Source organism: Lutjanus erythropterus, chromosome 14, assembly GCF_056507025.1.
Source record: "Lutjanus erythropterus isolate fLutEry1 chromosome 14, fLutEry1.hap2, whole genome shotgun sequence".
In the NCBI taxonomy this organism is placed as follows: domain Eukaryota; kingdom Metazoa; phylum Chordata; class Actinopteri; order Lutjaniformes; family Lutjanidae; genus Lutjanus; species Lutjanus erythropterus.
Window position 1 is genome coordinate 9,781,706 of NC_139330.1, and position 60,948 is coordinate 9,842,653.

General features: G+C 41.2%; 2 protein-coding genes across 4 annotated transcripts; both read left to right on the forward strand.

The window, feature by feature from the left end:
• The first annotated feature begins 14,017 nt into the window (after window positions 1-14,017).
• On the forward strand, window positions 14,018-21,409 carry LOC146315193 (opsin-5-like). Its single transcript, XM_084735733.1, has 6 exons — window positions 14,018-14,241; window positions 15,585-15,790; window positions 18,985-19,084; window positions 20,019-20,123; window positions 20,431-20,654; window positions 20,810-21,409. Exons 1-6 carry the CDS (start codon window positions 14,103-14,105, stop codon window positions 21,284-21,286), a joined length of 1,251 nt encoding a protein of 416 aa, XP_084591859.1. The 5' UTR covers window positions 14,018-14,102; the 3' UTR covers window positions 21,287-21,409.
• Window positions 21,410-24,193: 2,784 nt separating this feature from the next.
• On the forward strand, window positions 24,194-60,728 carry vit (vitrin). 3 transcript variants are annotated; one of them, XM_084736236.1, is made up of 23 exons: window positions 24,194-24,389; window positions 36,806-36,896; window positions 37,121-37,186; window positions 38,223-38,379; window positions 38,469-38,602; window positions 38,690-38,767; window positions 39,397-39,597; window positions 40,511-40,555; window positions 41,965-42,009; window positions 42,100-42,150; window positions 42,995-43,057; window positions 43,611-43,673; window positions 47,932-48,006; window positions 49,398-49,463; window positions 49,926-49,988; window positions 51,029-51,088; window positions 52,564-52,611; window positions 53,162-53,230; window positions 54,561-54,708; window positions 54,793-54,896; window positions 57,256-57,482; window positions 58,318-58,831; window positions 59,912-60,728. In XM_084736236.1, the coding sequence occupies exons 2-23, from the start codon at window positions 36,863-36,865 to the stop codon at window positions 60,088-60,090; spliced, it is 2,490 nt and encodes an 829-aa protein (XP_084592362.1). In that variant the 5' UTR covers window positions 24,194-24,389; window positions 36,806-36,862; the 3' UTR covers window positions 60,091-60,728. The 3 variants fall into 3 exon arrangements, with proteins under 3 accessions (XP_084592362.1, XP_084592363.1, XP_084592364.1); XM_084736237.1 differs by lacking the exon at window positions 49,926-49,988; XM_084736238.1 differs by lacking the exons at window positions 40,511-40,555; window positions 41,965-42,009; window positions 42,100-42,150 and having other exon boundaries at window positions 24,195-24,389.
• The last annotated feature ends 220 nt before the right edge of the window (window positions 60,729-60,948 follow it).

The following is a 60,948-nucleotide window of genomic DNA, read 5'->3' on the forward strand; positions in this document are numbered from 1 at the left end:
TGAGAAAACTATTGAGAGTCCACTATATGGGGAGTACTGAATAAGTGAACAAGGTGGTGATTTCGGACAGAGCTAAAAACTACACTTAAATAAGATAAATGCTGCGTTCCAGTCAAAGTCAGAGGTCAGAATTTCCCAGTTGAAATGTCCAGCATCTGACCTCACAGTGTTCCAGGTGCAAGACGTCGAAAGTAAACGATAAACATGACGAACTGTGACAAATTTCTTTCTTTCACAATTCTCAATAGTGCAGCCTTCTTGCATATAAATGAAACAGAGGAGGAAACCAACCGGTTGCCAGCTGCCATAATTTACGTCGCCTTTCAGCTGATGGTTTAACGTGTGCCTCCGTTGGTGATGCAATTGTTACGTGACGTCAGACTGGATTTGTCCCAAATTTACAAGTAGGAACTCAAGCTTTGAATCGTGTTCAGCTGTACTTTTTCTAGTAGAATTTTTGAATCTGAGTAGTGTGGATCATACAGTATTCAGCAACACTGAAAGCTTTGGAGTTTGATAAGGTTTAGGCACAAAAGAAATACTTCTTCTTTAGTACAAGATGATGGTTAGGTCTGTCACGTGACCTCGTTGAAGCGACTCTGGCAAAGGTCATATGATGCAAACATTTTGGTTTCACATGGGACATGAACTGCGGTCTCCAGCTATCCACCCACTCCACCTCCTTTCTGCCTCGTTATATTGCATCAACAGCCTCGGGCATCTTATTCAGCTACAGAGGGGGTTTACATTAAAGTCGGTTTCAGCCGTGAGCGAGTACCGTTCGCATGTGTATGAGTTGTTGAGAGGTGGTGACAAAAAAAGGTGTAAATAGTTATATTGGCTATTCCAACTCGGGCGCAAATAACATCTGCAGTGACAGTGCATGCCTTTATTAAATTTAATGGCAACCTATCCATTAGTTGTCAAGATATTTCACCCAAAAATAAAAATGTTAACCTCAAGATGGCGCAAAAAGGAAAGTCAGGGGACCAAAGTCAGTTAAATTTATTAACTGGTGAATATCTTTGAAAAAAATCATTATAATCCATTCAGATACTTCAGTCAGGACAATGGTTGTAGACCAACCAACAGATATACTTGTGCCACGCTGTCAGCTTGTTAAACCACATGATCACAGCAAATAAGGTCAGAGACGGTCACATCAGCACATCTGCTCTTCTTCTTGATGATATAATAATTTAATCATCTTGCTGATTCCTCTCTAAGTCTTTAATATCAGGATCACAAAGTACACATCTCTGGCACACACAGCTGCTCTTATCCAAACACTCTTTTGAATGTGGTGCAATAGGTATGTGCAAAGCTTAAAGCAATTAAATGTTGGCCTTTTGAATATGATTTGCTCTGGCAGGTATTGAGAGAGTTAAGCAAAACACACATTCCTGCCTTGGCATTAGCAATAGACCCAAATGGACTGAAGCAGTTTGCAGAGTCATAGGTCTGCAGATCTGAACATGTTGGCACACACACTGTAAAGCCTGCTTGAATGATCAACATCATGTACATCTGTATAAAACATACAAAGGAAGGATATTTACAGATGTGAAGTAGAACAATGAAACAAATCAGACCAAAATAAAAGAACAAAAAGCCTCTCCATAGAATCTCAAACTTTTGACATTGTGCATTCCTTCATGATAGAAGCCAATTTTATTGTGATCACCAGTAGATGTCATGTGAACTGTTTATCATGACACACTGTGTTCTCCAGCATTTGATCAGATGTTAGTGTCCATTTGCGCAGGACATCAAAATCTATCAAAGATGTCCCGCTGAAATGAGCCTACGGAGACGTTTAGTTTCACAGGGATGTTTCAAAGCAGACGGTCTTGGCCACGCGCCCGGGAACAGGCCTGGAGCTCTTTCATCTCTCTGTGTCCGACAGCATCTCACAGTGTCTCACAAAACCGCTCACAACGCAACACACATCACACATTCTGTGGTATTTGGCAGGTCTTTACTTTGTGGTACATTGTGTCACTTTGTGGCTCTGTGGGGTGACTTCAAGTGATTAAAGGGACAGTTTGGATTATTTGATGTGGGGTTGTGTGAGGTTCTTATCCACAGACGGTGTCGGTCGACATGCCTCCAGCAACAGCACCGAAGCAAAGCGATGTCCTGCTGTGGACAGCTTCAGCACCAAAATGTGTTTTAGTCACTTAAAAAAGATCGAACTATATAATTTTAAGTGTATGCCATATTTGGAACACTCTTACTGCTTCATTTTGCTGTCAGACAGACTTTTCAGATGGGAAATTGCTGTCTTATAAGCCAGATATGCTCTCTCTCTTGCTCAACCAGACTCCTTTGGCAAAAACAACAATTTTACTTGGCAGAAGTTGCTGGTCTACACTGCCGCAATCTGTCCTCATCCTTTATTTGGGTTTGTGTGTGACTTTGGTGAATCCAAACTAACTTTTTAAAGCACCCAAGTCACATAGTAACACAAATAAAGTAACAGATATTGGCAGCGGTAAACCAGCAGCTCCTGTCTTCTGCACGGTAAAAACACTGATTTTGACAATGCTTTAGAGAGAGTGATATTTGGCTTATATAACAGCGGCTTCCTGCCTGAAAAGGCCGTCTGATGGCAAGGTAAAAAAGAGAAAATATCATAGGTATATCTTTCAAATAAACTGCAATCGTTTTTTAGGTGGTTCTTTATTTTTGTATTATCAGAAATACCTGCCATAGTAGAAAATCTCACCACTGGATCAGGCTCCCTGTTTGAGCCTGGGCCTTGAAACTGGACTTGTCTGTCTTTGAGCACTTGGACCTTGACCTCTGTCACATGACCTGTGAAACAGAGGTCTCCTTATCCGCAGCATCAGGCCTTTAAGTGTCTGCTGGGGGAGGGGACGGGGGTCACTCAGAGATGTTGTTTTGCAAATCCGTCACATCATCTTTCACACTGATTCTCAGAAAACATGAGGCAAACTCACTGTCACACACACATGAGGATAAACAAATGTACAAGGGCCGAGTTACAGGAAAAGTTTTGATTACCTCATGAGGAACAGGAAGAAAACGACTGCAGTGATTATTAGATGTGTTAGATGGTGATTTTGATATATCATAGGGTAGCGCAGCATCAAGGGTTATAAAGTTTAATGGGCACCATTGCAGCATCCTGTTTCACTGTATAATTAAAGTGTGAATTAACCTCTGCTATGTGCCCAGTGTACTGTTGATAACTGGCATCATATTGCATAAGCATCCGAGCCTGGCAGCCACAGAGCTTGTTACCACAGTGAGAGGTGTATTTAGCATTTTGAAAAAGCACTAATAAGCGTGAAGGAAGGAGCACTTGTGTCGTATGTGGCAGTTTTCTGTGATTATGAGGATATTCAGAACATTTTGACAGTGTGAAAGGGGTTGCTCGTAATGATGATGATCACCTGAATAGGCTTTACAGAGCTTTACAGTTTCAGCTCATTGTTTAGCCGTCCGGCCTGCAATTTTAACGTTGTGATTCACTCTCACTGCTCTCGTAGTGTAGATTTTGGCCACAACAGGCAGCTGTTTTCAGCCAAAAAGCCAAAAAAGAAACAAGTTTCAAACAAGTAAAATACTATAGAATAGTACTGATCCACGTGGACTAACCAATCAAAACACAACGGATCATGTCAATTGTTTATTTAATCATCTAGTCGCCATATAGCAGTTGTGGAAAGATGGTCCGTCCATTGATTGAGCATGTACAGATCGACCAGCGTGGTCCCATTGGTTAATGATAACTTCTTCAAGTAACACTTGCAATCCTAGAGAGTGAGTTAGTGTACGTATTCAGAAAAAAACCCTAATTTTCTTCAGATGTGAATGTGTTTAGTGCATCAGCTTCCAGCTATGGGCCAAGTAGGGGGGGGGGGGTCAAAGGTTCAGTGTATATTCGGCGGGCCGTACATCCAGGAAGTAATCCTGGAAGCTAGAAAACTCTTTTGGCTTATTGTGCCAGGTGAGCAATTCTAATTGGACAAAATGGGCGCCATCTTTACATACTGTATCTAGTTGAATATAATACATCTATGACAACACCCACAGACACACCGACATACCATGCTGTTACTAGCTAACTAATGAATATAACCTCTGCACTGCTAAAAGTATTGCAGTGAAAAATACCCCACCAGCCTCAAAAGCATTTTCCCCCACAAACTTCCATTATAAAAGAGACGTCTGTAAAACTGTTGACAGGAACTGCAAACAAGGTCAATTATGACTCTTTCTATTGTGGGTAAGGCGGGGAAACACTACTGCATATATTCTGTGGGGGGTATAACCAGGAAGTAAACCTAGAGGCTAGAAAACTCTTTTGGCTGAAAGTGCTTGGCCTCTATTTGCACCCAAGCTTTAGCTGTAAGCATGCTGCTAAAACTCTCTGAGATGTGTCATGCTGGCAGACAGGAAGAGGTTAACTGTAAACTGTTAACTGTAAACTGTAAACTAGTCAGATGTAATAACACCAGTCGGTCATTATTTTTGGGACGTGCCAATCCGATCCTCAAAGGATGAGTGCAGTTATTGTATCCTTCCTCAGATCCTTTCATCACTCACATTTATGACGGCTCAGGTTTTTATGTGGTGTTACTTTACTGATTAATGAGACAGGTAAGTTTTAACTGGGTTTCAAACAGATGGATAGATTTTAATTGAGACTGTGCGGTATCTACTCAATCTGTTAGCTCAGCTCTTCTATCAGAGACAGACGCTGTTAACATACAATACCATGTGGCTGGTATTTTAAGTGGAAGCCCAGATCTTGCCAGGTGTTCTACAGCTGGGTGTTGAACGCCTAAGTGAGTCACTATAGAAACTGTCTGGTATGTTGTCCAGGTGGTCAGGAGAGCGCTCCCTTTTAAGTGAGACCAGGCTGTGGAAGGTTAAACCTTCTCTGGTTCATTTCACACATGGAAATGTAAAAAAAAAGTAGCTGAATATGTGACCACTACAAACAATGCACCAAATTTGCATAAAATGTACAAAGTATATTTTTACACGTTTTTTTTTTTTTTTTTTTACATCTAAGCTTTTCTGTGCAATCTTGCATAATTATACCTCACAGTGCACAGTTGTATCCATTCATCACATCTAAACATTGAGATTTTGAGCACATCCTGCATACATGCTTTGAATTATACATCATTTTGAATTTAAATGAGGCTCAATATGTCTTCTGGTTGTAATTTTCATAGCTGTGATTGATCTCTTTTGCAGCAGGGACCTATTTTCTCCACAGAGATCAGAGGACCTATGTGTGATCAATAAACAGAAACCAAAATCTATTGTTTTTTCCATGATGCAACACAATGGCCCCACGGTTCAGATGGTCTGATTTCCACTTGCTCTCAGATGCCTAAAACATGCATGCCAGATTTAAAAGATTATTGGGAAACACTTTGGGAAAGACGCTTAGCAGCTTTCTTAGCTGCACGTCTTAAGTTCACTAATTAACAAGTTATATCTCATTTATTCAATCGGTATGAAAAAGACGTGCAAAAACAGCAAGTTTTGGTTTACATGGGGATTCTTTGCCTGGCACAATGAAATCCTACCCTGAGAACCAGACGAATCTGCAAGTTTATGTTCCATTTGCTCTTGCAGATACATCTGATGACCCTCCAGTTCAGACAGATTCCCACACATTTTTTGGGTATAAAGTCTCCGTTCCTAATTGAGGTCTGAGTCCTAGTTTCATCTTCTTCTTTATCTCTGTGCCAGCAGTAGCTCAGTCCATAAGGACTTGGCTCGGGTACCAGAGGGTGATTGGTTCAAGCATAGACCGCAATACGGAGTCTGGACTGGTAGCACGGAGACGTGCCGGTTCACCTGCTGGGCATTGCTCTCACTGCTGTTGGCAGCCTCATCACCATTCCTACTAAATGAATGTCTACGTATTTGTCATCTTCATCTAGACTTTCTAAATGTAGGGGGTTTAAAGAAAAAACTCATTTGCCAAACCAACCCAAAGTCTTTCGGATCAGTGAGGAGAATGGAACTCCATACCTATGGTGTAGCTGCGTACCCTACACCATGCCCTAAACTGTAGCCTGACGTGCACCTCCCCAGAAATGCAACTACATGTCACAGCAACACAGAGCGCAACAGCTGTGATTCAACGGTTGTACTCACCGCCTCCTTCACCATCTTGTCTCTTTTCTGGATTGCAGTGCAGTAAGACTAACTGTTGTTTGACATCTATTAGCTCCAACTCCAACTTACTTTTGGTCGCCATTGTTACAAGTATAGGAAGAAGGAAAAAGTTCATCACAGCAGCATAGAGATCCCACTGCCAACTAGTGGTTTGGCAGTGTAATTGCAGAGCGACACAGGCACACCAGCATGCAGGTATAAATGTTGACAATGGCGTAGGCCCTTTGTGTAACCCTTTCTGTAATCCCCAAACGATCAGTAGACAGCGAGATCTCTGATTTTCTGGAATTGCAAGACTACTTTCCTTCAGACTGAGTCAGGCGCATACTGCCACAGAAATAGGAGATCCTCTCACCTAACTCCTGACTTCATAATGCATGAGGTTGATCCAGTAGGTCTAGTAGTGCATTAACATTTCTATCATGTTCTACATCCTCTAAAGATAGAGCTACATTTGTTTGTAGTAATTGATAACCAGAGGCTTTAAAGGAGCCTTGAAGGGGCCACATTCACCCAGTGGTCAGCAGGTCAGTTTAAAAGTAATTGTGTTTCTTTCTTAATTAGGCTGAAACAGGCATGTGTCATGGGTCAGTACTTGTAGTGAGAGTGTCATCTTTAAACATGACAAGTTTTTGCTGCAGGAGAGGGTAATTGTGCGGCCCACTAACCTGCCACACACGGGTCAACTCACCGACCCTGACGGAGCTTCAGGACAGCTGAGAACATCTCCGTCGTTAACGGGGTCACGCTTTCTTAAGGTGATTTGAAATGCTTGTTTGATGTGACTTTGATCCTGACTGACAGTTTCAAGCTTGTTTACTCCTTCCTACCATCGACCCATGTCTTGCAACACATCAGGCTGGGGGACAGGTGGGCTTCCATAGAGATGTTCAGTGTGATAGGGTGTCAGTTCATTAGGCTCCTGCAGCTGTAGCTCCTCAGAGAAGCCAGGTCACTAATCTCCTAAATCCCAAGGAGGTATCCAGGGTCTAGTGTTTCACTCTGCCCAAGGAGGCTGGAGAGTTAACCGTACTCTCTCTGCTGTGCCAAGCAGGGCTGCCAGCTACTCCAGGTAAGCTTTAGTGGAAGCTAAGGATACAGTCTGTCAGACATCAAACACTTGGCCAGGCAGAAAGGGTATCAATTAAAGATCCCTGGGCTACATTCTCACTACTACGTTTTTGTTTTAAAACAGCGCTTTAAAATGAAAATGATCTTCGTCGGGATGGGCGTTTTGGCACAGTTTCAGGAGTAATTTCTGCTCACACTAACACGTCTGAAAACACATACTTCTCTAAAGGAAGCATGCAAATACCAAGACGACAGGACAAAAATGATGAAACAAGGAAACATCTGCTCTTCATATAATCCTCCAGGACAAAAGGTATTTTTTGACAATGGCATTAAGTTATTTTTTTTTCATCATTGTATTTTTTATGTTTGTTTGTGGCTGAAAACACTGACAACAGACTAACTAAATTTAGCAGCTAACATAGATTAGCCACACTATCAGCAAGCTAACCAAAGAAATGAATCAATTATTCACACATGCATGAACTGGGAATACAGTGAGCATGCTAACTTTGTAAATAGGTGCTAGCTCTGTTAGCTGTGTTGTGGTGTCCACACTGCAGCAGTCAGTGGCTCAAAACAGCTGGAAACAGACTCCGTAAGATGCAAGATTAAAAAGCGGATGAAAGTCTGTTTAGAACTTGGCATCCAAAGACATGAACTTTAAGAAGAGCATTAAAACTGAAGCGGTCAAGCAACTGTCAGCCTCACAGTGTCTGTAGAAGAATTGGGGAATGACATGTCATGACTGATAAGACCTGATCAGTGAGTGCATGTGAGGCAGCAGCATTTCCAAATTTCCATGTTAAGTGTGCTAAAATGCCAGGGTAGCGTGCATACTAAGTGTAAATGTAGCTAAACATATGCATTTTAAAATGAAAACATAGTAGCATGCATGTTGCCTTGGAAATCTCTGAAGGTGTTAGCGTGTGCCTTAAGCTCTCCTTTGGAAACGATCCACGATTTCTGCATCTGATTGTCTCCATATCCCGACAGGATGTAGACTTTTATTTGCAGATTTACATTTCCACATCCACATTTTGGCCAAATATCCCCTCATGTCAAAACTGATGTGCAGACCCCTTCGGGAATGGCGCGTATTCAACCCTCAAAAAGACCTACTTACATAAGTTACCTGCTTAAACAAACAGACTCTGGAGGAGAAATTGCAAACTGGACCCAGTGCCTAAATAAATGTTTGCATGTGGTTCAGGGCCAAAGATCTCGAGCCACAAAACCAATCCACATTGCTCCTTAGACTCGACACAGACGCTGTGTTCACTTGCTTTTAAAAGCATACTGAACCATTCATCTATTCTTTTCCTGTGGGGTTTATTATGTGGTATTATGCAAAAAGTATTTCAGAAAACAGTGCAGCCCCTTTCTCCTGAATATAACAGTTGCAGATAAGGCCGGTAAAACAAAGTGTTCTTTTCCTGTGTTGAAGTTCAGCAGAACAGCAAAACAAAAGCTCTGTAACACCATGCACTTGTTTGCAGTCATTTAGTAATTATTTTTTAAGCAGTAAACTCAGCTGCTTGCAGGCTTGCCTCGTCAGGGCAGAGAGCTGTGTTAGTGCAGGGAGAGGAGGAAAAACAGTCCAGTCTTTGTACCTGTGGTAAAGTCACTGCATTAACTGTGGGCTCCGCAGGAATTTCAGAAAGCTGTGACTTACGAGGAGCCTGAGATGTACCGTGAATCTCTGGAGTTGGGTGTAGATGTCACCAATATTAATATGTCATCCAAATGATATCAGCAGACCCAGTTACTCAAAAGGAGTGAAGACGTTCCTGCGAACTTCTCGTGTGCAACACCGTGCATGCAGAGTGTCAGTGTATCATCAGCCTTTGGTGAAATAACAACAAAATGAGCCAACTTCTGCGAAGCGATAGTACACTCTCAGAAATAAAGGTGCTAACTGGAACCAGAAAGGATTTGTTGGCTTGCCCCCACAGGGGATTTCAAAAATCCTTGAAGAACTCTTTCTTCTCATTTATTGGATGAAAGGGGTTATTAATGGAACTGTTTCTTTAAAAAAAAAAAAAAAAGGGTTCTTCAGAAGGAAATGGTTCTCAGCCCTTCATCAGGAATCCTTTTGGAACTTGTATTTCTCTGAAGAGATTCAAACCCGTTGAGAGGGAGGTGTGAACATGCTGTGGGCAGGCAGCAGAGGTTTATGGGGTTTTGTTACTGGACGTATACAGTCTTCACCTGTAAGCCAGCTGGATGTTGCTTTAAATGAGTCGTCCCGTTTCTGGAAAGAAGCATTATTTTTTTTATTAATTTAAAATGTTGTCTTCACATCTAATCAAATTATCTTTCTACCAATGTAAAGCTGATTCGATAGGCTTAAGTTTAGAGGTCAGCCATTATGAAGGCCATATATAAAGAAGGCCTGGTTTTGACAAACCTCCTTAAACAAACTTTGACACAGATTTCTTCTATTCTATATCGGTCGAAATCTTGTGTCTTTAAATAGCTGTGAACTAAAAGGACATATAGAAAGATTTACTGCTGTGAAGGACATACTTTACCAATATCATGCTCAGATTGACCCAAAAAATGACAGGCAAGCCATTTACCTCCATACTGTGTGTGGAGCCTTCATACAAGCAGTCCCTGTGTGTCTCGTTTAGTGACAGGCAGAGAGAAAGTGTGTGGACCTCTTTAAGCAGATCCTGTATTGGTCTCTTGACCTGGTGTATGTCCTCTGTGAAGAGAGGCTTTGTTGCCCTCAGACAGCTCGTAGCCCTTAACACACACCTTCATAATAGTATCTGTGTCTGTGATTTTCCATTTGGAAAATTGTGAGCTTTTAACCTCACATCCCAGACTTCGCTCTACACAGAGAGAGGGAGAGTAATCATCATAAGCCTAATGATACAGTGGCCCACTGTGGCTGCACTGTGATCGCCAAGCTTCGCACACGTGCCAAAGCATACAGGCGAGAGTTAAGCTAATCTTGATGTCTTCCTGTAACGTGCTAACACCTGAGTATTGTACAGTGTGCAGTGCATGTCACTGCTTTGTGCTTAGTTTAGCAATCCACACATGGCGATTGAAGCCCCTGGAGCCCCCATGTTTGGAAAAAACACAGCAAAAGTGCCCTTTTGGATGGCCTATGCTAAATAGAGCAGGATAAATGCCCTATTATGTCCTCCGATGTCCAAGACAATGTGATAAAGTGCACTCTAGGCTGCCTATCTACTGGAGAAACAATGGTAAAGTGTCCCCTATTGTGTCTTTAGAGGTGAAAACATGATAATGTACCCTCTAAGTGCTCTTCCAGTGGAGAAAATCTGATGAAGTGCCCTCTTAAGTGCCTTCTAGTGGAGAAAACGTGATAATTGTCACTGTTGGGCAGAAACAGAAAGTTAGTTGCTCTTTTTAATACATGTCAATGGTTAAACATTTTTAAGTGCAACAGACATAAAGGGAGACAAATTGCATAAATGCATAAACGCATAAGGGAGCACAGAGCATGAATGTCTGGACGACTACAAGGACAGACTATTCCAAGATCCTGCCTTTACACACTTGTTTCGCGTCAGCTGTTTACAGTCACAGTCAGTTATTGTTGTCCTTAGCACCTGCTGAATGCAGGTCCTTCCTTGGCCTTTCACCTGTTAGCTTAGCAGCAGTGTAATCTCAGTAGCAGCTGTCCTCACCACTGACGGCACGACTGACAAGCACTGCTCGCTTGCTGTCAGACACTCTAATCTCCTCACTTTCACCGTAAGAGGATAGCATTCATAACTTTTGTAGGTGAGCAGATCATTCATGAAAATTACGTTAACAATAATGCCACGACTTCCCATTACAAACACTTGTCATGCAGTAAAGACCAGCACCTTAAAGGGATCATTCTGATTGGGGTTGTATGAAAAGTTTGGAGAACTGTGCTGTGAGTATCAGCACAGACGTTGAACAATGAACTGCTGTGGAAGAAGTCAGCAACAAAAGTTTATGTGATATTTAAAATATTTTCACTGCTATTCATCAGACAGCCTTTTCTCCGCTATAATAAATCATACTGGAATTTAGTGGAATCAGCTAGTCTGTTCTCATTAACTTAATGTACCAACCAAACTCCATAGGTGAGATCAGTCATTTTACTGTGCAGAACACAGGAGTTGTTTACCTCTGCCTCGATTTCTTAGGTTGTTTGTGTTACTGTGTGACTTTGGTGAATCCAAACTAACCTTTAAAAGCACCAGAGCCACAGAATAACACAAACAAACTAACAGATTGAGGCAGTGGTAGACCAGCAACTCTTGAGTTCCACATTGTAAAATTACTTATTTTGCCTATGGAGTTTGGTTTGTGCAGAGAGTGTGATACTTGGCTTATATGGCAGCAGTTTCTGGTCAGAAAAAGGCTGATTGTTTGCAAAGAAAAGTGGTGAAAATATTCTAAATATAGTGTACACTTAAACTGATATTGATTTCTTTAGGTGGAACTTTTATTTAAGTGGCTAAAATACCTTTTGTTGCTGACCCCGTCCACAGCAGCTCATTGCTTAGCTCCTGTGCCGGTGCTCCTCTCTGCTCCTCCAAACTGTAGTGTGCCATCTACTGTAGCTAATACACTGACTATTGATAAGTACCTCATGGAAACCCAATTCAAATAATCTGCATGATCCCTTTAACATCTGGCACTATCGGCTATGAGGTTTTTGCACGATGCCTCCCACAGCCATTATCACATTATGCACTATAACCAGAAGACTTGTACCACAGAGGCATCAGAGAACCTGTCTGTCTCTCTGGGCTGCACACACAGGGATCACTGCAGAGCTGAAGCTGTGTCGTGTGGCGTCTTTGGGTGAAGGCGGGGGTGAGCGATGATGACTGGGCTCAGTGTTCGCTGCTGGACGGGTGACAGTTGGGGTCAGAGGTTCACTTTCCCCTCAGCTCCGTCACTCTCTCCGGGACTGGCTTTCAGGAGGCTCAAAGAAAGGGTTTGATGAGGAGGACTCGGAAGCACCAAGGCATCTGGCATCTGGCATCGGCGGCGGCGGCGGCCCTTCCCTCCACATCCTGAGGGCCAGCAGAGCTGCTCTGTGGCGGCCAGAGGAGGGAAACAAGGTGCACACTGTGATCTAAACACAGACTGAGGGGGGCGGTTCAGGTTACCCCTTTGCTAGGTGTTTGCCACAGAGACGCTCACTGTGAAGAGAAGGGAGGAGGAGGGGAGATGTTGTGCAATTGTGAGTTTATACAGAACAAAGGGATCTTAATGAATAAAATTGGAGCAGCATGTGTTAGAGAGAAATCCCCAAACTCTCTCCTTATAAACTGCTTGTTTCTGACTGTAACACTGCAAATCATATGGAAGAGTTCCAGATGCGCTCACACTGACATCAGAGCTCAGTAAATTTGTCAGAACACACATTCGCTCACACTAACTTAATTATACTTAATATGATACTTCTGGCATCGGTGTACATTTAGATGGTTGTGCTTTACATTTTAGCTAAGTGCAGTCACATCCAAAGGACTAAAGTCATAACCTGCATGCCCCTTTTCTAAATGGAAGTGATTAGTGAAAACTAGAACATGTCTCTGGAGAGGAGGTGCCCCTTCAGAGTCATTGGTGCACAACTTATGTGCAATGTACAGGGGATTTTTTTTTGAGTGGTTGGGATGATGTAAATTGTTGCCAGACGATATACAGTACAGCTTGTTAACTAACACAGCCATACACTGCCTCCATAATCAGACCATTGACAGGAAATAAAGATGGATGGCATGTCTCCACTTTCTTCAACTGCACAAAAATGAAGCCAAGGCTGATATTAGGCTGATATTAAATTGACTCGTCAATTTGTTGTGCTCCTTTTCTAAATTCAGAGAAACTGTCAACTCAGTGGAGGGGGTGAATTTGAAGATCCAGATGCAGGCGACTTATTTTCTGCACAGATTGGAAATCCAAGGGGAAAATCAATGAAGCTAACTTCCAGGCTGGCCTACAAATACACAGCATCCCTGCAGCACTCTGTTTCTTGGCAAAGAAACAACTGATAGGAAATGTTGCTATCTTTGGACAGAGCTAGGCTAGCTGCTTTCAGTCTTTGTGCTAAGCTAAGCTACCTACATCTGTCTCTAACCTCAAGTATTAATATTTAATTAGTTGGTAATAAACTAGGCTAAGCTTGAGTGAATTTGGACATTTCATATGCCATAAATGATGGATTGTGCACGATGGACAGAATTATTTAGTTGAAAAGAATGTTTTCATTTGTGCTCTTGATTACTTAACAATCCTGAGAGTGTTACAAATGGTTTTGGCTGAAAGCTGTACACTGCATACTTAAATCCTTGATGTCTCGGAGGGAAAGTTCAACATCCAACTCCTGAGTTGGCTGCTAAACAAGATTGCATTCACATAAAACATTCTTGGAAAACCGCCGAAGGGAAATAAATGATTAACAGATATGAACAATTGCAAAGGAGGCAGTTTGTAACTTTGTAAATTGTTGCACTGGTGTACGTTTGGACTCTGCTGAGGGCCTTGAGGTGTCTTTGTGTGTGATTAGTCTTAACACTTCAATTAATTTAAGCTAAAATAAACCCCTCCAAAAATTACTCGTGGAGTAGCTGACTAGACATTTCCCTGTTGGCCAGGATTTCCACCCAAAATCTCCAGCTACTTAGTTGTTAAGAAATAGATAGGATTACAAGTGCAATCATTTGGACAGTGAGTGGTGAGGAATTAGTGAGTGCATCTAAGCTGGATTTAAAATGAACTGACTGGTCGTCCCTACTGGCGTAACACAACAGTGTCTACTGAGAGCAGAAGAGAGCAGAGCTACTGTCGAGGACAGCACGGATTCATGCCTTGGCATCGAAACGCAGGCCATGGAAATAACGCTGAAGGGTTTTCCTCTGAAGGTGGTGAATATACCATGGAGGAATAATAACCTCAGTACTCTGCATACAGACGTCCCTCTGTCCGAACAGGGGGAGACGATCATTGGAGTCTACCTATTAGTGCTGGGTAAGTCAGCCACTATATACTGGAATATAATGTTGCAGGGTTTTATTTCTATACAATAGCTACTTTGGGTTTGAAATATTGTAGTAGGGTAAATTAATGTCCATAAAATGGCATCTATGACAATGACTTCCATAAAAAAAAAAACTCTGTAATTATTTTGTCCTTTAAATGTCTCACCAGCAAGACGGACACACATTATTCAAGTGTCAACAACAAGAACAACTGTTGTTTCCAAAGGCCAGTCCACTGCTGACACAGACTGTTTGTGTGGTTGACACAGTTTGTCTGCTGGTCAACTTGTAAGTCGAGGGATTTTGTGTAACGCAGAGACTGAGTTATAAAAAGACGAGGCTTTCCAACACCGTTATCTAACTTGAGAGTAAAATTATTTATCTCCTCTATTCTCCCTGCTATTCTGGTCTCTGTTCTATAATTATTAAATCTTAATTAGAAGTGTAGCAGTCAACACAAAGACAGAGGTCAGGAAGTAGGAGCGCAATGATGCAACACCATCCCAAGTGCAACCAATGAGGTAACAATGAGATAAGCGATAGTTGGGGCTAGAAGAGAACCTCAGACCTGCGAAATATCTGGTGAGAGTGATTATTTTGAAGTTTGTACAACATCACAGTGAAGAAACAACGCGTGCAAATCTTGCAAGAGTTTCGCAAATCAAGGGTTCCCTTCTAAACATGGCAGAGGAAAAGTGTTTCAGAGTTTCTTTAACTCTACAACACAACATTAAAAGCAGACCACAGCCTCGCTAGTAAAAGTAATGAATGGCGAAATGTCAACAGTCAGACCTGGCCACAAGATTTGTGAATCATAGAGTTTATGAACTTAGCTAAAGCCAAAGCTAAAGTTTGTATAGCCGTTTGTATACCAGCAGACAGGACGGGTAGCGCAGTGCTTTTTCCTCTCTGTACGCGACCTCAAGATGACCCCGGGACAAATTTCTTATCATTTCTCTACTGTAGTATTCTCTACTCTAACCATCTCTACCATGTTATGCTCTACTTTACTCCACCATTCAGCACCATGTGCTTTTCTACTATAAACACGAGTACAGTGGGTCGTAGTAATGTGAAACACATCATTTTAAAGTTTATTATAGTCGAGGAAAAAAGTGTATAGTATAATGTTTCAGTGTCCTATAGTATAGTTTATACCATACTATAGTATACTACACTGTGCAGTATATATACTGCAAAGTAATACAATAAACACATAAGTTTGTGTACTCTAATCTAATACACAATACTCCACACAAATCCCAGAAAACTACTACTATGTGTGGTTGACTAGATATAGACTAAATATAGTGTATGTTTGTCTCTCTGCAGGATGGCTGTCCTGGTTTGGAAACAGTTTAGTGATGTTTGTCCTGTACAGACAGCGCGCCTCGCTCCAGCCTACAGATTTCCTCACTTTAAATCTCGCCATCTCTGACGCCAGCATCTCTGTGTTCGGCTACTCCAGAGGGATCCTAGAAATATTCAATATCCTAAAGGATGATGGATATCTGATCACCTGGATCTGGACCTGCCAGGTAAAAACCACACCATGACAATACTGTGCTTGATTGACCAAATCTTAAATTGTGGTGTAATTTGCAGCGTTAACAATTAGTCAAACAGCCTGAATGTGATGACTGTGCGTTAAAAAAAGATGTGTGTAAATCGGCTCGCTCGAGCCAATCCCAATTAATGAAGTACATTAAAGGAATCTTTGGAAGTCTTACAGTACAGTGAGTATGCGTGTGAGTGTGTGTGTCTATGTGCAAGGGATTATGCTAGTAGCCATGTGGGCTGGAGGTTAAATCTGTAATGAGATTACCCCTGTGGAGGCCTTTAAATGGGGGAAACTCTTTGACCAGCATGGCCTGTCACCTGTCAACAACCAGGAAACAGGAAACAAATAAGAACAGCAGGGGGGACACTTGTTGCGTAATTTGAACAACCTGCTTTAGCAAGTGTTTCATATTAAATTTAAAGACGAGATCCTGTGTATAATTTCTAAGATGTACCTTTCATTTCTATGTTTTCTTCCCCCCGCAGCCTCAGCTTGAAATGAAATAGTTGTCATACTTTAGCTTGGAATTCATCCAGGGTATTTTTCTTGCTCAAGGCTAGCTGAGGTGGAAACGGTGATATCTGTACTAGAGCGAGTGAACGAAAACAAGCTGGTGTAACCAGAACACTTTAGAGCGTAAACCCCAAAATCTGAGCACTGTAAACAGAGGTCTGCTGCTCTCAGGCCTCGGTGCAGCCACCGAGATGACCTCATCTCTCAGACATCCGATCTCAGACATCCGATCTCAGGTTTTCAGGTGAAGGAGAAATATTGGGACAGCAGTACGCCCCTCTCAGTTCACCTTCCCCTGAGAGAGGTGGGCTGAGACGGCGAGCGTCAGAAGTAAATAAGGGAAAAGTAAGAAGTGACAGAAATAGAGGAGGGAAGGAGCAGGATGGTGAAGGAGACAGGCATGTGAGAAGCATTAGCAGATTACTGCATGGAGCATGATGGGGCATGAACGTGTGCAAGCCGGGCCAGATCCCTGTGTTTTGCACCCTATGGGACAGGATTTTATTGAATGTGATAGAGCTTTATGGAGCTCTTTGATGCTGCAAAGGGGAATACAGAGAAAGGGTTGTCAAAGTAGTGTATGTGGTGTACAAAAATTCTTGCTTTATGATCCAGAATGCATCTTTTCTTGTGAGAGCAGAGGTAAGAGAAGCCATCATCTTAATGCACCTGGTCCTTAATTCTCATGGAAGCAAAAAATATACAGTAGTCCCGCGCTGAGTCAAAATGATAGCGGTCCAGACGTTGGCAGTCCGGTCACTGGACGAATGTGAGGGTGAAAAAAAACGTGATGACTGGCAGTAATAGGATTAGGACCAAGGAAGATCAAGAAAGTAATCAGTGAGAGACCTTAAGTGATCCATGTCACCTGGAAGTGGCACAGCAGGGTGCCGGGTGTTGCACAGTTGGATCCAGACTGAAACACAGTAGCTTAATTCCCTTTAACAAGAGCTGTGATTAAAAGATCATCTTCCAAAACAATGAACTGAATGCTTAAAAGCTCCATGATTTAACTAATTTGGCTGAAATTGGACTTTTTTTTTTCACCAGATTTTTTTATGCCTCTGTGCTGGTGACAGCCGTGGCAGGGGACATTATGTTTTTGGGTTTTCCTTTCATCCATCCATTCTTGTGAACGCAATATCTCAAAAACACTTGGACAGAATTTCCTCAAATTCGGCACAAATGTCCACTTGGACCGATTCGATTTTGGCAGCCAGAGGTCACTGTCACATCATGTCCATCCCATTCTTGTAAATTCTGTATCTCAAGAATGCTGTAACCCCGTAATACCATTTGAAGATCCAAGATCAAGGTCACTGTGACTTAACGTCCGGCCCCATTGTCGTGTGTGCGATATTTCAGGAAAACCTGGATGTAGTTTCCTCAAATTTGGCACAAACATCCACCTGGTCTCGAGGATGAACTGATTAGATTTTTGTGGTCGAAGGACAAATATCAGGATCACGGTGACCTCATGTCCGTCCCATTCTTTGAATTCGGCAAATAATTTTGATTTGATTTGATTTTAATTAGAATTTTGAGGTCAAACTTCACTGAGACCTAACAAAGTGTATTTTCGGTCATAAATTAGGAATTCAAGCGCTAATTATGACAAAACTGTCACACAAATGTCCGATAGGTTGCAGTAATGATGTGATGACATTTTATATCCAAAAGGTCAAAGGTCCCCCTCACTGTCATAATGTTCAGCTCCCTATCAGTCCTCTGTGCTCCTTTATAAAAACATAACACACATTGTGTGGTCTTCCTCTAAGCTTCGACAGTTTGGGCTTTGGATTGAGAATATTCTTGGAAAAGTTTTATTACAGTATATTTCTTTATCACCGGTGATCACAGTGCTGGGGGACTTGACTGATCTGAGGGGATGAAGGGTTTCATGAGCCTGAACTGTTACAGCTGCATCTAAGTGGAATCATGAGGATCTGCCCCCTCTGTATTTCTCAGTGGATTAATAAGGTTAATTCATTTCCTATGTCTTTAATTTGCAGGGTGGACGATCGGTCACTATGTGGGAGGGAGAGGATGTGTATATGTGTGTTTTACATTGCAAATTAAAGATGTAATATCTCACGGCACTTGTTTAATCCTATGTTATGTTTTGTTGTCCTTTGCTGTGTTCTGGTATCTTATTTATATGTCACTGTGAAGACAGGATGTTTTTCACTGTTATAACTTCCATTTTGCCAGAAAATTCACTTAATACCTTTTAATAAATTTCTTCAAAATCATCACTGCATTCAGGAGTTTGGACCGACATGGATATAAAGTTTAACTGGACTGGTTGGTGGAGGTATACAACCACAAGACAGTAATTCTAGCTGTGGAAATCAAGGTAATAATCTATTAAGAGCTGTAATGAAAGTTTCCGTTTTAATTTCCCAATGCTGATCCTGCAAGTTAAAAAGCTTGCAGTTCACATCAGAGGAAGTGCCCCAGGTCTGGAGCATATTGGCAAAAAAGGCAGGAAGAGTGTCTCTATCTGATAAAATCAAAAGGAAAACAAACACAACAGACGAAGGTCTGGAACAATTAGTCAGGCAGTGGATCTACGCCCCGAGGCTTCAATGATGACTCCAAGACATTTTAACAATGTGATGTCATGATTCACCAACCCCTCGCTCTGTTCACTTCCAGGTAGACGGTTTCTTCACCTTGCTCTTCGGGCTCGCAAGCATCAACACCCTGACAGTTATCAGCGTCACCAGATACATCAAGGGATGTCACCCAAACAAAGGTCAGACCTCACCTTCCTGAACTCAAGTTAGAGGACATAAAGAAAGCGTCAGACCAGCGTCTCTGCCTGCCTCACATTCCAGCAGCTCTTATCTAACAGAAAAGCATGTTTTTCAGTGCTTATTACCGACTTCAGCTGTGTAAATTACTACCACTTTTCCCCAACAATTTCATTTACATTTCACCAACATGTCATTAAGTTAATTTGAGGTGACATTTTCTATTTTCGGGCATAACTGGTGCTGAAGAATGTCTTAATTATATAGAAATAAGGCTGAGCCTCTCTTGTCAGTGTGGTTTAAGGGTTTTTACTATGTTTGTTCATAAAACACAAGCAATATAAACCTGTGTGGGTTTTGTTTACATTGGTGGTAAATGTGGGATATAATCAACTGTATTATAGCTGCAACTACTGCCAACAGGCACAGGTATTGATCTAAATCAGAAAATAAAAAATGCAACACGATTTTATTTCCAAATGCAATTCACCTAGACCAGTAAAATGTATGTAAACCAGTTGTGCAGGAAATCCAAGCAACAGTCAGCAGAGACAGTATGCATCGCTAATCATTACTTATCGTATAATATTGACATAAGATATGTGAGTGCTGCTCAGAAATAAAATAGGCTGATTGATTTTCTTTCTCCTCCTGAATACAAAGCTATGTGTACTTTGTCAACAGAGGTTCTTTTCAGTTTCAATGTTTGCAGAGGCTGTTAATAAAAGAAAAGACCTCATTGTTCAATAAATGTCACAATCCTGACCTTCATAACATGTCAAGAATGCTGCATCTTTAAGTGCCTCTCACTTTTTCTGTCCCGTGTTTGCCAAAGTCATAACATTTAACCTTTTCAAAACTGCAAACCAGCTGTTCCAGATTGTGGGAATATGATGTTGCGCTCACGCTACGTTTCCTTGTTGCGTGTGTTCACAGCTTACTGTATCAGCGTGAACACCATCGCTGTATCGCTCATCTGCATTTGGACTGGAGCGATGTTTTGGTCCGTCGCTCCACTGCTGGGCTGGGGCAGCTACACAGGTCTGTTCTCACACACTAACCTAACAAAAGGAATATAAAACTTTATTTTAAAGGGACAGTCCACCCCCAAATTATCTGTAGTGCCTTTTATCCATCTGGATACTTCAGTGTGAGTTTTGGAGATATCAGGTGTAGAGATGTCTGCCTGCTTGTCTAGACATCTCTGCAGCCGATATCTCCTCACCACTGCAACTCGCACCAGAACACTGAAGATAAGATGACAAATATGTATTTTTCATTTTGGGGGTGAAGTGACCCTTTTAAAAGCCTCGATCTGAATTCTGTGTCCCGTGTTCCTCACTGGTAGATCGAGGTTATGGCACCTGCGAGGTGGACTGGTCCAAAGCCAATTACTCCACCATCTACAAGTCCTACATCATCTCCATCCTCATCTTCTGCTTCTTCATCCCGGTGATGATCATGCTCTTCTCCTACGTCTCCATCATCAACACAGTGAAAAACACTAATGCCATGTCAGCTGATGGCTTCCTCACCGCCCGTCAAAGGAAGGTGGAGAGAGATGTCACAAGGGTAGGAAAATCGACAAAAAGTTTTTACAGGAAAAGACTTGATTGGAAAACTAAACCAGGACTCTTTACAGCTCTATTTTTAAGCACCCCGTCTGTAATAAACCTCCTCTCACGTTATTCCAGTCCTGACAATTGTTCCCTCATGTTCCTCTCTAGATTTCCATTGTGATCTGCACGGCTTTCATCCTGGCCTGGTCTCCATATGCCGTGGTGTCTATGTGGTCAGCCTGGGGCTTCCATGTGCCAAGCACCACCAGCATCATCACCCGTCTCTTTGCCAAGTCTGCCAGCTTCTACAACCCGCTCATCTACTTCGGCATGAGCTCCAAGTTCCGCAAGGACGTGGCCGTGCTGCTGCCGTGCACACGAGAGCGCAGGGAGGGGGTGCGTCTGCAGCACTTTAAAGAAATCAAACCCAAGGCGGAGGCCCCGCCCCCGCCGCCACCTGAATCACTTCCCGTCCAGAAACTGCAGGCGAAATACACGGCGGAAGAGCTGAAGCAATCCAATCCTGACAGCGACTCAGGGGTGAACAGCCCTCCTGAGACTCCTCCGTCTGACACGCAGGAGGTGTTCCACATTAACGTGCCCTCGCACATTGAGACATCAGAGTACTGGTGTGACAGGCTCTGAAGACTTTACTTGAACCAATGCTTGAATTAAAAAGGGGAGATTGAGAGTATTTTTGTATTTTTTGGTCTTACCCGTGTTAATATATGTGTAAGCAATGTTAATAAATTATTTTGTGAATCTGGAGTGGGATTTCACACCCTTTCATTTCCATTTTCTGTTTCGCAGAGGCTTTTTTTTAACGATCACTCAATCAAAATTGGAAAAACAGCAACATATATCGTGGAGCGATCCATAACTGATTTGCCTGAATCTTCCCAGAATACCTCCAGCCAGTCAGTAATGTAGCGAGGCAAGAGATGCACGATAACATCTGGAAACACTGAACTGTCCTCGACTTAACTGAAGCATGTGATGGCACAAAATTCTGCCATTTCCCCCTGTTGTCCCCGAGGGATCCCATTATACACTGTAAAACATCATACAGGAATTTAGTGGACTCAACTTATCTTTTATTGCTAATTTAACATTAATATGTACGTTTTAAAACTCTTAAGTTAAAGGTAGAATAAATAGGATTTGTCAGAGCTGTTTGTAAACACACCAGAAAGATCAAGGACAAATACTGACATTTTGGTTTGGTAAAGCATACCTACTTGTGACTTGCAAAGCAATGATTTGTGGTGCTTTCAATTTACCACAGAGGTGGGAAGTCAGAGCTTGGAATGACATCACACCCAGTACATCAAGTCAGAAAAAAAAAAGGTTTGATAACAACACTTTCCACGGTATTTGGGTCATGCAAACACTGTAGCAACATGTGCACAGTCAGCAGTGCGTGTACGACTTAATTTACCATTTAATGAGACACAAGACACAACAGCTTTTACTACATTACTGGGCGGAGCCAGCTTATTGGGTTTTGAGGTCGGGTTGGTGAGGTTCCTCTTGACTTTTCAAGTCAGAAATCTGACTTTGGGGGGTGTTCCAGTTAAAAATTCAAACTGGGAACTGAAATTCTGACTTCTCAGTTCATACAGAACGCACCTTTGGTCCCACCTCTGCTGTCAAGTATCATCTTTCTATAGAAATGTGTTATCTCCAATCATCAAAGCATCATCACGTCAGTCAACCAAAATAAGTTTAAAGAAAGCAGGGAGGCTTTATTTTTACATAAAACTGTGAAAACTCTTCATCTGCTCCAAAGGGTGTGGTGAATTAGGAAAACTTTTCTCTGTTGACAAGCTTTCAAACTAATGGCAGCGTTGAAAGAGAAATGAGCAACCCTGAAATAGCACCTGAGCTTTTTTTTTTTTTCTCAAGCAACATCAACGGGCAATTATCTACTTCAGCCTTGAAAGTTTAATCCAAGAAAAGAAAAAAAAAAGTTCCCGAGGTGGTTTCTGAAAAGACCATAATCACACGCACAATGAGCTCTTTTACAGCAGAACTTAAGACCTCTAAATCAAAATGGCAATCAGCTTCAGCAGAACCATCCGTATACAGGGCATAATAGCTGCAGCTTGTGTGCCAATCTGCATAAACCAACAGGCTCTCCCTGTTAGAGTAGTTGACATAAGACTTTGTGTGTGTGTGTGTGAGTGTGTCTGTGGGGGTGTCTGTGGGGGTGCACATGTACCGTAGACCACAACAGCAGCAGACACACAAACCGCAAAGTGACAGTGGATGTGTCTGATTCTCAGTCAGGTGTTGTTTGGTTTGTTTGGTGGAGGAGGAGTGATTGCTCTGGTGAGAGTTTACACACTCAGCCTGGTAGTTGTTGTGTATCAGCCAGACAATCAGATGAGTCAGTTGCAGAACAGATAACCAGGATCATAAGCTTTACATCACAGGAACTTTGCCAAGAGACCAGAAACCTTTCGATGAACTCAGTGTTTTCCACCACAAGGATACGGATCTGAATTAAGTTCTGGGGACATTATTTTACCCCCCAGAAAGTCCCTGCTTGGGGGTTAGTGCTTTTGAAAATACAAAAGAGCTTCACAGCGCTTAACATTTCTGGTTGGTCGAGAATTCACGGCCTTCTATTTCAGCGATGATTTTTAAAAATCCGCAGCTGCAGACCAGCTTGTTTTCTGTTCATTGTGCTTCAAGACATCAACGTGAGAAACTAACAACAAAGTTCAAGCCTTATTCAGCAAATTATGAGGACAAAGTGGCAAGAAATGCCCGTCCATCACTTTAGAGGCTCCTTTTTCAGTTGGTATACATGATGACATTTTTTTTTTTTTTGTAGGTGGAGCTTAGTTTGAGGCAGAAGAATTTCCTAAATATGTTAGTTAACACTAGCTGGCAACTTTTTTTGTTTTGTTTTGTTGTTTTTTGCAAATGACTGGCGACAATATGAGTTTTTCTGTTGCGTCACTCAATCTGCGAGTGTTACCATCGGGACCAGACTGACCGATCTGTGCACGGTCATGCAGTGGATTGACAATCTTGCCAGTAGTTTTTTGCGGGGGCGCTATTTTTGTCATTTTATTTTGCTAATTTAATGGGCAGCACTAGTGACAGGCACTGCTCTGGCTCAGGAGGCTGCTCTTGGCTGGAGGTTCTCAAAGAGCCAGAGCAATTCACCCATTAGTGAACTAAATTGCCATATTTTCATGGATCATTGCATCACAGTGGAAAAAAAAAATAGGTAGTTCTTGGGACTAAAAGTCCTGGTTACTTTGGGTGGAAACGCAGCTTTAGTTTTCCTCCCTTACAGACAAGGTGCAGCTTCTTTTTCTTCTTCTCTTTGGGCATGAAAAAACTATGAGTGCTGGCTTCTTCTGCTGTTAAAAAAAAAAAAAAAACAGTCAAATATACAGAAGGATGCTTGCACTGCTGCAGGGTGCAGATCTCTACATCCTCTGCTGATGGCCCCGGGTTACTGATCCTCTTCTGCCTGGCTGGGTGAAGAGAAGAGAAGAGCTGGGTGCCTGAAGTGGGACGGGCAAACAGGAGAAACTCTTGGCCCCGTCCCGTTCTCCACTTTTAATGAGCGCTCCGATCATGCAGGAGTAAAAGTCCAGGTGGAACAGTTCAGCGCTTGTTGCACTCACACGCCCGCTGCTCCAAAATTGTTTTTCAATGAAAGACTAACAGGATTCGGGGGGAAAACTGCGCAGGGAATTACTCTTTTTGGACTATTTTACCTTCTCAGGTAAGTTCACCTTCACTGCTTTGCGGAGAGGCAGATTTTGAACAGAAATATACAACACAGCTCCACATATGAAGCGGCGATTTCGTGTTTGCTGCTGCGTGGCGTGAATGAATTATCCACGTTTTAAATGATGCGTAATTGCGCGTAATTGATGCCCGATGTGTCCAAACCAATTTTAGTACGTTTGATCAGCAGATCTGGATGAACTTTAAACCGAAACTACACGAGTCATTCATGTTTTTTTTTCTCCGTCTCTCTTTTAAAACATTTTTCTTTTACAATTTATGACTCTGGCTCATTTCAGCTGCCCTTGTTAGATTTGACAGGCTGCCCAAACAAGCGCACCGGCTGCTTAAATTCAATGTTTGCTTTACTTTATGTTTATTTATCTTAATTTTTCATCTTTTTTCCTAGTAAACACCCCCTTCCTCTTTCCTCAAGTGAGGTTTTTAGCTGAATGAATTCAGCCATGTCATCATCATTCATACTGCAGCCTGTGGAATATGATCCAGCTTTTATTTTTCTTATTTTTTTCCCATCCGGCTAGCCTAAGACTTTATTTTGAAATGAATCATTTTGCCAGTATAATAAGCAGCGAATTCTCCAGCTTTTGTTGTTATTTCTTGTACATGGTGTTTGACATTTCTTTGTTTACTCTCTCTGACATGTCTGTGTGGTTTGAAGGAGCCTGATTAAGCACAGGTGGTCTCTACACACAATGTGTCCAGCAGCAGCAGCAGCAGCAGACTGCAGGCTCCGGCTTGCACTGAAGCTGGTGCCAAGAATTAAAGAAATTCAGCCAGTTTCTGTGCTTGATAAACAAATACTGTCCTAGCAGCAGCCCAAAAAGGCTGCAGAAGTGACCTTGTAGAGACATGTTGGCTTTCCTTGTGCCTCTGATCTCTCCAATGGTTCCTCAGTCGGCTTGTTGCTACAACACTTGGCGCATCGAACATGCTCATAGTACATTTCTGACACCTGTGAATGCTGGGATTTAAACACTCCCTGGCACTGGGTGTGGGTAAATACTGTTTCATTTCAGGCATGCCATCACTCAGGAACACTGAGAGTTCAAGGCTCGCCACGATACTCAAATAAGCTTCAGTCCCCTTTAGTGCTGCATTCACACTGGCCACCCAAGACCAGGAATGTGGGTGCTGCTGAAATGGAGGAAGATTGAAATGCTCCTTGTGTTTAGGCATGAAGCTGCATGGCCCTAAAGTTCACCATTACCATTCAAATAATGGCATTTTCAGCATATTATCAATACTTGTCAACAGCTTCCATCAGAGGCTTCTAAGACCTGAGATCGGCACAAATACATATAAAAGCATCTTGTTATAAAATATGAATACTTGAAAATTCAAAATACTGGTCTGAAAATGTATTTAATTCAGACATGGGAAGTAACTAAGTACAAATACTAAAGTCGTGTACCTATGTAGAGTTTTCAGGGATCTTTTTCCAACAAGTATCTACATTTACTCTATCTGTACTTTCTACTCCTTATATCTAAAAACAGGCTTGTTACTTTAGTTTTAATGCATCTGAGGGTAATTATTGATTATTTAATTTTGTGTCATTGTGCAGCACGTTCCAAACATCAAGACTGATGTCAACAAGACAATAAGACAAACTGTGTAAAAGACGTAACAAGACAAAATAGATGTAACGGAACAAAAACAAGACAACAACGACATAACAAGGCTAAAATGATGCAACAAGACATAAAGGACATATGACAAAAATAATGAAAAAGACATGATGTGACTTATGTCTCGTGACTTATATCACGCTCTTGAGGTTTGGTACATCTGTTGCTGGGACTCTCCAACAGTCAAACATGGTATTTTGGGAGTCTTTGTCAATGGGACTCCCTAAAAACTTGGTGTTTCACCCTGGGGCGGTGCCTTATGTCCTGTGTTACACTAAGTGTTGTGTGCCTAATGCTCGTTCTTGTCAGGTCATCGCCACTGTCTGGATAAACCAGCAAAATCGTAACCAAAAAACTTGCTTATTTACCTAATCTTTGCCTTAACCCCAAGATTAAACCTACAGGAGACTTCGTGCCTAACTATAACTTCAAACAGAGATTATTTTAAGTTTTTCTTTTGTGATCATCAATTTACAAAGATACTCTTAGCTTTTGGCTCCTTGTACTGCGACTGCAACCACAGCTAACGTTAGACTTCCCTCCAGATTTTCAAATGACTTTAACCTGACTGTACATGAATTCCTAAACTGACCATCATATCTGGAAAATATTACTAAATCAGGCGTGTAGTGGTAGATACAGAGATGAGTAAACTGTAGTTTCAGCTTATTGATTGAAACAGTTGATTTGACAATAGGCGCGTTAACTCTCAGCCTTGTTTCAAAGAGTTCTGAACTAAATAGTGCTAAAATATATTTACAAGATGGAAAACATTATGTCCAGCGACAAAATATACTAAGATGTGGCAGCTGTATTCTGATCTCGGTTCAGTATTTTGCCCAAACAGGCTTAAAAGCATCAAATAAAGTTATCATGAACTCTGTTGTTTAGGTACAAGGACATGTTTGTGGTTTCTAGCTATAAAATATAATTACCAGTTATGGAGCACATGTGTTTTTTTAGTATTTTCTTCAGTTGTTTTTAAGTGTCACTCAGTACGCTTTCCTTAGCTGCAGTGCTTGATCGTATTTTATCTGAGGGGAATTTACACCAAACACGAGGAACACAAATGGAATACAGTAGTTCACAGTGAGCGTGTAGGTCAGGCACGTCCAAACTATTCCATAAAGAGCCGAGTGGCTGCAGGTTTTTGTTCCAACCAATCAACAGCACACCTGATGTGACTAATCAGCTGTTTGAAGATTGAAATCAGTTGATTAAATGAGTTGCTCCGGCTTCGTAGGAATGAAAACCTGCAGCCACACGGCCCTTTTCAGAATAGTTTGGACATGCCTGGTGTAGGTGGACCCAACAGGACACGGCACATTCATTCATTTTCTGTAACCGCTTATTCCGTAAGGGTCGCGGGCTGCTGGAGCCTATCCCAGCTGTCTTAGACTACGGAAAGGCAAGGTTATTTGTACAGTACATTTCAAAAACAAGGCAATTCAAAGTGCTTTAGATAAAACATAAATGCATCAAGACAAATGCAAAAAGACAATTAAAAGAGTTAAATAAGATAAAACAGGAAAGTTGAAATGCATTTGAAGATATTAATCAAAAGCCTCAGATTTGGTTCAATGCAACACAAACAGAAAAGTCTTTAGCCTTGATTTAAAGGAACTGGAAGTTGCAGCAGACCTGTAGTTTTCTGGGAGTTTGTTCCAGATATGTGGTGCATAAAAACTAAATGGTATGGTGCAGCAGCAGCAGCAGTCACAGGTGTGTGTGGTCTGCTCGTGCTTTATGAACACATTGTGTGCTGGCACAGACAGCTACTGTACATCCTGTTTGCATTATAGTCCCTGCATACCTGTGACACTCCTGCCAGGTGTGATGTACATCCTGCATTATCAGATGTCTGGTGTTTTCCTGCAGGAGCCGAACATGTTAATGTCACAGTGCGCCAGAGCACCACCGGGCTTCACGTGAAAAAATCCCGGCCTTGCATAATCGTAGTTAAGGTTGTTTGGTGCATGTAATCCACATTATAGTGAGAATGTTATCCTGAGGTGAATTGCACTTTAATTCCTCAAGCTATGTGACCTGTCTGAGCTGCTGGGTTCGGGAGGTCCCTGCACAGAGCCTTTCATCTTATGCAGTGGCTGCGAAAATCACAGTTTGCTTGTTTTTTTGTTTCAGTTTCTCCAAGTTAATTGTTAGCATGTTGACAGTTTGTTTGATTTGAGTCCCCCGCCCAGCAGGAATGAGATGCAGGAGATGCTCAGTCTGGTGACAACTAAAGCATGATGGCACTGCAGTGATAAAGGTACAAGCCATGAAACTAGAAAAGTGTCACATAGTCTGGCTCCAAATGTATAACCTTTTAATTCTGGTTACATCTTCAAGATCACCAATCATAAGCAGCGTTTCCACCTGCAGGAACTTTTCCCAGGTACCAGAGACATGATTTTTAGGCCTGCAACTAAAGATTATTCTCATGATCAATTGATCTGTTAGTTGTTTTCCTGATTAACCGATCAGATGTTTGGTCCATAAAATGCCAGAAAATTGTGCAAAAATATTGATCTTTGTTTCCAAAAGCCCAAGGTGAAGTCATCAAATGTTTATTGTCACAGAGGAGTAATGAAACCAGAAAATATTCACATTTTAGAGGCTGAAATCAGAGAATTTGGATATTTTTTTTACCAGAAAATGAGTCAGAAAGATTAATGGATTATTGAAATGATGGTTAATTTAATAGTAGATTAATTAATGAATCGCTGCAGTTTAACAATTTTACTCCCCAAGAAGTATCTGGTTGAGTACTTGCAACATTTTATATCAGCCACCATTTTTAAAAATCTGCTGCCACCAACCAAACAAATCAACATGGAGCTACAGAGGGGATATGACTGACCAGCTGACGACAGAGTTCAGGCCTTACCGAGCAATTTATGTTGAAGATGAAATCCAGCTGGAATTGCTGCTTGAAAATCGTTGCTTGAAAAGTAGTTGCTGGGACTAAAGGTTCTGCGGTACTTTGGGTGTAAACGCAGCCACGTTCTACTTACACATCTGATGGTGATTATACAATCACGTTCCACCATTAGGATGAAAAAACAAATGATCAAGAGTCCTTCAGTGAATCACAACTTTAAATAACCAGTGACAGGAGCAACAGCCAATCAATTTACTTATGTACTTAATTTACTGTGATGGAAAATGTTAAAATGCTGCACAAGATTGCTAAAAGTTGCACAAAGAAACTTAAACATCAGCTCAATAATCAAACAATCAATTAGACTTACCCTTCATTAAACACAGAAACTGAGGAAACACCATCATAAGTGAGGAAACACCAGGCAATGATCCTATAAATATAGATACATCAATCCACGAGTGCTTCTATGTTCAACTATACAGGTTTTTAGCGCTCTACTCACCTTTCCAACATATTTAACAACTTACCACAAAGTCTAGTGACAGGATAAGTGACCTGAAGAATAGAATTATATATAAACATATTAAATTATAAGAACAGAAATAGAAATGGTGACTATACAAAAAATATGTGCATTATACTACTATATGCAACAGTATAGAAAGGAAATAAGAAATGTGTAAAAAAATATGGGGGTCTCTTTATCTGTATGAGGGTGTTTCAAACTGTAACAGCAGCAGGTACAGCCCGTGTGTTCTGCTATGTTAAATACAGGTGTATGCAAGATACACAACACCTACACAGTATGTAACCCTCCCTGTCTGTGATTTATGCTGGTGGTGAGTCAGAAAGCCTTCACATACCGCGGCCTTCTGCAAAGCATGTGATAAGTTATCCTAGATCTCTGATTCCATGTTTGTTTTATTTTTGATCCTCCGGTTAACCCTTTAAAAACACCAGAGCCACACAATAACACAAACCAGGATTTAGCTGGCTTGTTTAGGATTGTTGCAGCCTAAAAAGCCTGATTTCATGGCAGCTTTTGGGAAAAAAATGTGATGCATGTTGCAGTGTTTTTAGGCTATTTTTTTGCAAGTTAAAATCGCAATTTTTTGCATAAATTAACCCTACCAAAAAGGTTCAGGATTACAAAGATTCTAACAAACCATGCTTTATTTGTAAATGAAGTGTACACCTGTGGGGTATTCCACAAAAAAGCAACGGGGAAGCCACGATTACTGGTAGAATTTTCAGAAAAGTTGCTGCGACTGAACAAAATTGCAGGGTCGAGCAAATTTCACAGGGATTGGTTGAATTTGTTGCAGTCACAACATAGCAGCTTCCTGGAGGCACCGACAAGCAAATTAACAGTTTGAGGCAGTGGAAGACGAGCAACTCCCCTGTTATCTAAGATAAAATTATAATTTTTGCCAAAGGAATCCGGTTGCCTTTGGAGAATCAATATTTTGTTTATACGACAATGACTGGCCTCAAGCTAAAGCGATGAAATTATTCTAAATATAGTGTAAGTTGAACATATATTGATATTTTTGGTGGCTAAAATGCATTTTGCTGCTGACCCTGTCCAGAGCTGTACAATGCTTAGTTTCTTACATTGGTACTGCTGCTCTTTCTCCATACTAGGGCTGTACTGACCTTTCTGTTTTCATTTCAGTGGATTTTAACAGACCTTTACGGCATGCAAAAAAATAATGTCTGAAGTCCCTAACCAAATCTTCAGCCTGATATCTTAAAAGCCGTTTAACTTTTTCTGCAAAGCTTGCCCTTTACACCTGACAGCTTGAAGATTAAAAATGTCCTTCGGTTAAGTCTGCAACAGTTGGTTTTGTTTCTGCCCCGGCCCACCCAGACACCGACCCTGAACCAGGAATAGATGGATAGACAATAAGTCACGGGTGTGTAAATTTAGCCATTCTGATCTACCAAAATTTTAGCCAGGAGGGCATTTGGAGAATGTTTCCACCTGCTAGAGTTGGTTTAAGGCAGTGAACACCTACCAATCAAGTATGATGACTCACTGCTGTGTACTCTTGATCTGTTAGGTGGAGAAAAGTCATCATAAAGTTTTCCTAGCTTTACTTTTCAGCAGATGTTAGAAGAAAAAGCCAATCCTAATATGGTTCAACATGTGTGTGTTAGAGTGCGTGTGTGTGTTGTGTCTCCAAGTGCCCTGAGGATCTATTATCTGTACAGGAAACTCCCCTAGTGTTTGTCAAAGGATATCATTTGCCCTGCGTTTCATTGCTTGGAGAAGGAGGCATTTAGAGGCTCACACTGAGAACACAAATTAAGACGTCTCAAATTATTGTCTTTTTTTGCACATTTTTTTTTTTTCATTTTTTTCCCTACAACAATGTCATGACGCTCTTAAAAGGACATTTCAGGGCAAAAACAAAAATGCATATTTTTATTTTTAGCTGTAGTGCTACTTATCCATCTGCTTTCTCTCTAATATAATGGGACCAGTGGAGGTGCTGATGATGGTAACCAAAGAAGAAGAGGTGGTTCCGGTTTGCCAACAGCCAGTAAAGACAGGAGAAGAAGAAGTGTTGCCCAGTCATTTTCTAGATGGATCCATTTTGTACCCTGGGAACAATATTACCATCTTTAAACGTTATAAAGGAATTATATATTTTCTGCCTGTATTTCCTTATTTTTTTCTCTTTATTTTGCTGCACTTTTACCAACCCAAAGTCAGTATTCGACATCCTGATGAAGTATCTTTCTAGTGCGTCTATGACAGCTCGGACAAATCCTACTGATTCCACCTTTAATGTTTCTAACAGGAAAGTTTTATCCACTACTGATCAATTCTGCTTTTCTACCGCCATGTTTCATAACGGATGATGTACAGTGAGTGGGTTATTATGATGAAATAAATCGAGGCAGGGTGTCGCAGGAGCCTGACGTAATTTGGAGGAGTCTGAAGGGATTTATTTCACATTAATGACCTGCTCACTGTACCTTATCCTGCTTATTACATGGCTTCTTAACAAAAATAAGAATAATTTAACACAAAATGTTGATTTAAAAATGATTTTATTGCTGCCCCAGACCATAACTCACCAATCAGAATCGAGTATTAATGTTTAGATCCCATGCTGTCATGAGCACAAGCCTCTTTCATGAGTAGATGCATACTTCCTTCTGTGCAGTGTAACAGCAGATGGTAGAAAAGAAGTAGCTCCTATCTCCGGAGGTACACAACTCACACCAAAACTAGATGGATAAAAAAACATTTCATCATAGAGGAAAAGTATGTATTTGATTTTGTGGTGAACTACTCCTTTAAAGGACTCAGGAACAGAGTGAAGTGAATGAAGTATTTGTTTGATAAAAGTAGGTCTACTGTACGTTGGAGAACATGGTGTTCACGGTTTAGATTTCCTCGCAGGTGTATGACAGGTCTGTTTTGTAGTTTTCTTTATCCAGTGAAGCGCGCTGACTCACCAGCAGGTCTGCCTTCTGTACTGTAGGTGTACGTATCTGTCCCGGCTTGTTCCCGGCCTCGGCTTTCTTCCCCCGCGAGGACAAATTGTAGTCCTGACCGTGCAGCCGTGATCTACCTGCCTGTCAAAGCACAACGCTGTGGAAAAATCATGTCAGTGCTCATGAATGTCAGATAAAAATGTAGAGCTGCATCTGGGAAAGTCCTGTCACCGTCAAATGTATTAATTTTTGCTTTGACATGATACGCCGTGTTTGCAGTGTGTACGTGCTTCAGCACACAAGAAGCACCTTAATACACACTTTTTATAGAAGCTGTGATAGTGAACTGTGTGTGGAAACAGCTGATGGAGGTTACATCATTGTGTTTACCAGCCTGGCGGGACTGTGATGCTTAAATACCAACATGAAAATGATCCTGCACATGATGCTGTTTACAGTTAAATGTTTTGTGAAATGCACAAATACACTTTCTTGCAGAAAGTAAGATTAAAAGATTAATATTATATCTGCATAATAAATACGAAACTACAGCTAGCTGCGGACATTTAGCTTAGCTTAGCATAAAGACTGGAAACAAGGGCAAACAGCTAGCCTGGCTCTGTCCCAAGGTTAAAAACTCTGCCTGGCAGGAAAAGCTGGCACAGAAATGTTTGTTTAATCCGTTCAAAAACTTAAGTGTTAAAAAAACACACACATAGTGGTATTACTGGAGGTTATATGCCAAAGCATTTCTTGGATTGACACGGTGAATTCTTGCAGTGGCGACTGCAGTAAGTCGCTGCATGTGGTGGTGGGCTAGTCCTGCACATAACCTCCCTAAAAAAATGAACTTGCTGTTTTATAATTCATTTTAAAATAATTTAATTAATTATTCAGCTTCAGAGGTGTTGATGGCAGATGTTTCCGACAGAGCCAGGCTGGCTGTGTCAATGTCTTCAGTCTTTGTGCTAATCTAAAGATGGGCCCACATTACAGGAGTTTCCGGCTGATTTCCCTCAGATTCAGCCCTCCCAAGAATCAGAGGAGAAATCTAATCAGCCCAGATTATCTGGTAATGTGAGGAGTTCACAGATCTAATCATTGGTACGGAAGTGAAAACTCACTGAGGAATAGAGTAGATATGCCAAGTTGACCACATCTCCCCAAACATTTTCTCATGCAGACTTGTTTAAATTCTGCTTTAGTTTTTTTTTTCTCATGATTATTGCGAGTTGTTCTGCTGCGTCCGTCTCCATTGTTTACATCTGCTTCACCATCACGTTCTTCATGAAATCATGTGAGATCATGCTCCCTCTGGCATGATAATCTTGATAATATCCTGTGGTGTGTGGTGTGCCATTATTTCCAAATATTGTGGCGTGTGGGTGTTTGAGATTGGAGAGAAAACAATCTGTGAAGTTTATCCTGACGTGTGCAAGCAAGTTTTAAAACCAGTTAGCATTTTAAAACTCCTGTAGATTAAGCTAACTGGTTGATAGCTGTAACTTTACATTTAGCATGCAGAGACAAGAGTGGTAACAATCTTGACATCTAAAGAAAAGCAAATAATGTGTTAAACTGTTTTCACACATGCACTACAAACTATGTTCCTGAGAATCAGGACTGGACATCGTCCAAATACATGCAGCACACGTTGTTCATGTTCACATGTTAAGAATCATCTGTATGGTTTAGTTTAGTGGAGAAGGATGATGCCAACTTGGAGCTAATTTTTCCCAGGAAGGCAAAGGCAGCCTTCACCATCCTGGGCAAAAAAAAGCATTGCTCAGCAGGAGAGACACTTAATTTTATGCTGAAATTATCGGTAGCTTCACGGCAAACAGCAGCACGCTGCGTCATCAGCACGCCCACTTGTTTGCTCCAGACACTGAGTTGCTCTTTTTTTATTCCAAGGTTTTTTTCTGCTGCTCTGGTGCTTTTCCATCTCTCCTTCTTGACTCCTCTCCTCCACCAGCCTGTTTCTGCTCTCACTGTTCTAGCTTCCAGCTCTGCAATATCAATATTTCCTATGTGCAATTATGTAAATTAAACTTTAACTGCTTGATTCCACTGGGCACGGCTGTGAATCTGGTTAATTTTCTAAATAAAACACCCTGTGCAGACAATTGATCATAAAGACAGATAAATAATGAAGGCTGAAGGGTTCCAACACACGCTGCATGACCACGCAGCTGCAGCCGATAACCTTTGTTGCATGTCATGCTGCTCTCTCTACCCCTCTTCCTATTTGTCTCTGCCCCTATAATGGAAATAAAGGCAAAAAAATCCCCCAGTTTTTATTTTATTTAAAAGAGAATAAGGGAATTTCCCAGACTGTTCATTCACTGAGTCTGTTTCTGTGGTCATACAAGTGTTTCTTTGCCAAACAGTTGAATTTAATTTGGAGAAATTTGGAAATTTACTGCCCACTTTGTGCTTTATTGAATGATTAACTCATTTGATTTACTTATTAAAATATTTGTATATATATATATGTGTGTGTGCAGTCCAGCAGTTGCAATCATTAAAGATAAAAATACAATAAAGTTAATGATTTATTGCTTTTTCTTTTGTTTAATCCTTTATTTGTGCTGGGAAGTTTTGCTGAGAACAAAGTTCTCACACAATTACATGAAGTACTTGTATAAATGTGAGGACTTTCACAAATCCACTTGTCAGATGCGAAAGTTGTATTTTCACATGATGTTTTTAGTAGTGCTGCTGTGCCTGAACTGCACCACATCTGACCCCGCCTCAGAGGTCGCTGTACGATCACATGATCAGATTAAACGTGCCGGTGTGTGGCAGCAGTGACAGACGTGACGCCGGCCTTGTGGGAGGTGCAGCATTCCTCTGTTAACAGGGAGGCCTCAGTCATCACCTCCATCCCACCGCCTCACAGCAGAGCAGGGACTGTTTCGGGGATCTATCCGTCTGTCCTGACTCAGACTCTGCTGCAGTAGTTATCAGCAGCGCTATCATTACCACAGACTATTACAACAGACCTGCGGTGTCTGGAATGACGTCTTGGACACCGACTTCTGTTCTTGTTAACACAGGTTTTTATCTTTGATTTATGTCTTTACATGGGTAGAACTATTGAATCTGAATGACAGACGCAGAAAGAAATTTTCTGTGTCTACTGTAAACAGACTGTGATCCAGCTTGATGTGGTTTTTGGCGTCACACAAACAAACCATCTGATTGAACACAGTTCCCCATTCCTTATACATTAAATTACGTCTGTGTGTGCTCTCTAATTGAGTCTGACTCCACAGAGGACCCTAACATACAGCCTTGTCATACAGTCCAGATGGCGAATACTTTCAGCCTTTTGTAACCCAAATAATTGGAACAAGAAACACTGATCTACACTGAGAAACTATTAGAGAGAAAAACGTGTGACAGCGTTACATTAAGGCCGGGTTGCACCACAACAAGGATTCGTTTTTAAATTTGATTAAATCATGGATTAACTTCAAATTATGTTGCACCAAACTTAAAACTCCAATATAACATTTCAAGGCAGTCTCTATTTTCATTACTGTGCTGCGGTCCAGTTTCAATCTTTTGATATTTGGTCACTTTGCTCCATTATTTGGCAAAAGGGAGAGAAATTAGCTTTTCTGCTGAGCCATCATAAAGAGGCCAGTTAGGCTAACTAACTTTTTAGGTAGCTAGCGAACAATGGGATGTTTTGTAAATTTTTAAGCCAGCTAGTAAACAAAGTAAAAAAAGAAATGTAACCTTTTTAACTAGCTAGCACACAATGTAACATTTTGTAAGTTCTTTTTGGTTTTATTAACTTTTTAACTAGCTAACTACCACACAGTGTAACCTTTGGTTAACTTTTTAGTCTGCTAGCAACTAATGTCATGTTTTGTTAACTTTATAGCTAGCAAACAAAGTAACTTTTAAAAAAAGTTAGTTTTTGGTCAAACAATGACACATTTTGTTAGGAACAGGGAGTAATCCAAAGTTAAGGGTTTCCTCCTCCTCAGTGCTTACTAGACACCACAATTTTTTTTTTTTTATCCATTTTAATTTCTATAAGCAAGCATCTCCATATTGATTAAACTTAATTTTGGATTTCTTAAACTGCTTAATTTCAAATCTGAAGTAACTCATTTTAAAGCAAGTTTTCATCTTTGTCGGTGCAACCCAGTCTAAATGTTTTCAAAATGTTTAATTGGCATGAGATGAGCTCTGTTACAGTCCACAGTCTGTCTGCTGTTTATGCAAAAATCTCTGGAAAGTGTTTCTCAGTGGCCCAGGTTTACTCTGTCCTGTTTCCAGCTGACACCACAACACTTGTCTCACTCAGAAATGTTGACTAAAGTGTCCAGCGGGTAAGCAGGAAACAGGAAATTGGTTTCTGAGAATACCAGTGAGATTCTGCTGCTTCTCCTCTCTCTCTCTGTCTCTAAGGTTGGGAGGTTATACAAGGACATCTGGCTGACCTGCTGAACCAGCACACCGCCCATCATGAACGGAGCATCACTCACTGCCATCTGCCTCGGTGAGCAAAGCGTCTGTCTCTCTGCAGGAGAACGCTGCTTTTAAATACATCATCCCTGACTACCATGTTTCAGATTTCTGTCTCTTCAAAATCGCTTTTCTGTACATTTGCACCATCAAACAGCAGCATCCTCTGTCATAGAGGGTTTGTGTGTACAGTAGACACCCTGATGATTATGTTACTTTGTCTGCTATTATGTGAAACTCCCTCTGCCTCACCCACAGCGCTCCTCCTCTCCTGCGCTTGCGGGGTGAAGCCCAACGGACCAAAGAACAAGAAACCAAAGCAAGGTAGACATCATCATCAAGCAAGCCTGTAATCTCTGTCACTCCCAGTGTTACAGGCTGCACTGCAGGAGCTTTTAATTCACTTACTCAAATGATGTTGAATTTCTAAATCACTTTATTCTGGACTTTCCTGCACAAAAGTGTCCCTCCCTTTCATGTTTCATGTTATCTTTATTATACTTTTCTACTGGCTTTCAAAACTTATCTATAGGCTCGAAACAAACACTTATATCTAATGATGAGAGAGGGATAATTTTTCTATCTTATGAAAAATATTGAATTAATCCCAGTTAGCATTGATTTGTGGGTCAATATGTCTAGGCATTCTTAAATTGGTTGAGAAATGCAGTCTTCCTACATATAACTGATGCTTAAACAGCATTTCACTGTTTTTACTTAAATATGAAGCAGGCCCGAACTACAAGTTAAAGTATTTTCATTATCGATGGAGCTGCTAATTATTTTCTCAGTCAGTCAATTAATCAATTGGTCCATTAAATGCAAAAGAATGTGAAAAAAATGTCGATCATGATTTTCTAAATCCCAAAGTGATGTCATTAGATTTACTGTTATATCGGACCAACGCTCTAAAACTTTAAGGTATTCAGGTAACTATCACATAATACAAAGAAAAGCAACAACTCCTCACATTTGACAAGCAGAATTTTCTGGGCATTGCTGCTTGAAAAATAACTTAATCCCTCAGAGAGCGCAGACCTCCGCCAAGACCAACCATCCACTCATCCAAATCTACAAGTGCAAACTTAACTGTCAATATTATTGCTTAATCTCATGAAGTGTAACGTTCAAACATGTTTCCTTAATATCTCTGGTGGAGATGATTGCTGATAATCCACATTTGGATGTAAGTAAGAGTATAATTAGTTTAATGATATGTGTGTATTTACATTTCCATAGCCTCACCTTGTTTTGAGAAAAAAGAAAACAACACTTATGTGTAACATCAATATCTAAAAGCAATTTTGACGGGTCTAAAATCCTGTCTTGAACCATCTTGATCTTCTTCTTCCCTCCACAGTTGTTCCAGACATAGAGTGTGACGTCCGCGCAGGAAAGATCAATCTCCCAGAATTCATAGTCAAATGTCCCGCGCACTGTAAGGAGACAAAGCAGCAGGTCTATGGGACCAACGTGTTCGCCTCCATCTCCAGCATCTGCAACGCGGCCATCCACAGGTTCGCAGCGGAGTGATGAATGCGAACAAAAGTCTGCATGGAAGTCGCCTTTAAACAGTAAAATCTGATGGGATATTTTGTGTCCACAGTGGCATCATCACCAACGCAGGAGGGAAGGTGATCGTGAGGAAGATGGCCGGCCAGAACATCTACAAAGGCAGCAACTCAAATGGCGTGCGCTCTCTGTCTCTGCCTAAGTGGAGGGAGTCGTTTGTTGTCTCAGGTATTACTGGTGACGTAAACAGTGTTGAACGCAGCTCTTTAAGATCAGACCTCCAACCAACAGCTGCATGTTTCTGTTGTGTTTCAGTGGGGAAGCCCAAGAAAGGAGTGATCTACCCGTCTACTCTGGACTACGTCCCTTCAAGACCAACCTACGTGAAACCAAGTGAGAGGAGGCTTATTTTTGCACTCACATGACGCAGCTTTTTAAAATTTTAAAACATTACATTTATTATTAAGTGGATTACAGTGGTGGGTAGAGTACTGACAATCTATACTCAAGTAAAAGTGAAAGTTACCTTCTGAGAAACCTACTCAAGCAATAGCTGTGACCAGCTTTTGCAGCGTACGTATGTGTAGGCGTCCACGTGTGCATGCCGTCACACGCACACACAACCACTACACCTCCGTGGCTAAAGCATGAGGGAGTGGGGCAAAGTCACACCAGTGGAAGAAGGGGGTACCTGTCAAGTCCAATGACGTCCTAGACCTAGACATCAAGAAGAATTCACTTTCCAAGCAGTTTTACCCGTTTTAACCCTGACCTCTTGACATTTTTTGGTCCCACAAATCACCAGATCAGTGCGTCCTGGGGACAGGCGGTTACTAGCGGGACGTCCCTGTGCTTGACTCCGGCGTGTTGAACTTCGCTCAGGTTGAATGAGGAGTCTGAGCGCTGCCGTCTGCTGAAGAATGTCAAGAATGCATTACTACACAGCAGTTACTGTAGACGCTCTTCCTCCGTCCGTCCATCCGTCTTGTACACGACTGCCTACATCTGTCGTCTCCTTTCAGGTCAAAAGGAGGCCAGAGGCCCCGCGGTCACCACGGCGCTGCCTACCACTGTAGCACCCGAACCCTCCACGACTATAGCACCCGAACCCACCACCACCACCACCACCACCACTCCGGCTCCCACCACCCCCACCACCACACCTCCACCGCCACCCACTACTACCAAGGCTCGAGCTGCAGTCCATAAAGTCAGGGATGCAGGTGACTTAAACAAACACACACTTAAAGGGATAGTTCAGATTATTTCATGTAGGGTTGTATGAGGCACTGATTGATTGTCAGTGTGTTAGCTACAGTACATGCTGACCAGCATGCCCGTAGTTTGTTATTTATTTTATTCATGGTGGCTATTGCCTTTTGGCTTTTTTAGCCACTTAACATTTAACCATTTAACATCTACTGTAGCGAATACACTGACTATCAATAAGCACCTCATGCAACCCCACTTCAAATAATCCAAACTATCCCTTTAAATTGTACATAATTTTTGAAAACATACATGTACAAAAAACTAATGCTCTTTTCTAAATTAATGGATCCATGTATGTTATTGTATGTGGAGGATTGTGTATTTACTTGGATGCAGGAACGCTGTAAATTATCCAGTAAAACAGATCCACACAGAAGATCCGCTGCAGCCAGTGTGCCTCCGCCGAGCTGCCGTCTGACTAACAACATTCGTAGCTTGTAACTAGAAATGCTGTTTTGCCAGAACAAGCTTTCATTTGTGTGAAGCTGAGTGATGAAGACGAATGATCGCAGCTGGTAATTACAAGTCACAACTGCAATTATGACAAATTACGGCTGGGTTAGCTGTGATGAAGTTACGGTGCTGTTCAGCTGCTTGACTGACTTCACTGTACACTTGATCACCAGACCGTTCATCACTCTTATTAAATGAAAACCTTATCAGACAGGAATCACAGTAAGTCATCTGCCCTGTTTTGGATAGAAATGCAGCGAGTAGACAATGCTGCAGTATCTTAAGGTATGTGTGTACCTGAGATTGGCCGTGTGCCAGACAACCTCCCAACCGTTTCTGTCTCCTTCATTTTCTGTAACATTATCTCTCCCCTCTCCACATTGGCACCCCATTTGTCTTTCTTCTATCTAGGCAGCAGTCACCCGTACCTTGCCTCTGTGGCAGCCGCAAGTTCAAGTAAGTGAAGTAAAGCCAGCGGGGGTCAACACTGGAGTTTTTTTTTTTTTTTTTTGGTGGCATGAGGGGGTGCGTTGATGTTGCTTTACACTGGGATGCGCAGGAACATGAATTCATGTCAAGCATGGGGTGTTTGCATCATGCCCGTCCTCTGGGAGTAGTGTGCATCAGGATTTATCACGCACTCTGTATTAAAAGGATTTTTTTCATGTAAGTTGAAGAGTTTTGGAGATATTTGTCCTAGAGGTGTCTGCCTTCTTTTAAATATGATGTGACGAAATTACACTCTGTATGTGGTGCTCAAAGCAACAAAAAATTACATTTTAAATATTTAAAATCAGTGTCTCTCTCCAAAAATCGTGAGCCAGTTACTTAAGATAATCCACAGCCCTTGTTGTGAGCAGTTTCGTGTAGGAACTATTTTATTTCTTGTAGACAGAAAGTAGTTCCAGTTGATTCTTAAGTAGTCAGTGTTGCCAGATTCGGCGGATTTCCACCTAAATGGGCTGTTTTATGTTGCAGTGTGCAGGTTAAAATGAGCTTGGGCAGGTGGACAGAATTTGGGCCGGTTTTCAAATACATTAAAAAATTACAATCTATTAAAAATATATCCATAACATTTAATTCAGTCAACACAACTTAGATATAACAGGTTTTATTCATTCTGAGAGGAGGTATGAGTTAAGGGGAAGAAATTTAGACAAATGCTTCACATACCAGATTTAGTAGTTTTTGCTATCGTTCCAACCCTTCTGTCAAGAGTTGTTGCATTTTTCCAAGTTAGATAAAACCTATTATTTTTATCATTTGAGCCGGCCATTTATCTTTATTTCTTTTTTTAAGGTAGGGGTCAGAAATGGAAAAACGTTCCATAGTTATGTTTCCTTCTATCTGCATTCTAGCACACTTAGGAACACTTTAGTTTTTATTATGTTATAAGGAAATTTTGGGATAAATTAAAGCGGTTTTATATCAGTTTGGGTGGATTTTAAGCAATTGTTGGGCTGCAAAACATCAAACGAATCCGGCAACACTGAAAGTAGTTCCTGTAGGTTCTTCTGCAGAAAGAAAGTAGTTCACATTGGAGAGAAGGCAGACGTCTCTATGGCCAATATCTCCAAAAATGTGCATTTTTGATTTTGGGGTGAACTGTCCCTTTTAAAGGAGGTGGTCCTGTTTTCAAATCAAGTTTGTCTTCATCAGTGGCACAACTTGTGTATTTAATCAGTAAAATTAGTTCAGTTAACTTGTTTTAAGCCAAAAACTTAAAACAGAAAAGCCATGACCCAGGCTTTTGGTTTATATGAAACCCAAAATTATGTTTAATTTGCTACATTTACGTCTAATTTACATAAAAATTTTGTTGTCAAAAATGTGCCCACACTCTGTTATTCTCAACACCGGTATAGGACAGTCACAGGTGGTCAATGGTCAAGGAAAGAGTCACGGCCAAGGTATGTCAATGCTCTCACTGATTCTGCAGCTCTTGGAAAGTCCTTTACACCACATGTAACGATTAACTAAACCCTGGCATTTCTTCAAAGTATTCAGAGGAAGTGGCTATCCGAATAGATTCCCACAACGTGCCAGTGCAGGTAAACCGAGATATAACCCTCCTGATGTGTCTCTTTTCAATTCTGTCTTTCACTCTCTAGAGATTGTCTCAACATTTGTTCTTTGCCCTTTCTTTCTTTTGTACTGATACATAAACGCTGCATGGCATCACTGCTTTTTATGTGCACAGCTGCTTTAAAAGACTTTTACTAGTCTTCTAACACCGAGCCAGACCAGACTATTGTGAAGAAGGCCAACTTCTGTTCTGTTGTCTTTCAAATAAACTCCCACAGAATTCATTCTCATTCACGCTCAAACTGTACTCGAAAACATTTATTAACTTTTTATCTTGAATATAATGTAATGTTTTTATAGGACTGACTCTTTAACAAGAGTCTGCAGCCATTGTATGTTGTAATAACATGCAGACATTTTGTTATAATGTGAAAAACATCATGTTACAACAAGAAACTTCCATAGAAACAACCCAGTGGTTACATGGTAGAGCTAATCCAGTGTTGTAGAGGCTGAACAACTTAAAGCTTTGACCGGAGAGTGATGCTAGATGAAAAATCAGAGGATGAAAGTCGTTATAAGACACATCCTTGGGACACTATGAATTTCTGAACCAAATTTCATAGCAATCCGTCCGATATTTGTTGCGATATTTCATTGTTGGAGTAGGAAAGATGAACAGATCAAGTCAAAGTCAAGTCAAAGCATTTATTGTCGTATGCACAGTTAAAACAAGCTTCCTCTAACAATGAAACACACATATAAAGAAGTGACAATAGTATATAATATTAAAAATCTAAAAGTACAACAGATGGGATATTTAAAAGATATTTTATGTTGTCTCACAGTACATTTGTCTCTTGGTCCCAGGTCTGCGCAGACCAGAGGCAGGTTCAGCTATCAGGAGGCCACCATCCTCTCCAGTTGGCCCAGGTCAGCCTCATCATTAACACACATGCACACACACACTAAATCAGAGTAACCAGCAGGTAGACATGGCGAGACTGACAGGGAATGCGGGTCAAGGGCATCAGAGGGGACAGACGTCTTTGTTGGAACAAGAATCCAGGAGGAGTCGACCGCTGTAAGTCTGACCCCTGTATCCGCACCCGTAAGCCCATGTGATCTTCGCCCCGGGGTCACCACTAATCCACTCCATCAAGCATCGCAGCTAACATTCCTCTCACGATAACTGCTGTTCTCCGTCATCAGGCACGTCCTCGCACTCATGTTTTCATTCTCAGACATGAAAAGAGACAAATGAAGCTGAGTTAAAGCCTGTAAACACGCCCAGCATATATCCTTTTGTTTCTGATATCATGCTGCGGAGAAAATGCCTTCAACTTCCACACAAAGCTGAACAGCTGGCCTGCATTTGTGGATGGAGCCCCCCGACCTGAAGCTCTCTTCTGCTCCCCCTTTCTCCCTCTTTTTTTTTTTTCCCTCTCTCTTATTCTATCTGCCTGTTTCTCATTGCTACAAACAGCTTTTAACAGGGTTCAGCCGGCCCCACCCGAGCGGACTCCGACCATGAGCCAGTCCAACCCCGGTAAGTGTCTCCAGACCCTGAGCGGGAGTCCTCAAACCGCACCAGCAGACACCCTCACTGACGTAGAGACAGGACTGATCAAACAGGAGGAAACCCAGGGCAATAAAACCTCGGTGAAGTGTCTTATAAAGCCGTGCTAATGTTTACCCTCTGTGGGACGCTGTGGTTCAACGCTTGGCCATCCTCCATAAACAAAATGCACAAGTACAATTAAAACTTTCACTGTACCCAACGTCACAAAATGAGCCGTGAGTGTGTTGATACGCTCTTAGAAAAAAGGGTTTCAGATGGGTTCTTCCTGAGGTTCTACCCAGGATCCCTTTGCCCCTGAAAAACCCTTCTTTTTAAGAGAGAATATATCCATCATTGGCATGTGTGGGATTCAGTCATTTTAGCTTAATCTGTAGAATACAATATGGTTCCCCATAGAACCTTAAGAAGACAGGCTGGAATGTAGATGAACTCCTTGCAATAGAAAAGGGTTCTCAGTAGAACACCCTGGATGGGTTCCAGATAAAACAATTCTGAATATATATCAAAAGGTTCTTGGTCAAATTCCCTGAATGGGTTCCATATTTACACCCTTGGAATATAAAAGGGAACCCCCAAAAATAGAACCCCCAGATGGGGTATTTTAAATAATTCTCCATAGTGTTCCTCTTAGCACCCACCCAGAAGAAGGTGGAAAGGTTCTGGACAGAACTCAAAGAGAAGGTTCTAAATGAACCATTACATCTTAGAAGGGTTGTCTGTAGAACCACTCAAAGAGGGTTCTGGATGGAACATTTCATGGATGGTTATAGGTTGAGCCATTTGTGGTGGGTTTTTAGACAGAACCCTCGGAAAGGGCTCCAGCTGAAACTTTTGTAAAAGGTTCTATCAGGAACCGAAAAGGGTTCTCCTGTGGTTATAGTAAACACCTTTATTTCTGAGAGCGTTTGTCTCAGAGATGAGCGATGATGTGACATCAGTGTCCTGGATTCATCTTGTGCCATATCTCCAGTGTTCAACGTTCTCCTTTAGATAAGACCACGATGAGAAACGCGCTCTGTCAGTGCTCTAATAACATCTTCTGACAGATCCCATCTGGTCCGGCCTCCTTCCCCTGCCCCGTAAAAGCCCGCAGAGAGGGAGACGGAGATGAAAGCAGCAGCACCGAGTGGCCCGGTGTTGCTCCCAGAGAGACGTATGACCCAATCGGCCCCGCGGCGCTGCGGGATCTGGGTCCTCTCTGCAGCCTGTCAGGAATAGAAAGCTCTCGCCATTCAAACCAGCCTAGGTTTGGCTCACCGAGGAATGCGCTTCTGTTTTTGCTTCTGTGGAATCCAAAACCATGGATCCCTAAACTTAGACAGAAGTATGTCCATTTTAATGACGGTTGATTGTATGATTTCTAAAACGCAGTGAGCGCTCTTTAAAGTTCGTGCATCATGTATCCGACTGACCTGATTTTACTGAGACTTAAAGGGATGGTTTGGATTATTTTAAGTTGGGCTGTATGAGGTACTTATCCATGGTCTGTACAGTAGATGCTGGTAGCTGCCTGGAGTCTCAGCATGGATTTAGCTGCCGCACTGCTGATATTTGACTTATATAAGGTAGTTAAACTGATATTTATTTTTTTCTGCTGACCCTGTATGCAGCAGTGCATTCGCCATAATCACACAGCGGCCATATTTCATAACCCATGAGCTATCATTGCTAACATTAGCATTCAGTCACTTCCTAGCTAACATTTCTGTTTGATTGTGTTACACAATACAACAGGAAAAATTTAAATTAATTCTGAAATATCAACACATATACTACTGTACTGCAGATAATACACAAACCACTGATAAGTACCTCATACAACCCCCTAACTATCCCATCTAAGGGTGTGAAGTATCTGATCAGTGCAGAGAGCAGCTTTTCTGATCGGCAGCTTGTGGATAATAACGTGATACTTTATTGATCCCCTTGGGGAAATTCTTTATGCTGGAGGTCAGAGGTTGGAGGTCAGGACCAGCTACACCTCGGAGCCAGCAGGGATTCAGTGTCTTTCTCAAGGACACTCCAGCAGGGTGCATGCTCGCCGACGTCAGAGTTTTGAACTCTGATTTATGAGTCGGAAGATTTTCTCACCGGTCGCTTTGCCACCCGGCTGCCCCAAACAGATGTTCAGATTTATTGCTCGGCTTTCTGAAAATGTTACGATGCAGTTTAGCCTCACATTTGTGAGGAGATATGCCTACTTGACAACCACAACGGTTCCTGGAGACTCTCCTGTAAAAGAGATTCTGTTTGTTGGGTCTCTGTGTTAAAATGTGGTCAAATTTGTTATGTAACTTTCAAAGAAACTGCATATTATGGACACTCCTGCAGACAGAGGTACAACCAAAGGTGAGGATCAGCTGACAGTGTTAGTTAGTACAGGTGCTGCAAATCCTTTAAAACACTATAATTTCAAAGTGATGTTTGCAAGATTTGAAAAGAGCTTGGTGGTAGAAACTGATTGAAACTGTGCAGCTTTTTTACCATGAGAGGATCTGCACTTTTGAGCCATGTAAAGGATAAGCTGTGGTCGGAAATTTTTGGTTTATTCTTAACATTGAACTAAGCCATCATGAGGTAGTAGAAGCTAAAGCAGTAAAGATTTTTATTGAAATTCAAGTTATTTGTGTAAGTGCTTGTTTTATATAGTCTCAGCCAGGTCATATAGGATGTCAAGATAACTTACAGGCAGGTGACACATTTTAAGATATGAAATGTTGTTTTGTTTTCCATTAATTTCTCAGCTTTCGTTTATAGCACAATAACATCTGGTTTGACTTTAATTTGATTTTGTTAAAAGTGTACGAACCCCAAGCAAAGGTGGCAAGAGTGCAAACATTCCTTACTCAAGTAGAAGTACAGATATTTGCGTAAAAGTAGAAGCACTGATTCAACCTTCTCAAGTAAAAATGAAAAAGTAAGGGCTTTGAAATGAACTCAAAGTATAGGACATTTTTGCCAGCTTATCCTTTGCAAAGCGAACTGAACCTCACTCTGCGGTCGATTCTTCCTCTGTTGTCTGTTTTGACTTGTTACGTCTGTCATATGTGATATGCACTGATGGATACACCAAGGAATCGTCTTTTCCATGTGTTATTGTCCATCCATTTAGATTAAAATTGGCCTTGGTGTTGGGAAAGCAGCATGCAATAATACAAAATAAAAATAATTTCCCACAAATGCATTTAAGCATTTACCTCAAAATTAAAAATCTTTGAGGTGAACTGCCCTTTTAAAACTAAAGTTACAAGCCTGTTTTGAAAATGTAAGGAGTAGAAAGTGCAGATATTTGAAGGAATAAAAGAACAAAGTTGTCAGGAAAATAAATATTAAATAAATACTAGTAAAGTACACATACCTTAAAACTCCACTTAAGTACTGTAATGAAATATTTGTACCTCTGAGGATCAGTGTCCTCGCTCCTGCTGTGACCTTCTGGCCGCAGTGATCACTGAAGTGGCTATGATCGTGAGAGTTAAATTCAATCCTTTTAAAGCACCTGTTTCATCAGAAAAAATAACACCACTGTCTGCTGTAGAGCACCGGGCCTTTGACCAGCAGCAGATTAGGCTAATCTCTGTGTCCTACTATCTACACTGTCCCTGGTTTGACACCAACTTTAGAATAATACTCCCACGCTTCGCTGAGCCGCTGGCTGGGCTCTCCCAGCCCGTCCCCGTCAACAAAGGCCCGGCTCACTAGCTGCCACTGGATGGGAACCTCAGAGCCCGGGCTGCGTGTTTGTGTAAGCTACCCGTCCACCGCAGGGAGGGGTTAACTGAAGTGTGTTGTCATGGCTCAGTCAGTTTAGACAGATGCAATGCATTGTTATGGTTTTGCTCAGCTGTTTGGGCTTCTGGTGTTCAATCACATTTCGATTAAGCTTGAGCCATGCAAGAGGCAGGACGATTACGCTGCCAGATGTTTTTTCGCCACATAAAAATTTTGAGTGAGTTGTGATGCCAAGAGCCGCAGGTAGAAAACTGAAACACATTTTCTCGGGCAGTTCTTCTGTCTCTCTACCCTGCAGGTAACAGGAGTGAGGCGAAACCAACTCACTCAAACAGCCTCCGTCTGTCCGTCTGAGTGACTACTGTGTGTCTGACTCAAGGCTGAACATCTTGTGCATACCCCACTAATAACGTGGCAGGTTTAGTGGAGGTCACAAGTATGCTCCACCTTGACGCTTGTGCTGAACACAGCTTTCTAATCTTCCCCTGCACAGCTTTTCCCAGAAGGGATTGGGCCCACCCCTCCTTTCCTCGTCCTGATTGGTTCCCTGCAGTTCGACGGCCGGCAGGTACCAAACACAAAATAGATCCTTCTTCTTTACTAACTCATAAACATTTTCTAATTTAAATGTAAATGTTGTCTTTAATGTTAAAACTGGCCAAGGTAAGAATAGCATGAGTGCATTATTTGTGATAAAATGTTTTCTGCTAAGGTTGGATGTTCATTCTTTAAAAGCTTTTCATGTTTCACTGAATCTAAGCTTTTCATTTATTAGTCCATGCAACTTTATGCAGCCTTATAAATATAGTGAATTTTAAGATTTCTCACCTATAATCAAACCAATTTATAACAATTTGTTTCATGGAAAACAACTACTTTTAAATTAGTTTGGCAATGAAGCCTTTCAGGTTTCAAATAAATGACCAAGTATGACAAAACAAGCTAATTCTACATCCATGCTAGTGGCACTGTGAGGCTGTACTTATACACAGTGTTGCTGTGAGCTAAATGCTAACGTCAGCCATGTTGGCTAACATGTTCGCAACATGGATGTATTAAAAGAAATACTTATTATACATCCATGACTAACAATGATAATGCTAACATGCAGATGTTTATCATGTTCACCAGTGTTGGCACACTAATATTTGCTCATTTGTAAAATGTTGTATAAGCTGATGGGAATGTTGTTGATTTAAAGGAATAGTTTGTTTTTAAATGGGGTTGTATGATGCATCCATAATCAGTGTAGGCTATTATCTACAGTAAATGATAGTCACCATTCCCCAAGTTTGAAAAAGCAGAGAAGAGTACAAGCTCATAGTCCAAACAAAAAAGTTCATATCCCACAATTATTTTTTTGGATCAATCATTAACTAAATTGGGGAAGCAACTAATAAAAAAATGAATTTTAGTGAAATAAAAATCAGCATCATAGCATTTCCATAATTTCCCCCCTTTTCATCAAATCCGACCCGCCAGATGATACACATGTTACACAGAACCATCTGGGAATTCGTCCTTAGAAACTGTTTGGAAAAGGGCAGGCACTGTCAAATAACACTTGGCAGGTGATTGGATGAACCATGTGTCTAATCAGATCAAACTCCTGTCAAAGCACAAGAGCGAAAACATCTTTTCCATAGACAAAAGCCTTCAGTGTCGTTCTTTGCAACTTTAACTGATGCTATCACAGTATCTAAGCTAACCTTGTAGCTGCCAGTAGTCCCTCAAAGGACACTGATCGGCTTGTTACTGATTTTTCCCATGAGTTTCTTTATACTGGTACTCCTGATGCTTCTCCAAACTTGGGGTATGCCGGACCCCATTGATTATGGATAAGTACCTCATACAACCCCACTTCAAAAAGCCCAAACTATCCCTTTAAGGCAACATTAAGCACCCTGAATGTAACCCTTGTAGTTGCTGATGCCTCCACCTTCTCTGCTGTACATTCAGATGTTAGTTATGCAGCTCCAGACTCAGGATACACGTGGAGTGAGACGGACACACCTGAGATGACAGGTAAGTCAAACTCCCCTGAAGGCAACATGACAGTTGGTGTGTACTGCCCCCCCTTCACGGCGGCAGGTTACTGCACCTCGTATCTATCTTTGTTGCATGTCCAAACACAGCATGCTTGAGTGAGTGATGCATTTAGGTATCTGCTGACCATGTATGTGTTGAATTGGCTCCATGTGTAAGTACATGCGATGTGTCTCTCAGGACGTTGTGTTTACATGCCATCTGCCTGCCATATGAGAGATTCCTGTGAAGTGTGGAGGAGAGGAGCATAGGGCAGGTTTATTGTTTGTGCATGTGTGAGAGAGACACTGTGAGGTGATGATGCTGCACAAAGCCGCTGTTTTCACTGGTCTGGGATTGGTCGGGACAAATATGCGACCAATCGCAACCATGCAAAAGTGGGCTTTTCCTTCTGAAGTTCATTGTGGGAATACTAATGGGTTTCACAACATCCTCCTCTAGCTCGGGATCACAGGCCTGATATCTCAGAATATGAGCGCTGGTTTTATAACTTTGGACCCTACCGTAAGTGTTTTTCTGTTCTATTCATTGGGAACTAACAGGTCTTGGGGGTCAGGTTTTATATTGTCATGCATATGTTGTGATTCTGCAGATTATAATTTGACTGTTTTGTGACACAGCACTTCACACAGCTTCCCACACTCTCATGTTTATTCTCTGGCACAGGACTAATTTCTTTTCTCAGTGTTTCAGTGAAATGAGCTGAATATTTTTGACGTTTGAGGTGAGATTTACATTGCCGTTTGTTTGTTTTTCAAGACCTTTATTGTCATCCTAAAATGTTGCTTGTATTCACACGTAAGATTCACACACATTTGCAAAGCATAAAAAGACAGGAATTAAAGATCTTACTGATCAAAGTTACATAAAGTACAAAAATAAGCAATACAGCCTCATCTTTTAATGATCTTTTAAATGTAGCCTGCACATTGTCTTATTTAATTGCAGTAGTTATATGGAAAATATACCCTAATGAACATATATTTAGTGCACACCCCAACATGCAGGATGAGTCATCAACACTTTTAAATCATTTTCCAGAAAAAGAAAAACCATTAAAATACCTGAAAATATCTGCAAAATTATTTTTTAAATCATTGTTGGTCCAGATACTGGTGTATAGGTGATGTATAGAGCAAAACGTGTGATAAAAACACAACTTTTGACTTTAACTTAAACACAGAGAACTATTCCTTTAAGTGCTTTGAAAGTAAAACACTTTTGATTTGTTTTTAGTCACAGTCTTCACACTAAAAAATACAAACCATTCACAATGTGGCCCACTGACAGGACACAAAAGAGCACGAAAAAGCCCTCACGTTCAGATTACAGGCCATGGTTTCATCCGTTTGATGACATAGCCGAGCCACCAAATCTAAGTAGAAGGGACTTGGTTTGAAAAAGCTGAGCCATTTCCAGCGCGCACCACAAAAGTACCGCCACACGCCCGGTCAAACACGGAGCTGGTGGGAGCACGCTGTGATGGTGTGTTTACATTAATCTCATGTGTCACAGTCTGTCATCACTGATGTCTTTACTTTTAGTGCCTCGCTCCTCCACTGACTCAGATGGCAACCGTAAATTGGACACCACCCATACTAGAGGTGAGCAGCGGTTACCATGGATACAAGCTCCTGTTTGTATCCAGTGAGGCATCAGCCTGGACCCCAACATGTCGAATCGCAAACTTTGTTCTGTCTTTTGCTCTGCTAATCAGTAAGTGCTGCTTTAGCCTTCTAATTGACCCTTCCTAAGCCCCGCCCCTTTTTGGTCTGTGCTCCAATGACAGCTCAGCAAGCTTGGACCCTCCGTCAACCTTCCTGTTATGTGCTAGGTTTGTCTCTATTAGAAAGAAAAGGAGATGAAGGTGATTAAGAAGATTAAAAGGTTAAAAAACATCACCGGGGGACTTGAAAAAGGAAGATATATATAGTTCTTAAATTAGCTGAAGTTTGCAAAATGCTAGCTGGCTAGCTAGCTAATATACATCGCTCATTCATTAGCTAGTTACCAAGCGTTTTGCTGACATCAGCTAACTTGTTTGACCATATATGGCGGTTTTACAGAAAAGGGAGAAAGCTGACCAAGGTATTAAGTTTGCTAGATCCAACCAAGCAATTTAACTGGTCAACTAGACATTTAGAACTTGTTCAGATTAGCATGAAAATGTGCAAAAAGCCAGAGAGCTAACAGTTTTGCGCCCATAATGAACATGTTGTTTTTGAAAGGCTAAACACCAAAAATTATGGAATTTTATAAATCTTATTTCAATACATTTTGGATTTTACAATGCTATCAGCCATCAGCTATTTGACAGGTGCTACTTGCTCAAAAATACAGGTGAAGTTTGCAGATGTAGTAGCTAAATCTTTTTCTGGAAAAAATATTATTTTCAGTGGAAACCTTACAATAAGCCTGAGCCAACAAAGCAGCCTGTGTTTGTATGTGTAGTATTTATTCAGTTTGGAAAATCTCACGATCTCTAGAAAGCGTTAACATTAGCTCAAGTCGTCTGCTGACTCAACAGGGACTAGAAATCGTCTGTTGCTAGGTCGTGACTAAGGGCCGGCCTACTTGCTGGAGTAGTGAATTAGGTTTCATTACATAGGAGTCCTAATTACATGGCTGATTGTTTTCAGGTTATCAGTCAGGCCCCAGAGAAACGGTGATAACACTAGTAAAAAGGATTTTTATTTATTTTGAGAGCAAATTGCCCCACAATATGAGTACACTTCGATTGTATCTTTTATTTTGTTGGTCCCCTGTTGTATAATCACAATATTACACTCAAGGGTGAGCTTAAACGTCATTATTAGCTCGTGGACCTCTTTGCTGGCTGCATCACTGATGTACTAATAATGATGTTAAAACTAAACCCTCTCATGTAATATTGCTTAATTGAAGCACAAAGCAAAAAGGGGCAGAGACTGAGGAAGGGTCAATTATGAAAAGAGCTGAACAATTAGATATTTATTAACACAAAAAAAACAAAAAAAAACAATGCCCAAGAAACCTTTTGTGTAGCTGCTTTGTGGCAGAAATGTGCTAATGCTTAGCTTGTATGATATCATCCATGCAGTGGAGCCAGTGGACGCCTGGAGGCCAGAAGGAAACCTTCATGAATCAGGTGAGATAGCTTGCACTACTGCTTTCTCTGCCCCCCCTACACACGAGTCACTTTGCCAGTAAGTCCTCAGTTCTGACTGTAAGTACAAACCAAAGGTTATCCAAGGAAAAGCATCTGGGTTTCTGCTCAGCCTGTAATTGTAGGGATTGAGATTCCAAGTCAAATGGCATGGTTGCTTGAGGATAAAATCAGTTCCTGTTTGGCAATGTTTACGCCACAACAAAAAACTTGCTAAGGTTTGGGATCTCTGGAAAGTGGACAGCTGCAAATGTACTGTGTAAATGGAATTTTTTTTTACCAAACTTTTATGGTGATTTTTCAAAAATAGAGAGTGGAAAATTTATTATTTCCATCACAACATATAATCAAACTGCCATAGATGGTGAAAAGGTATCATTGTAATTTTGAGAGTGCACATGAGTATGTCAGTGATTATAAAGAAGAAAAACTTCAGTGAAGTTTATGACATTGTTGTCTTTATGTGTAAAACCTGACGAGTGGATTTCAGCAGAATTCTGGTTTAAAGACTTGTGTGTTTCTTGATTTCCAGGCTTCAACCTGAGAGAACCAGAGCTTGTTGTACCCAGAGCACCTGAGCCGGTGTCACAGGGAGACCCAAGTATGTCCCTCATACTTCTTTAATGTGTAAAATATTTACTTGATTATTGCATCTTATGCAACAATAATTATGGACAAATATTTGACCAATCCTGCTGAACCTTGGTAGAGAGTGATCATTTCGGTGTCCCTGCATCAAAACCTGTGGCCTGCACTAAAGCTACACTTTTTTCCTTGAGGTCTAACAAACATGTGGAATATATTTCCTTCTTCAAAAATTATTCAAAATGCAAGGAGCATTTTTTCAAATGCATAAAATGCATTGTTTATAAACATGTTTGCTAGCTAGCTGTCTTGGTACCATATTCACCATATTTACACAGCAGTCTGACTCAGCGGATGCACGCTGCAGGTTTAAGTCTTATCATTGGTCCCTTGCTTCAAGCAGCATGGTGACGCCCACTATCTGTGGTCCCCAGTAAACAAGAACAACCTCTGAGTTGCAACCTACACGCTGAAATTATCGCCTGTTGTTATTTTAACCAGAGCTTGCCCCCCAGTGTGCAAATGTTCCACCAAAACAAGTTTCCCCTCGACAATATTTTGCAGCAGCAGCGTTGCTGCTTCCTGGGCTTAGCGCTGCGCTTTGTTTGTGATTGATTTAAAGAAATGCATAAAAGGCAGAGCATTGTTTCCCCTATGGCAGAATGTGTATGCATGGAGTTCTCCGGTGCTTAGTGCTCTAGACAGAGGTCTGGCTATGCGAGATTACCTGAAAGTCCTACATCAGCACCATCAATTGAGAAATGCAAGGCAACAGAACCCAGACCTCCCACCAAGCTTTGAAAATATGACCCTGACTTTCTGCAATGTGGATTTTTTGTCACAAACACCAAACTGATTATTCTGGGGGTCTTGGCAAAAGGCAGAGAGCCACTGCTCTAAACCACTAGCTGTGGTCAAAAGCACCACAGGGTATCTGTAATGCTAAAATATTAAACATTTCTGCATTGAAATGTCCAAAAAACGGTGAACATATGTTACATATTTTGTATATATTATGTACATATTATGTACTTATATTATCCCAAATGTTTCCAACAATGGTCAACAACAACAAACCCAAAAAATTCATATTTTAATCTAATGTAATGGAGCGTTTCCTGCTAGTTGCTATAACGTCCGTGAATATACAGGATTTATTGGATTTGTCAGAACTTTCATATAACCTCGTCATATCAGATAGATGTTCATCATCACTTGTGGTTGTTTTCCACGTTCGTCCTCTTTTTTAATCACTTTAATGTAAGAGAGACCCCTAGTGGCAGAACTTGCGTACTCTTAGATTGATGTCTGCAGTGTCCTGTAACCTTGTGATGTGTTTTTTGCAGACTGTAAGGTGGACCTGGCCTTCCTGATGGACGGCAGCTGGAGCATTGGGAAGAGACGCTTTAAGATCCAGAAGGACTTCCTGATGGAGGTGGCTCAGGCCATCAACGTGGGTGTGGCTGGACCCATGATGGGCATCATCCAATATGGGTAACCTCACCGACCCTGCTGTGTCACTGTGCATCATTTTCAGCTGAGGAAACATGACGTGGTTGCTTGTTGTTTTGTGTGAAGGGACGACCCCGTGACAGAGAGCAGCCTGAAGTCGTACTCCAGCTCCAGAGAGGTGAAGTCGGCCATCGATAAGATTGTGCAGAAGGGAGGCCTCTCCAATGTGGGTGAGTGACCCGCCGCCAGCTGCCAGCTACAGTAAATGCCTACAAACACAAGTGTGAAAGTGAAAGGGATGCAATTATCGCATGGTTTACTACCCAGGCACATTTTCACATGCAAGGATGGAATTAAATCTAAATTTGCTGCGAGACACTGTTTGCTAAATTACAGTCCTGCTGCTGTGAGCCCTGTTTTTCCTCCACTCTAACCAAAAAGCATTTGGTTTTACCAGCCCATGGGGGTCAGCTTTCAGAGGCAGAGTGCTGTTTTTCTCCTCTGGTTGGTGCGTCAGCATGCATCCACTGCCACATGTGTCTTTATGACTTGCTAAATTTTGCAGTCGCATACAAAAAGTGTTGTCTGTGTTTGCCCTGAAGTGCTTTCTGGTCATACAACAGCTTCTTTAAGCCCCAACAGGGCCTCCCCTGTACAGACCACCACCAAGACAATGACGGAGTAAATGATAGGATATCACTATTTCTGTGATGATGTACAGTTAAAGACCTGCACTTTACACAGAGACGTGTACATAATACACAGGCTGCTATGTAAAGTTTTTATGTGGCATGCAGTCATTCTTTGCGAGGGTTGCTTCTCAGTTAAAACATGCAGCTCCCAAAAAATATCTCTGCATTCAAAGTGCATAATGAGCAGTTTTAAAAGTATGTTTATTCATATTCCATAGCCTGTGTTTATTTTTATTCACTTGTTAAGTAATGACTATGTGACAATAACAGATTGGTTCAACTCCCTCAACTATCTGAAGGCATTCCTGCTCTTCAACCACAGATTTGTTGGGTATGAGGTGGTTGTAACATCTCTGTAATATGCGGATCCCAAAAAAAATCTCTGTGCATTGAATGTGCATAATGAGCACAAACTATTTTTGTGATGATTTGGGCCATTTTACAGAATTAGTTCAAAGCCTGTGGTAAAAAATCTTAAAATAAAAGTTTTTTTTTTCCAGAACGTTGTATGTATGTACGTGCACCATCCAATTTTACAGTTAATTCTCATTTTGTATTTTCAGTAGTTTTTCCTCTCCCGAAAAAATGTCACTAACAAAATATCACAACAGAAAGGCTGATATTGATGTCTTAAGTAATAAAATTATCATTTTAACACTTTTTTGTGTGACTAAAGTGTAATTTTTGAGATTCATTGTATTTTTAATCCAATTTTTCTTTGTAAATGGCACAAAACAGTAAAGAATTCATAAATTTTGATATACACTGCATCAAAGACTATAATAACATCTTAGGTGATCATTTGACGTGTTTTATTTTTGACAAAACATCCCATGTTTCGGTATTCAAACAGCGTCACATTACAGAACTTGAACCGACATGGAGTTTATACTAAAATAGGTTTGATTGGTAAAACTGGGCTAAAACTTTGTTTATTTCCCTCGAATAACAGATTAGGTGTTACTGTGTCATCACTGAAACTTCATCACTGTTTTCAGTTGTGACAGTTTCAGAAGTGTCGTATTTCAGCTGGTATTCACAACATCACAGGATTTTAAATGACATGGAGTTTACTAAAATACTTATAATTTGCATAACTGGGCTAAAATTGTGTTTATTTCCCCCAAATAAAGGATCAAGTGTTCCTTTTGGTCTGAAACATCATCATTATGTTTCTGGTTGCACAGTTCAGTTGCAAACACATAAAAAACAAACCTTCTTTAATTAACAACCAAAAAAAGGTTTCCTTAATTGTAGAAAATGGACAAACTTAGTGATCAAAGGTGTAGGGGAGTGTCTCAAATCATGGACTCAAACTTACACTGTTTTGTGAGTGACATGAAAATGTGGGACTTCGAACAATTCAAATATATATTTTAAGCTCACTGCTATCTCAAATATTATTTTGGATTACAATAGTCAATGGGAGGATGTAAGATTTGCACACTTAAATAGTTTTTAAGTTTGTTTTTCTGTTGTGGGACAGCAGTTTGTCAGAATGTGGGACAGCAGTCTGAACCTATTTGTTAGACTGGTCCATATAAAGTTAAAAACATTCACTTTATAAAGAGACGTGTACAAAACACACAGGCTGCTATGTTGAGTTTTTATGTGGCATGCAGTCACTTTTTTAGACGGTTGCTTCTCTCTCCCAGAAAAATCTCAGTCGGTTGAAAGTGCATAATGAGCAGTTTTAAAAGGGTGTTTCTTCATATTCTACAGTTGTTGTTTATTTTTATTCGCTTGTTGAGTAACTTCGATGTGACAATAACAGATTCAGTTCACCTCCCTCAACTATCCGAACACATTCCTGCTCTTCAGCCATGACCTCGTTGCACATGAAGTGGTTGTGGCGTTTCTGTGACCGTGTCTCTGCTGCTCTCTGGTGTTCTGACAGGAAAGGCCCTGACCTACATCAACAAGCAGTACTTCAGCGACGCCAACGGGAACCGAGGGGGGGCTCCTAACGTGGCCGTGGTGCTGGTGGACGGCTGGCCCACAGACAAGGTGGAGGAGGCGTCTCGGCTCGCTCGCGAGTCCGGCATCAACATTTTCTTCGTCACCATCGAGGGCCCCGATGACAACGAGAAACAAAACCTGGTGGAGGCCAGCTTTGTTGAAAAGGTGGAGCACCGTCACAGAAGTGACTGACGTATTTTATGAATATTTAATTTACAGCTGGTATTTAAATGTGATCTGTATCTGGATATGTAATCCAGATATTTATGCAGCTTGTGTTTACATCTACCTGACATCCAAACAATATTCAAACTGTGCAGACGACCTCCAGATGTGGTCACATTCTGATCACGAAGCATTTACACCTCCCATTAACATCTGTTTTTCCATATTTGGATCATTTATCCAGATACAGATCACAATTCAATACAGCTGTAAATGGGGTAATAAACTGTACTGTCAGCCATTGTAAGGTTAAACAAAACAAAAGCCCACCTCTTTGAAAATATACACTGGAGTTCAAGTTCAGTGGCTGCATGTCTCACTGTCTGCCAGACTCCATTAAGATTTTGCTCAATTTAACCACAGCAAACATCTACTCCTTTTAAAAGATTATTACTGATTTCTTACAATTCATAAACAGACACTTACTCATCTGCAAAACATTCGGCATTAATTTGAACTCTAATTAATGTGAATCAGGCAACCAAAAACACCAGTTACAGACCGGAATAGAAATTTTAAAGGAGAACGTAGCTGCAGCGTTCTTGTCAGAGCAGCGAATATTTCAACTTCGTATGTTTCCTTAATCTCTGATAACATAATGATGATAGTGATTTATTACAGCAAACATGTTACAAATTTAAAAATTATTTTTTAAGTGACCTCATGACCACCTGTGAAGCTTTGGTGACCCCCAGTGAAGGCCGGGACCCCAAGGTTGGGAACCAGAATATTAGAACATGCCAGTTTGAAACAAAGTGTGTCCTTCACTCCACAGGCTGTGTGTCGGACAAACGGCTTCTTCTCCCTGCCTGTGAACAGCTGGTTCGCTCTGAGGAAGGCCGTGCAGCCGCTGGTGAAGAGAGTGTGTGACACCGACCGCCTGGTCTGCAGCAAAACCTGCCTCAACGCCAACGACATCGCCTTCGTCATCGACGGCTCCAGCAGCGTGGGGACGGGCAACTTCCGCACGGTGCTGCAGTTTGTGGCCAACGTCACGCGAGAGTTTGAGATCTCTGACACGGACACGCGGGTCGGAGCTGTGCAGTACACCTACGAGCAGAGGCTGGAGTTCGCCTTCGGCCAGCACAACACCAAGGCCGAGCTGCTGAACGCCATCAAACGCATCAACTACTGGAGCGGCGGGACCAGCACCGGCGCTGCCATCACCTACGCCGCGGAGCAGCTCTTCAGCAAGTCCAAACCCAACAAACGCAAGATCATGATCGTCATTACAGACGGACGCTCCTACGATGACGTCATGGCACCTGCACTGGCTGTCCACCGCCAAGGTCAGAGGTCAACCACGACAGAATGTGAAAGATACGGAGATTTTAGGCAGATATGTTTAAATCAAGCAGCGGTTATGTTCTCATGTTTTCAGACCTCACTAAATAGCAGAGAGCTAAAGTAAAGCAGAGAAACATAAAATATTGCAGGTTGATAAAGTCAACACCTGCTCTGATGAGACCAATCAGAGACACATCAAAAACATACATTCACAGTCTGCAATAAACAGCAAATACATCAATTTATATGCAAACATTAATATAAATAAGATTAAAAATTACACAACATCACAGAAAGATCTCTGTGTAACTCTGTCACTGCTGATGATTGTGCCACAAATTCACCTTTAAGTAGGTTATAGTACAAAATCAAGAGGAAGCTTGAAAAAAGACAGAAACATGTTTTAAACCTCATACAAATTTGGGAAAAAAATACATTTTAGATCTCATAGAAACTTGACAAAATAGTATATATTTTTAAATCTCATAAAAATGAAAGTTTTTTTTTAAAATCACATTGAAACTTGGAAAAGAAAAACAGAAAAATATTTTTAAAATCACATTGAAGCTTGGAAAAAATAGTTGTTGTTTTTTTTAAAGAAAATTGGGAAAAAAATAGAAAAATATTTCTTAACCTCCTAGAAACTTCAATCACACTGAGACTTGGAAAAAACAAGAAAATATTTTTAAATCTCAGAAATTTGGAGAAACTAGATTTCTTTTAAAAATCACATTGAAACTTGGAAAAAATATTTTAAAATTTCCTAGAAATTTGGATTTTGATTTTTTTAAAAAGACAAATCACACTGAAACTTGAAAAAACAGGAAAAATATTTTTATATCTCATAGAAACATGGAAAAGGAAAGAAAAAATTATCTCAGAAATTTGGAAGAAATTGAGAAATATTCTTAAATCTCATTGAAGGAAAAGTGAACAATTTTATTAAATTAAATCTAAGAGGAACTTCAGTACCTGATGCAATGTGTGTGTTTGATGTGAGAAACACATGTGAGGACACCGTGTGTGTGTGTGTGTGTGTGTGTGTGTGTGTGTGTAACCTGCTGTCCCTTCCTGTGCCGTAGGTGTGATCGCCTACTCCATCGGCATCGCCTGGGCGGCCCAGGACGAGCTGGAGTACATCGCCACGGACCCCGACAAGGAGCACTCCTTCTTCGTGGACGAGTTCGACAACCTCTACAAATTCGTGCCCAAGATCATCCACAACATCTGCCAGGAGTTCAACTCGCAGCCCAGAAACTGAGGACGCACGGGTGGAGGGGAGTCGCGGAGAGGGGCGTCCTGATCCTGGGCCGTCTCAACGGAACACTGATTGTAAATTTGCTCACTCTGTCGCCCAGATGGCGGCGCTGGATTGGCTGCAGCGCCCCCATGTTTGACCGGGGAGGGGGTTTGAATTTAGGTGGGGATTGTGGGTTTGAACAAAACAAATCTTTAAGTGATTCAGTCCCAAACGTACAGATGGCGCTAAAGATAAAAGGTTAACACACACAGTGACGTACTGACATCTCATGGACACTGTGGCGCCTGTTGTGGTGCCATAAAGAGAGCAGAGTATCCCTCATCATTTCATAATAAGTCACCCTTTATAAAGAGCTTATAAGCTGTAACTAAGGGTTTTATTAATGTTAAGAAATCTTTCACTAATGCCTAAGTTATAAGCCATTAATCAGAACATTTGGGTTGCCAGGTTGTGAAATATCCATAATAGATAATAGATAAGACAGATTTCTTTAACTGACCTTCAAGGTTGTCCGAAACTTCCTTTTCTCCTCAACCATACAGCATTTTTTTTCTGCCTCATTTCCACATTAAATAGCAAAGTTGTCCACCAACATCTCTAACTTTAACTCTGGCATTAATGACAGAAAGTGATCACGGTGCAACCAGCAGCTTTCTGCAAGTTGTCATTCCTAACCTGCAGACGCTTCAGTGATTCTCAAACTTTTCTGGCATGACCCACTTCAGAAACTGAAAAAAGTTCACAATCCATGATTTTTTTTAAAGAACAATGATAGTTGAAGCAACCAAAAGAGAATCCAAGCTGAACTTTAGTGAAATAAAGGTCTGCACAATAGTATTCGACTTAATTCCACTCCAG

What these genes read in the sequence shown, in the direction of transcription:
- LOC146315193 (XM_084735733.1), top strand. Translation starts at nt 14,103, where the DNA reads ATGGAAATAACGCTGAAGGGTTTTCCTCTGAAGGTGGTGAATATACCA. An exon ending in GGGATGTCACCCAAACAAAG is followed by an intron (nt 19,085 to 20,018) that starts GTCAGACCTCAC and finishes GTGTGTTCACAG; the next exon opens with CTTACTGTATCAGCGTGAAC. An exon ending in GGGCTGGGGCAGCTACACAG is followed by an intron (nt 20,124 to 20,430) that starts GTCTGTTCTCAC and finishes CCTCACTGGTAG; the next exon opens with ATCGAGGTTATGGCACCTGC.
- vit (XM_084736236.1), top strand. Translation starts at nt 36,863, where the DNA reads ATGAACGGAGCATCACTCACTGCCATCTGCCTCG. An exon ending in TGCAACGCGGCCATCCACAG is followed by an intron (nt 38,380 to 38,468) that starts GTTCGCAGCGGA and finishes TTGTGTCCACAG; the next exon opens with TGGCATCATCACCAACGCAG. An exon ending in TGTGGCAGCCGCAAGTTCAA is followed by an intron (nt 40,556 to 41,964) that starts GTAAGTGAAGTA and finishes ACACCGGTATAG; the next exon opens with GACAGTCACAGGTGGTCAAT.